Source organism: Cornus florida, unplaced genomic scaffold, assembly GCF_030987335.1.
Source record: "Cornus florida cultivar Cherokee Brave unplaced genomic scaffold, ASM3098733v1 CherokeeBrave_3.0.0_Hap2_Chr10, whole genome shotgun sequence".
In the NCBI taxonomy this organism is placed as follows: Eukaryota; Viridiplantae; Streptophyta; class Magnoliopsida; order Cornales; family Cornaceae; genus Cornus; species Cornus florida.
The window spans coordinates 84,751,310-84,821,557 of NW_026775580.1; the positions used below are offsets into that span (position 1 = coordinate 84,751,310).

Consider the following 70,248-nt stretch of genomic DNA (forward strand, 5'->3'; position numbering starts at 1 on the left):
TGCACTGCCTGGATTGTTCTTAATTGGGACTGTCTAGCTTCGCATTGTCATGACGACGCAACCAAATGTTTGAACCGAAATTGATACGCCAAAGGCCTAAGTAGGGCATTATAACAATCCAAATTATATCATCTTCTTTGCACCAGAAAGAGCCATGCAAAAGCTCCTGATAGCGATGGTAGAATGTTAAACAACAAACCCAAACCTTGATACCACTGGTGGCCAAGACTAACATCAACCTTTGTGACCAGGTTTGCATAAATTTTGAATCTGTAAAATCAAGCTGAAATTTCCTCGGTAAGATGTGTCTAAGTGATTGAATCCAAACCATCTTGCAATATTATTTCCAGATGATGTCTTCCTAAAAGTTTTTTTTTTTAGCATAAAATTTGTTCATTTTTCTGAAAGATGGATGGATTGAAGCCCCAAACGCTATTGACAATCACTTTTTAGGCTCTAAGAGGGAAGCAAATAATGACAAATGCACAACAGTTCCGCTGATAAAAAATAACCTGGGATTTTATAACTAAAACCAACAGATTTTCAAAAAAATTACATACACAATCACAAGTAAGATCCAGTTATGTCTACCATCCAAACACGCTGGCAGTGCATTAGCTAGCCACCATATATGCAAAATCTGCTGACAGCTACTGAAACTTTCAAAGGAATTACAATTTTTAGTATCATATTACAACAGAAACCTTGTATCATATTACACATCAGCCTCTGACCAAAAAAAAAATTTAGTATCATAATACACATCAGGCTCTGACCGAAAAACAAAAAAAAAATTTAGTATCATATTACACATCAGGCTCTGACCAAAAAAAAAAAATAAAAGAATCTAACAGAAGATAGAAAGATATGAGAAGGTGAAGAAACTCGTGTGTATATGTATATATATATATATATTGGCACTTGAAAAAAGTATTAGTATAACAAAGTATATATACAGGTTAATGTTAAATAACTCCCACCTCAAATCTCAGATAAAATGTTGCTGATTTTCCGAAGCTCCTTCAAAGCTGCCATGGCTGTAACTTGTCCTCCGCCCACCAGAACATTTTTAGATAAGTTTTCTAGGGACTCCACTTGTCCACAATCTTGCTGGAAAACCGACTCAATCACCTGCAAGATAGATGGTTAGGTGTACCGGCTTAAAAAGAAGAAAAAAACAAGCACCAATCCAAATAATAAAAAGAGTATGAAATGTAAACAACTCCAATGAAGAATGGTCTCAACTATGAGGAAAACTAAACTTCAAACAAGGATCAACCATATCAGAAACCTGTCAACAGAAAAGCTCCAAAAGCCCAAGAATCCGAGAGGGAAAAAAATCACAAACAAGAGGAAAGTGAAACTAGAAATGTCTAACGTTCAAAAAATGAAGATATGATCTACAAATGATACAGAATTAGGATACTTCAATTACGATGATTTTCAATATGTGTCCTACTTTTATTTTTACATATTCTTTTTTGTATTTCAAATTTTAATTTTCTTTTACTGCTATCATGCATTTGGTTCCCCCTAAAATAACACGCTGGGATCCATAATTTGTGTCAGATTATATGCCCAATCTGAATTTACTGTTAAATTAATTTACCAAGCTTCATTAGAAAATTTCTAAGCCACTTTCAAATATCTTTTTATTACAATTTTCTTGCTGAATCAGGTCAGGGGAGAAGCATGTAAGGTTGGGGTTATAAGAGAGAGTATTCAATTAAAGTTGCTGAATAAGTTCTAAAAAAAAGTATCTAAACAAAGCTGCAAAAGAAAATTTTTTAACATCCGTTAAAACCAAATTCACTTCATTGTCCACTATTACCATCAGAGCAATATATATATATTTATATATTTTTTCCTAGTTGGTACTCAACACCCCCACCCCCTCCCTCCAAGGAATTGTTTGCACCTAGCAGGAATCGATCCTGAGACCTGAATCAGAGCAATATTAAGTGCACTTATTACCTGAATATTCTCAAGCATGGACTGTCCAAGATTCCTCAGAGTAACCTCCACATTCTGGTCTACAGCATCTCCTTTGCTTATTAAAGAAGAACTATTAGACTCGTCAGCTGAGGAAGAGATTCCTGCAATGTTTTGAATGCTCGCACCATAGGAAGCTTTTGTAGCCTCGGAAGGACCTCCTTTGTCAGACATCCCCTCAGAACTATTACGTCTATACTTCCAAAACCAATTGAATTTACCTAATAGAAGCTTCCGCTCCTTCAAACCTGTTGCTGACTTTCCCATAGAATTACCATTCTGTCCAGATTTCAAAGAGATCTCCTCTGGGGAATCCGGGACTGGAGAAGGTGAGTCTTCTGGGTCTATCCTATATGACTCAGCATTATTGGGATCAGCATCATTTTTATTAACAGCTAAATTTGATGCAACACTACTTCTCTCTGATTCGCTTTCTTGGTCATTAGCTCCACTGAGAGGGCTTGGCGGATCTGAGAAAATAGAAGAGTTAGTTTTGCTGCCAGCATTACCACTCAAACATCTCTCAGCTGTGCAAGTGAAATTCTTACCAGTACCATCTTGTCGATCCACCTCAACATTCACAGAGGAAGGATGCTTTTGGCCTAAACCTTCATTGCACACTATTTTCTCAGTATTTTCCTCTGATCTAAGATGCTGGGACAAATCTTCCAGTGAACTTCTCCCAGCAGATAACACAGGTTCCTTTTTCCCACCATCAACTATTGATGGGGATGGGGCAGATTCAGTTCTAGATAAACGCAATCTCATTTTCTCCGACCAACCCTTTCTATGGTTGGGAACTTGTTTTTCTACACTACCTTCATTAATTTCCTCTGCCTTGTGCAGAACTATCCACCTCTCTTCCCAATAGCTCTCAGCTACCAAACTCAGTGGAGTTCTCGGAGAAATAGAATCTGATGGAAGGCTATGACCTCTCACAACCACTGATTTATTCCGGCTATATGCTTCTGTTTGTGTTGGCAGTGAGGTTGAGTTATTAGCATCCAGTGCAATAGCCTGCAAGGATTTTGCCTTCATTATCAGTTTCTTCAGATTTACATTCGCTGGAAAATTCAGCAATCTCTGAAGACAGGAAGTAGCATTCTCACAGGCAAGCAGGGAAGATCTCAAATAAAGTATCATAGAAATGGCCATAGACGAGATGAATGCTCCCCTGGGCGAACTAAGGACCCTAAAGCTGAACCACGCATCATTTTCAGCACTACTGTATGATTTATGGCTGTCAGATGCAAATATTTCATCCCAGATTATCAAGAGGTCTTCAAGTCCAAACTCACGCCCAAATAAAACTCGTAACCAGCGGAGCGCAAAGTACTGGGGTTCAACTCCTAGCTCAACAAGATGGTCATGGAGAGATGAATCAATTATAGAAAGCAAGTAGTACAGTGCAGAAGATGCTTCAATAATAGGAGGTAACCCAGTGTGTGAGCCACCTAAAGCAGAAGGTGAGAAAAATTCTGCCATGGCAACTGCACCACCAGCCCCACCCATTAAAGCATCAAACATGCCGTAGGCATCATGTTCCATGAATTTCTCGGACAAGACGATACCTAGTTCACCTTCTGCCCCGTAAGCATCACTTAACAAAACAATGGCTCGTATCATGGGATCAAGTTCGTCAAGACTACAAACCTTCAATGAACTATTTTGGGAGTCAGTTTCATCTTCCATGGACTCTGAAATTTTTTCAAGATCAAAATCATATATCAAGTTACTTTCGTGAAATGAGAAACCATCCAATTTGTCAGTGAAGTGGTCTTCATAAAGCTTTCGCACTAGTGAAAGATTCTCCACATCAACTTGAAGAACATATAACAGTGGCGCCAAGAGTTCATGCATTCCTGCAACCAAAACCAGAAAGATAAGTACAATTAAAAATGCTTAGAAAGAACTTCCATTACATAATGAGTGAGAACAAGCATCTCTCTCTCTCTCTCCGTGGGTGTGAATGTGAGCATCACATGAGCTCATGCTCAGAAATATTTTGGACCATTAATGTATTGTGTTTTTCTTTTTCTAAGTTATTGTTGTAAAAATTGCATTTTGTACTCATTCAGAAAATTTTGCTTTATCTTTACACTAAATTTTTGCACATTATTGTTATACAAGAGTCATTGGCCTAGTTTTACTGTTCTGAGCTATGATTTATTTTTCCTCTCTTGGGTACCATTAAATTGTTAAATTTTATTTATATAGTTCACGGTAGTTGGTACCAAACAAAGTCCATTAAGAACTTCATCTCTTCAACATACAAAACTTCCAGACATAAAATCAATGAGACGATGGTTCAGAGAATAAAATGGATTTTCATATACACTCCATGTACTGATATGGGATCCATATGATTTCAGGCGAAATATAAATTTTATATTTCATACGTCTATGTCCTTAAACAAACTAATCTTTAATCCAGGAAATTGGCAGCATAAATATTTTCCCTTTCCAAAAGAAATTCCCCTGAAAAGGATTAAAATCTCAAACCTAGCAGGAGAACTTATAAAATGTTCAGCTTATGCTTTTCTGCTGTTCTTTCTAGAATAGAGGCACCTGCATCAACGTATATGTCTGGCAATCTTAAATTTGTTTCATGTTGTTTCTCTTTTTCGTCTAGGAAATGGTTTCTGCAGCAACAAGCAAAGTGTTGAGAAAAGATTACCATACGTCTAATGCAATCAGCTCCGCAAAGACTACCATTATGCCAAGGGAACAAAAAAATATATTCAAATTTAATTTTCCTGGAGAACATCCTTGCTACACATTGTTGTGGTAAGTTGTGAGGATCAAGTCTGCCAGATGAAATCACCAAGACTAAATTTACACCTAACTGGTGAATGGCAAACTTTGCACATCATTTTAGTATGCAGCATGTGCAGTGAGTATTATGGAAGTTCGCCAACTTTCTTTTCTTTTGAGCAGAATCACACGAAGGAGAATGCTTTTGATTCTATACTTGCAGAACTCACAACCAACCTCATCATTTTAGTGAAAATCCAAAATTAAAGTTTCATTCTTCAGGCATGCATACACAAATAAACTATTTCAAAAAAAAAAAAAAAAAAATACTACCTTTTGTTGGTTCCTCCTATATGGAAGTGCTGACATGCATACAAAGCAACATATTTAACAGATAACATAATGAAAAGGAAAACCAGAGGAAGGACCAACGGGTCAGTGGCCTAGCGGTATTAGGCTCCTACTTCCCAAAGGGAGGTCAGGGGTTCAAGCCTCCGTGGAGGCATGTGTGTGTGAGTACCAACAAAAAAAAAAACCAGAGGAAGGCCAATGTCTTTAAGGAAACAGGCTAACTTACCTTGTCCATAACCATGTTCTGGGTGACTAAGACACCACAATAATAAAATTCGTCTCAGCATGTCTTGGCATCCCAGTGTCTGGAAGTAACTTCCATGTTCAGGATACAAACGTGACAAATCCTGGTCAACCATTTTCTCCAATTCAGCATTCTGGAAAAAGCGACCCCATATGCTATCTGCAGGACATAATCAAGAGAAAATAATATTTGCACCATTAAGTGGGAAGTTGGTCAGCTTAATCATAAATTTAATATGCGGGGCAATGCAGGTTGAATATAGTTCTATTAATACGTTATTGGTTTTTTCTCCTCAATTCTCAGAGTGAATTGCATTACTTCGTCTCTCTCTCTTACACACACACACACACACACTTTTCCTGTGTTGTGTTGGGTGAACGGGGAAATTGGGATGCAATCATGCAAGTGACGTTCTTCTCAATACACAACTAAATCATCTCTAATATGCAAACTTAGACATGGGGTATAAATAGCATTTGTTGCATGTGTATATTTAACCTTTATTAAGTGACAATTGAAATCACCAAAAAAAAAAAAATTGGTCTGGGCGATGTGGAATGAATGGATTTACCTGGGTTTTGAGACAATGGATTGTCCACGACAAGATCAGGAGAGCTATTTCCATCTTTTGGAACATGTGGATTAACTAGGAGGCGCCTCCTCAAAGTAGCATATCTGAGAAAAAACACCATTAATTTAAAGCAGGAGGTAAGGCACATTAGAATGTAATGGTTGTTACTCCAACACTTTGTTCAGAAACTCTGCCTTAGAAGTTTGACAGCACATCTCCATTTGAGATCACACCATTGATTTGGTATCATTAAGATTAAAGCTCAAAACCTCATTAAGATCAAAGCTAAATTTCTAGACTTTGCTCAAAATACCATCCACATAAGCATTAAACGATTTAATAGAAGACATTCAACTTTCAAAATGTCCAATTTGCATGGTAAAAGTGTTTTAACTCTTGTTGAAACAGTTCTAAGTAGATCAAACCTCATGTATTAAACTCAAGCCAAATTTCAATTGAAATCATGAAATGAGAAAAACCCCATAACAACAACAAGAAGAAGGAAAAAAAACAAAACAACTTTTCCAAACTGAATCAAGGTGATCATTTGGACCCGTAAATAAAATAAAATCAATCACTATTTCCAATTCACATAGAGAAAAACAAACCCGTATAAAAAGAACAACCTTTGGCGTATTAATTATAGAAATTATACAATTTTATGAGTTGACAATACTCATATGCTGTTAGAGAGAGTATATGAAAGTTACCTCCTCCGAGAATCTGCTGTGACCCGACGGAGATCATCAATTGAAGAAGAGGAAGGCAAAATCCCCAAATCTATACGCCACTGGACCCCTCTAAGCTCAGGAAAACGACGATTCTCGGCGATGGAATTCCCAGGAGAAGGCGAAGACGCCATCGACGATGATTCCGGCAACGGCGTCTCAACCAGAGCCGGTGACATGGTTTTCCAGCTATTCTCAAAGACCCAATTGCGCAGAAGTCATCAAAATCGGAACAACAAACTGTCTATATGCAAGAAAGCTGACAATCATCTGCAAATTTCTAGAGAGAACAAAAATTGTGGTAGAACCGGAGAGAATAGATGGACCGGTGAGAAGAATATAGTGTGACAGTTTCTAGGGTGTGGAGAATATAGTGTGACAGTTTGTAGGGAGAGTGAAAATGGGAAGAAAAGGGAAATGCTAGTATAATGCAGTTATTGAATTATGGGACTTTATTAGTGGAGGAGAACAGGGGCCAGGGCTGAATCAGAGTGAAAGGAAGATGGAGGAGAGATTTTTAGAGAGAGAAAACAGACATGGACAAATATTATTAGAAATTGTTGCTACATGCCATGTGTTTTATGGTTAAATCAAAATCAGGAAAATTTGTTTTGAAAAATTTAAAAATTTACTTTAATTTCTCGTTACAATGCTAAAACAAATAATATTACTAATTTGGCTATATCGGTTTGAGTTAAAAAAAAAAAAAAAAAAACTATTACTATGTTATAAGCTATTTCAAATTAATATTAACAATCTCAAATATGATTTGGGCTTATATATATATATATATATATATATATATATATATATATCTCGCATGTTGCTGTAACTCTTTTTGATATTTATGTTTATATTTTAGAGTTGTTTTAAATTTTTAAAAATTATAATGCTAATTTAATAAAGATTAAAGTAAGATTTTGTTACTTAATGCTCGGTTCGGTAGAGAAGAAAAAAATTGAATGGAAGGAAAAGAAGAAGGGATGACTGAGACATCTTAAAAAAGAGATTAATAATTGTAAAAATCTGACAATTTAATTTAATTTATAGAATAAAAGAAAAGTTAAGTTTTTAAGTTGTTTTTACCATTAAACCCATCATATACTTTATTTATGAAATTTATTAAATATTTATGAAGAATGATATAGTAATTTAAAACTTCTATAATAAGGTCATTTTTCTTGTCTCTTACGTGATGCTTATATTTGGAGACGCAAAGTTGTGAACCAAGAAGGATGACTCATTTTTTCTATTATCTTTTTCTTTTTTTATTTTATTTTATTTTTTTTTTTTTGTCGGAAGGATATTACTTCTTGTTTCCACCCCTCTTCTTTCCTTACTACCTTCCTTCTACTTTTCCTTCCACACCCTCTTCTTTCCTTACTAAGGAACATAGAAAATAAATTACTTTTAAAATGATATTTTTCTTTTAAATTTATTTTCGGCTTTTATTTGAGATTTAAGTAAGTTATTAAAGAAATACTAATGTTATCATTTTATTCTTTTTATCTCCTGATTAAATGAGGGAGGTGGATCGAGAATAAAGAAATAAATTATCCACTAAAACCACTTTAAAAGTTGATCATAGAAATGCACTTTTCTTTCTTTATTTTTCATTGATAAATGACGCAAATATAATTTTTTCAAATAGAGATTTTTTTTTTTAACAAAATTAAAATAAAGAAATAAATTATCCACTAAAACCACTTGATCATAGAAATGCACTTTTCTTTCTTTAATTTTCTATTGATAAATGATGCAAATAAAATTTTTTCAAAAATAGAAAAAAAAATAACAAATAATGCACACTCACTTTTTCGAAGACATACTCATTTGACACAACATTTTCAGTGGGGACGGTACCCTCTCTCTCTCTCCAATATTTGGTGAGGGTCCTTCGTCTCTGATAGCTCGTCCACCAAAAGCAAGGTAATTGGCTCTACCCTGATTCTCCAGTGATTTGATTAGTTGCCATAAATACACACACATACACACACAAGCACATATGTATATAAATATTGGTGCTTGATTTTGGCTTATTAGATGCATTACTTGACGGCCCTCTTGTGGTTTATGATTTTGTAGGTATCTTATTTCTAAGTTCAATCATAGATGCATTACTTGACGATCCTCTTGTGGTTTATGATTTTGTAGGTATCTTATTTCAAAGTTTAATCATTTCGTTGGTTATTGTGGCATATATTTTCACAATTTTCAAATTCATTCATACTTATCTTTTTGCTGTGGTTAATGTAATGATTACGAATTGATTTGTTGCATTTTACGTTATAAGTTTCTAAGAAAATGGAAAACCCACTAGTTGTATTCGACTTAGTTGAGTTTACTATTCTAATTGTTGCCCATTTTTTAGGTAAACGTATGTGACAGAATAAATATCAAAAAAATTATTTTTGTTTTCCATCGGTTTCTTACCAAACAAAAAGGGTTTAAAGATTTTGTTGGATTGGGGAAGTATTCAACATTTTTGTTCTGGTATCTTATCTTGTTATGCAATTGCTTCTGGCATGGTTTGAAGTAATTTCTGTATTAAGCATTATTGTCTATCAGTTGCTGTTTCATGCCCTAGCTTGAGCTCAAAACAACAACATTAGGGCATTGGACGAATTTTTATTAGCCTTGGAATTTGATGTAGATAAAAGTTTTGCTCATATATATAAATATGAATTTGGCTGCTTATAAACATATATGATCTAGATATAGGAAATTTTTTTTATTTAATTTTTTTTATTAATAAGGTCATAAGGAGACCGAGCTACTATTGAGCCACTATAGGTCAAGGTTTACCTTCTGCTTCCCAACTATTTTATTTAAATCCCAAGATTGAAATCAAGGCCTATTTGAGAAATTAGTCATGACTGGGTAAGAGCTCATTTGAGTTTGGTTGGCTTGGTTTTGTGAGTGGCCACTTTTCTTGTAAGATCTGCAATAATTAGAACCTAATTGTTGTATTACATCTGGCATTGGGATATGGACTGAGACTTGAGAACAGCAAAGGAAGTTGAGATGAAAAGTTGTTTTCAGACAATCTTATTTTGTTGACCATCTTAGATGGGGAAAAGTTTTGAGAAGTTGCAAGGGTGTTACCTAAATTATATGTTGAAATGATTTAACTATGATATAAGTTTTGGCATCGATGACTCTCCTATGAGGTGCATCCTGCACAATATATACCAATGAAGGCAGCCTGTATATCTCTGCTGAGAACTGATGCTACTGTTAGAGATTTACATTCAATTGATTGGAGCAAAGCCCCAGTGAGCTGCAGCGTGAAGATTCCATCAGCTCTTTTCAGGGTCCCCTTCTTTGTTCTAGGAAGTCCAAATATAACACTCTTCATGTAAGATTGTGTTGTGGTCATCTGCAGTTCGTTGTAATTTTCTATAATTACATTTTTAACGAGAATATTTTTGGGCCAATCATCTTTGATCTATAAGTCTATTTATTCCTTCTTGGTGGATACTTTCAGCCTTCCTCAAATTGGAAATATTAAGTGAAATTCAGTTCAAGAAACTTTATAACTTTGTGGCACTCATGATCTTTTTCGTGATTTACATGATTACCAAATCTGTGGCATTCATTCTCCTTTGCAATTTGCATTTGGTGGGGGCATTTGATAGTGTCTTTCATCTAAAATTCTGAAAAGGATTGTTGAAAAGCGGGAAATCTTATATGTGACTAACATATCTTGCAGAATGATACGTAAAGCTAGTTTGGTGCCATTTCTGTATCTGCGTTGATGGAGGAGTCATCATTTTTTGATAGTATGATGAGACAGTTTCGTGCAACATGCAAGTATGTGCATCATATTTCTTCTTAAGTTTCATACATAAATCTTCCGTTGCCTTATTTTGTTCTACATAATTACGCACTTCCTTTATATTGGGAAATTAACCATGCACTGGTGTGTCTACAATGAGAAAATAAAAAAAACTTTTTTAAAATTTTGGACATTTTGGATGTGCACTCAATATGTGACTTGATGTAGTTGACCTATGTTGATGTCCAACCTGTCCTTGATTTCCTTATCTCTCCTAACCAAACAGAAACGAATAGTTATCGCGTTGCATCAGTCTATGGACGATTCTTTGCCATGCCATGTGAGTGACATAGGCATGGATCCTTTGCATCAGTTTTCATGTCTCGTGTTTAGTTTTTGCTTTTCAAAGCTTCTGAATTAAAATTAAGTGTTAAATGTGAATGGAAGTTTCTTAATTGCAGTGGTATAATGGGACGCACCTACTTGTTAGATGTGAAATAATATTTTACACTTTATACTGGTTTTAGGGCACACTATCAAGTCAGATTTCCTCTTGATCATCACAAAAGGACCTTTCTCACCAGGATTAATTAGTAATTACTTTCTCTTTGAAAAATGAAAGGTATCATACTGGTTATCCAAAAGATCTTGGGCCATCACGGGTTATTCATTTTACCACAGAGCGTGAGTTTGTCCAGCTTCTACATCAAGGTCACCCTGTGGTGGTTTCATTTACCATCAGGTGATTCGGGATGGATACATTTTCATTTGTCGTTCTCTCTCATCTTCATCAAAATGACTTCTGAATCTATTTACTTATGTTGGATGGCGCAGAGGTAATTACACAAAACATCTTGACAGAGTGTTGGAGGAAGCTGCTATTGAGTTCTATCCACATGTAAAATTTATGCACGCGAGTGGCTTCTGATAAATTATTTATGATAATTATATGTGCTGGAAGATCATTATTTCTAAGATCATACATCCTTTAACTGTATGTGTGGAGTTATGCTAAGTGAAGCAATTTTCATTACATTTGTGGTGGTCAAATGAAAATTTTATCATCGTCAACCTATCCTGTGTCCACATTCCTTTGTTTCTTATGATTTTTGGTACTTGTAATGGTGCTTTTCAGGTTGAGTGTCCAAAATATCCTGGGTTTTGTATGACACGGCAGAGGAAGGAATATCCATTTACAGAAATGTTTCATAGCCCAGAACAAGTAGGTTTGACTTTTCATTACTTTTATGTTGTTTATTCTTGTCTTATTGTTAGTGTACTATATGGGTGTTTCATCAGACTTCTCTTCAATTAATTGAAAATGGCAGAGGAATTGTTCCATATGGTGCATAATTCTGTACTTCAGTTATACACCAATCCCAACTACACCATAAATTGCCATTATTTTGGGTGACTGATATGTCCTCTCAACATTTATGCAACTGTTACTGCTTAACTGTTACATCTGCATAACTACGGTAGACAAGTTGGATTCTTTAGCTCCTATACCCCAGTTGTACTAGTGAATGCCTCTGTTGGGATGGTGGCTTCACGGCACCGGCTCCCCTGAACACCGTACTCGGTCAGGTGACGGAGAAGTAACCTGGATGTTGTTGTCAGATGTACTGTATCGTTGTTTCTTGTGTTCATTATTGAACAATAAGGAACTGTTTAGATGACCTTGGGCATGAGATGGCCCCGCTATATTTTAAATATTGTGGAATGAATTGCTTTTTTCCTCCTAATGTGGCAATTCAAATGAGTCAATCTTACTGCAGGCACTAAATCACATTATGATTCTCTTTTTCTTTTTCTTTACCACTCTTTCTTTTTTCTTTTTTCTTTATTTTTTTGGATTTTTTGCTACTTTCTAGGAGTGGCTTTAATTTTTGTGTTTCTTTCATTTTAGATGATTGATTTTTGTCTCATGGGAAACTAAGCATATTGTCTTCATTTCCATTACAGTGTCAAAAGCTTTGATCTCCCATTCAAACTTGATTTCCTGCTCAATTATTATTTCTGGTGCAGGCAGCTAGTCAAGGAAGGGTTGCTGATCCAAATACTACAAAGTACTCGGTAAAAGTTTTACCTGTGAGTTTTGGGTTTGTCTATTACATAGCTATTATCAATTTAACAAGTTTACTCTCATTTTCTAAGCTCAAATTGTTCCTTTTGCAGTTTCAAAATGCAGTTTTTGTTTGTTTGGCCTTCAAATGTTCAGGAGTCGAACTTCTTAATTTACATAGAATTTGAAAGTCCAAGGGTAGAGTTTTAGGCATCCCGTCCTAAACCGCAGTTGATTTTAATTGATCCTTTTGTCATTTTTGTCCTATTTAAACTTTACTTAAATCTTGTGTTCTAGAAATATATGCATTTAGAGATAAAAAAAACCGATTTCCAAAAATTGCAACGCCTATCCTCTGTTTCTTCTGTGGAAAATAATAAGAAAGAAAACTCTAATGTGTTTAGGATAATAAAGCTCTGCTACACATGGGAAAATTATACTGTTATATGCATTGCAGGACTAGACAATATGTCCACGGAATTTTGTTCTGTTTTATTTTATTTTTTAAGCTGGGCAAGATATGGGAACAAAAACAGTCAATTAAACATAACAGAATGTTCTTAATCTAGAATTATATGAAGCAGAAAATCAGATATGATGTCATCTAAAGGTAAGCCATAATATCACACTAGCTCAGATCTGAGCTGTCCCGGATAGATGACCAAACTTTAGTAAATCCACCTGAATTAGAGCTCCTGTATCCTCGACATCCACCTGAATGGACGTTGGTAAGATCTTTCATCAACTAGGTTTAACAGAAAGAAAGTTCCAAGTCTGCATCTTGAATTCTGTGCTTATAACACCTTGTGTATGAGTCCTGTGTTCTGGATTTGCATCCTCTTTAGCACTCTTAATGGATAATCTCTGACTTCTCAAGGAAATTAGTATAGGGGCTTAAACACCCCATCTGTTATAATATATGGGTAAGATTTATTCATTTAAGGGATGACCAAGCAATCCTAGATTGGTGTTATATATAATATAGCTTTCCTTTTGATTCCCGATTCTTGTATCCTTTTGTCTTGGAGAATATTGAACTGAATGATGATTTTTTTCGAGTGGCTGACTATTAACTATCAGTCTCCTTGGCATTGTTGGCCAGCATTTCTTTTTTCCTCAAGTAGATCAAAGATATAATTGATAATCATTGTTGGCGAGCATTTAAGTAGTAGTTTTCCTGCTTCTGAATGCAATAAAAGTACTTCCAAGGTGCTAACTAAACCATAACATCAACGAGGCCAGTAAGAAGTTTCGATCTTATCTGATTTATTTTCTCTTTCTACTATTTTCCAGTTTAACTATGACCTCAGTCCCTATGGTTTCAGAGAATTTTTCAAGCGTCATGGCATCCAATCATCTGATCCAAAATGAAACTTGGCGGGGAACTAATTTGATATTGTATTTAATTGAGTTAGAAGGCATACCAGTTTTTGGTTGATTGTGATTGAATTTGTGATATTCCTTGCAGAATCTGGGCTTTGAGCTTTGTAACATTCCTATGAATGTCATATGTTTTCTTTCTTGTTAATTCTCTTTCAAGTATTCATTATGTTACTTTCTTGATTTTTGCTTTTTACTGGAAGTAGTTGCATGATAATGTGTAATACAAGAAAACAAGGATAGTCCAAGTCCTTGTAGACTAATATTGTCTTTGTTTGCTATACTGGGCCATCTTATTTGTCTTGTTAGTTTTGGGTTGTAATTGGTTATGTGAGTGGGCCGTCCATGATTTATGGGCCAGTCACTCCTACTAGGCGCTTATATAAATATTCTGCTTTATTTAATATCACTCTTACTTTCCAAAAAAAAATTAAAAAAAAACACAAAGTAAGGCAGATGCTACATTCATCAACTACCCTCGTCACTGGATAAATTAATGTATATTACTAGGATAGCTCTTTTCTACAATTGCAATGGTCCGAGGACGAAATGTCAATCTTGTTTGTTCAACCTAACCTCATTCTTCAATTAATACAAGTAATTTACCAAGAAATGCAACACAACATGACATGATTTTGTTCCTTTAGACAGCATATATATATATATATATATGTATGTATGTATATATATATATATATAAACAAACACGTTCACACACTCACTACACCCTGAACTTAAATCATCCACCTTCTATATAGTGATGGATATTAATTATAAAAAAAAAAATATATTAGTGGTATTGAAATTTTGAAATGTTCAAAGAAATAGTAAAATAGTACATATATGTGTATATACATATTTATATTATATGAATTTTATTATTTGTTTGTATTCTATGTTATAAACGTTCAAACTTAAGCTTTATATAAAATTTTTGGACAAAAGTATAAAAATGCATTCATTGTTTAAAAGAATGGTGTAGTTTGGTGTATCTAATTCTATCCACTATGTTAGTGCTCAAATTAGTCATTCTGAGAACATATGTGAATTGAATGGTTCAGATAACCACCCCTATGTCCAATCTGAATACTTGCGCACACTACAATTGCTCATCCAGCATTATATCCTATTGTGGCAAAATAAATTCATAACCTAGTGTATCTTATTGTGATAAAATAAATTTCACTTGATATATAATATAAGTAAGCTTGTAGTTAGATCATGGATAACAGTACAAGATAATACTTAATACAACTATAATTTGTGTGGTGAAATGAACTTATTTATAGGCACTTGGAATCTTTGAAAAAAAAATAATTAGTAGAATAAATATGTAACAAATCTTTATAACAACAATATTCATAAAACTTCTACAATTTTCAAACTCATAGAAATTGGCAGTTTGCTTCGATAGCCCAGTGGATGATTAGTGTCTCCCATAAAATTTGGAATACTGCATCTATTAATCTAACATCTAACACCTCTTGTCTTGACAAAAAAAAAAAAAAAAAAAAAAAAAAAAAAAAAAAAAAAAAAAGCTCATTGAAATTGCATTTTGTATGGATAATATAATTTTTAAGTCTAGTTGAAATTTTATGAGAGTCTTTTTGATGTTCAAATTATATTATCAAATGCAAGCATTTAATTCATTCAAAATTAAATTCTAAAATTAGATTATCAAATAGTGCCTAAAGTCTTTTAAAAAATAAAATAAAAAATAGTACCTAAAGAAACATTTTAAATAACATAATATGGATCATATTTTTTCTTTTAACTTTCTATATGGTTGAAAATTTTAATTAATAGCCTTGGTTATTCATTCTAGAAGGTAAACTTCTTTGATGGAGGTGGTATTTGGGTGGGTCAAAGAGTTAGCCCATACCAACCAAAGAGCTAACACGCGCGAAACCCAAGTCCCAAAAAAACCCATCCCCAAGTACCTTCATACAGGCAGAATTTCGAGACCGTGGATCATAGTTGTTAAAGGCTCAAGGCGCACAAAAGCGCAAATGCCTCCTGGAGCCTGAGGCGCAAGGCGAGGCGCGCGCCCGACTGAAGCAAGGCGCACGTTGGAAAAAAAAAAAAAAAAAACCCACCCAATAAAGTATTAAAGATGCAAATCATGCAATAATATATAGAAAGATGTAAAAGTCAGCTAAATGAATTACTTAAGTTAAATATTCAACATAAAGATGCCAAAACCAAGTAAATCAAGTACTTGAGTTTAAAACAGTGAATAATCAAACATATTAACATAAAGATGCAAAAGTCAACTAAGGAGAAGTATAAGATAAAACTAAAACAAACATAAACATCATTCTTCCTAAGAAGACAACACCAATGAATCTAAATATTATCCTCGTCATCAATAAGCATAACATCATTTTGATCGTCACTAAATGATTCATAATTCTCAGGATCCTCTACTATCTCATCTGAATCATCCTCATCCTCATCCACAAGTCGAACTGAAGAACTTCCTGCTCCCTTTGTTGGTAACCGTGAACTAGAACTAGATTTTGATCTAGTAGACCGTTGCGGCCTGCTTGCCTCTCCAATACCAGCAAAATTAGCAACATCACCCCATGTCAAGGAATCATCTTCATAGACTAGATCATGTTCTGCATCAGAATCATCCATCCTCCCCGTCAACCACTCGTTGCTCTCATCAATGTCATCGAGTAAAATGGGATCAAGAGTGTCACGCATATTATATCGACGCCTCAATGCTCTATTATTTGATGAACACTAAATCATTCAACGTTGTTTGAGCGAGCCTATTTCTTTTCTTGTTATGAAGCTGCAATAAATTCAACTTTAACTAGTAAGTATAAAAAATTAAAATTTTAATTTTCAACAATTAAATTACAAACCTAGTTAGTAAATAGTATATACTTACATGCTCAAACACGCTCCAATTTCGTTCACAACCAGAAAAACTGCAAGTAAGGCTTAAAACCTTTATAGCAAACTTTTGGAGAAGTTTTGTTGACTTGCCATAAGCTTCCCACCAATTAGCTATTAAAAAAAATTAATAATGATGTTTAGCAACTTTAGCTTCATCTTTCTATCGACTCTATTGTCAAAATAATTTTAACACTTAGATATACTAACTTAATATACTTTACCACTTTACCTGGTCCTCGTGTACTTCTCTGTCTAATAGCAAAGGGATTACCAAAGAGGCCCTCAGCTTTAGAATATAAGGACAGCTCCTCAGTAATTTTGTCTTGGTCTTTGACATCCGGGACTAACCTTGCAATGCATGCATACAAACCCTTTGCAATCTCTTCATCTTCTTCAATTTTCAAATTTGAATAAAAATATTCTGGGTTCAAATAATAACCTGCTGCATGCAAAGGGCAATGAAGTTGAACATTCCACCTCTTATCAATTATTTCAAAAATATCTGAGTATTTATCTTCTACTCCCCCAAAGGATTTTGCAATGGCTTCTTTAGCCCTATCCATAGCCGCATAAATGTATCCCATAGGAGGCTTTCTCTCGCCATCAACTAATCTCAAAACCGGAATAAGAGGACCGGAAACCTTAAGGCTAAAGACAATGTTGTTCCAAAAGGAAGGCATCAAAACATAAGAAGCAACTCTTTTACCGGCTTCCTCTTTCGCCTATTTACTACGATTCCATTCTTCTGAAGTAAACATCTTTCTCAAGTTATTCTTTTGCTTGTGAATACTTGATAATGTGATGAAACATGTAGCAAATCGAGTCTTAGCAGGCCTAAGCAACTCCTTTTTGTGAGTAAAGTTCCTCATAATGTTCAACAACTTTGGTCGCATATAAATATAACTATTCAACTCCACTGCCCTCTGCATTGTTCTAGAGATGGACGGTATTTTCCCAATGTCTTCCAACATCAAGTCTAAGCAATGAGCAGCACATGGGGTCCAATACAAATGTGGGTGTTCTTTCTCTAACATCCTCCCTATTTGAAACCAAACGGAAAAAAGAATAAATGATATAAAGAGAATGAGTAAATCAAAATTGATTTAAATTATATATTTGTAAAGAATGTAAACTCTAAAAGTTATAAACATTGAACATTCTTACCGGCATACTTATTGCTTGACTCATTATCTGTGACGACTTGGACGACATTTGCTACTCCAATGCGGTTGACAAATTTATTAAGTAAGTCAAACATCTTGTCACCATCATTTGAAAAAGAAGAAGTATCTATCGACTCAATAAACATGGTTCCCCTTGGACTATTTACTAGGAGATTAAGCAATGTTCTCCCTCTCTTGTCTGTCCACCCATCTGCCATTAATGAGCATCCAAATTTTGACCACTCCTCCCTATGGTCATTCATCAAAGCATTGGTATTATCCAATTCCTTCCTAAGTAAAGGAACTCTCACCTCATGATAACTAGGTGGTTTCATGCCAGGACCATATTGTCCAATTGCTTCAACAACCTCGGCAAAGCTATCATACTTAACAGCATTGAATGCAATTCCTGCATCATACATCCACCTTGCAAAAGCAGCACACGCTCTTCTTCTCAACTCTTTCTTGCATGCATCATTAATAGCTGTTTGTTTTCCCCCCTCCTTTCTTTTTTGTACCACAATTTTCGGTCTGGGAGTGAAATATAAATCAATCGGTCCCTTTTGCTTTTGCATCTTTGAGGAATTGACACTAGCACTGCCTGCACTGGCTACCCTTTTTCCTCGATTGTTAACTTCCATAATGTCATCCTCATCCTCTCCATCAATGAAATTAATTTCATCACTAGGTAACAAATTCATTTGATCTTTTTCTTCCTTTTTCTTACTCATGTACTCTTTGATTTCTTCTCTAACACTAGATGGGCATCTTGGGCATGCACTCACATTTCTATACCCTCCAGCTAAGTGTTGTTTAGCTCGATAAATACCTCCTTTTGTAACTTTTGCACAAAAGTTACAAGTGACGGCATTTGTATCTTTCGGATTCTCCAAATGTGAGTAATTCCATGCCGGATCCTTTCTTAAACCATCACTAGGCATCTTTTAAAGTACAAACTACAATCAAATTCAAGATAACAAAATAATAGCATCATGTAATCAGTGTTTGCAACAACTCTGGCAAATAAATAAATAAATACAGAGATTCAAAGCAATTAGCAATATTAACATTTCAATTTTAAAAAATAAATACAAAGCTTTGGCAGAATGCAAAAAACAAAATATTATTCTTTAAGGTCTCATACTCTCATTAGAATTTGGTCACTAGCTCAAATTGGATGCATGCTAGATTTTATTATTATTATTAAATGGTAAACTCTAAATGTGCAAATCCGGATATTGAATAATTTATTAACTTTTCATTTGTTTTATTTTAATTTATTATTATTATTATTATGTTCTACGTAGACACTGACTGGGAAAATTCATTATGTCACATTGAGTCGATTCTTATAATGCCTAATATCTGAAGTAATATTTTCCAGTTCTTCGATCTAATATAGGGGAGACTTTGTGACTCTACTCTTAACACTCTTGGCCGCTGGATGCCCTTGTTTAATGCAGGACTAAAGGAAAGATTTGACTATGTTCTGCTTTTGTCGCATTTCAAGAAATTTGGTTTGATATGGATTAGAGAATATGCACATAGTTGCTATGTTTGTTACAATATTTTGACATATCAGTTAAACTGCAACTGCAGTTCGTTATTCATTCTCCCGATACTACACATTTTTGTTGTTTACTTGATCGCCTAAAGAAAGGATACGGTTTACCAACGGTTTAGTATTGAAATATTTCTAGTGAGCTGCGTGCCTCTGTGCACGCCTAAAAACTTATGCTTCGAGTGGGAGATCATGCTGAAACAAAGAGGGTCATGCCCGATATGGTCCCGTTAACAAAGGATGCTAATAGACCACTCGATGCAGACCTAAACTTTGATCGGATATTGAATGTGCAATGCATTTCCTCAAACCAACAACATGTTAGAATGGAACAAATACAACTTTTCACACAAATAAATCAGGTTAATATAAAGTACCTCACACAAATAAATAAATAAATAATAAAAAAATGAAAAAAAAATAAAAAAAACTAGAGTAAGAAAAAAAAAATAATAATAATAAAAAGAAGAAAAAAAAAATCTGCGAGGAGAGAGCCGAGACTGAAGAGAAGAGAAAAAAAAAAAAATCTGCCAGGACTCAGGACTCAGGAGAGAGCCGAGACTGAAAAAAAAAAAATTTACTGGAGAAACAAAAAATAAATAAAAAAATAAAAAGAAGAAAAAAAAAAAAAAAAAAACAAATCTGCCAGGAGAGAGCCAAGACTCAAGAAAAGAAGAAGAAAAAAAGAAAAAGAAGAATAAAACTGGAGGCAAAAAAATAAATAAATAAAATAAAAAGAAGAAGAAAAATAGAAATAAATGACATAAATGTCTAGCAAGAAAGAGCCGAGAGGCCCCAGGGCCCAGACTCGAGAGAAGAAAAGAAGAAGAAGAAAAGAAGAAGAAAAAAAAAAAAAAAATCTGACCGAATCACCGATCCGGCAGATCTGAGAAGAGGAGGAGAGAAGGAGAGAAGAAGAAGAACTAACCTGGAGAGAGCCGACGCAGATCCGAGAGTCCCGAGTGAGTACTTCGCTGCCTCTGTTAGTCTGTGTTCTTCTTTCCTTTGCTTCTCTTTTTTTTTTCGTTTTTTATGTTGCAAACTTAAAATAGGCTTTGGCTTTGAGCTTTCAACTTTTCAAGTTTAAAATAATACAATACAAAATACAAATAATATAACAATACAGAGTTACAGACTACAGAGTCACAAACAAAACAAAAAAAAATAAGGAAAATAAGTTAAAAACAAAAGTTTCATGCGGGGCGCGCCTTTCTAGCGCCTGTAGCCTCGCGCCTTGATCGTAAAGGCGCACGCCTTATATAACCCAACCGCCTTGAGTAGACTCAAGGCGCTAACCTGGCGCCTAGAGGCGCCTTGCGCCTCAGGCGCGCGCCTTCGGCGCCTTTGACAACTATACCGTGTCAAAATTTTAATAATCTACTAAAAAGTTAGGAAAAAAAAAAATGCAAAGTATATATAACACACTTACACACTTTTTTTTTTTTTTAACACACTTGCACACTTTTTTGTCCGCACCCAGACTTAAACCCTTCCCTCCTCAAGAATGGAGGCTGCACCTGACTCAAACCCCCCCGCCCGAGAATAGGGCTAAATGCCCTTTGGTATGCTAACTATATACACCTCCTCGAGAATGGTGGTTGCACCCGACTCAAGCCTTTTTACTGGAGAATGGGGGCTAAATGCCCTTTGGTATTTAGCCCCTTGGTATGCTAACTATATACAATTGATATGAAATAAAATAACTCGTATCATGCCACAAGGGATTTTTTTTTTTTTTTTTTTTTTTTTTTTTTTTTTTTTTCAGACTTTGTGTGATGAAATAAAACCATTTATCTCATTTTATTTAAAATTAAAATTCAATTATTAAAATTTTTTATTTAAAATTTTTAAAGCTATCGAAGTTAGGATAATATCTATGATATCATAAATCATATAATTTTAACTTTATTTCATATCAACAACCAACTTTCAAATAGCCCGAATGCATAAAATTGGCTATTTTCTAAAGAGTATGAATCATATTAATATTGTGCTCATTCCTAAAATTGATGCCTCCTCCCAGGTATCTCATTATAGGTCCATTTCTTTATGTAATGTTTCTTATCGAATTGTCGCTAAGGTGCTTACCAATCATTTAAAAAAGGTTATTCCCTCTATTGTTAACGAATTCCAGAGTGCTTTTGTTACTGAGTGGCATATTATTGATAATATTTTAACTATGCATGAAGTTTTGCATTATCTTAAAAATAAGCGTAGGTAAATATGTATTTCTTGCTTTGAAGCTTGATATGAGTAAGGCTTATGATCGAATTGAATGGTCTTTTTTGTTAGCCATGTTTGCTAAATTGGGTTTTCATCCTCATTGGATTAAACTCATTCATGCTTGTATTTTTACGGTGTCTTTTTATGTGATTATTAATGGGACTTCTGTGGGGATGTTTCAACGCACCCATGGCTTATGCCAAGGGGATCCTTTATCTCCATATTTATTTATTTTGTGTGCAAAAGCCCTTCTCTTTCTTTGTAGCGGGCAATTCAACATAAAGTCCTATCGGGTATCCACATCTATCCGCAGGCTCCAGTTATCTCCCACTTATTTTTTGCAGATGACTCAATTTTGTTTTGTCAGGCTTCTACAATAGAAATTCTTTTTCTTAAGAAGTTCTTTCAGAGGTATGAAAAGGCGTCTGGGCAATAGATTAATTTTTCTAAATCATCTATCTTCTTCTCCAAAAATACTTCTGCGGACATCAAATCATACTTATGTCATATCTTGGGGATTCGCGAAGAAGGGCTCTGTGCTAAGTATTTGGGTATGCCAGCGCTTATTGGCCATTCTAAATGGGATGTGTTTCATTATATTGTTTAGCGGGTGTCTAATCGATTAGCCTCCTGGAAATCTCTATTATTGTCTCCCGCTAGAAAGAAGTGTTAATCAAAGTGGTTTTGGGTGCTTTACCAACCTATGTGATGTCGTGCTTTAAGTTGACTCGTAAACTTTGTGTATCTCTTTTGGGGCATGTTCGCAGATTCTGGTGGGCTAAATCGGGAGCTTCTTCGAGTCTTAATTGGGTAGCTTGGGAGTCTTTATGTGAGCCTAAAGAGGATGAGGGTTTAGGCTTTCGTTGTTTTGAAGCTTTCAATACAATTTGTTGGCTAAGCATGGTTGGAACTTTCAGGTTCTTCATCAAGGGATGGCGTTTAAGCTATTTAAAGCTAAATATTTTTCTCATTGTTCGTTTTTGGAAGCTTTTTTGGGATCAAATCCTTCATGGGCCTAGCGAAGTATTTGGTCCACTCAGTCTCTTATTACTGCAGGCTCGCAGTGGATAGTGGGTAACGGACAATCTATTCATATTTGGTCAGATCGTTGGATTCCAGGGCATTCTTTTTCGCTTCCAATGCCGATAATTTCTGTGGTTCCCCAATTTGTGGCTGAGCTGTTGGATAATTCGTCTTATAGCTGGAATATGGCTTTGCTTCGTACTTTATTTCCGCCAGCCACTGTTGATGTAATCCTTAAATGTAGTTTTAGTTTTTTTAAAAAAAAAAACGGATAGGGTGGCGTGGGATTTGGAGTCCAATGGTCTGTTTTCGGTAAAATTTGTTTATAAATTGGCTTACAGCCTTATGGGTTATGAGAGGAGGTCATTGGTTGTTCCTGGTTCCCCTTCTTCCTATCAGTTTCTATGGGATAATATATGGTCATGCAAGGTTCCGCCAAAATTACAACATTTCCTGTGGAAGTGTTGTAAGTTAGCTGTTCCGGTTCGGGAACTCTTAGTTAGTCGCGGTCTTGATGTTGATAGTGTTTGCCCGTGTTGTGGTTCAGAGGTGGAATCTCTTGAACATTTGATGTTTCAGTGTCTCTTTTCAGTTCAGGTTTGGAAGTTCTCCCCACTTCGTTTTGACTTTTCTGTGGTTCACCCTTCTTCCTTTAGTGATTGGTGGTTGGGGTTGGCTCGGCAGTGGAGGCCAAAAGAAAGGGGGTCCGATGTCTTGGGGTTTGTTGCGTGCTGTTGTTGGTTTATTTGGAAGGCTCATAACAAACTTCTATTTGCTGGGAAAATTTGGGATGCTCACCGGGTGGTTGGGATGGCGTGTTCATTTTTTTGGAAGTTTAAGGAGGCATCTCATGTTTCACATTGCCATTTGTCCAACGGGCAGGTTGATTCTTCCTCCCGTTCACGATCTTCATCTTCATTGTCACATTGGTTGCCTCCCCCTTCATGTATTGTCAAATGTAATGTAGATGCATCATTTCCTCAATCTTCCCAAGTGGGGGGAGGTGGGGTTGTCTTTCGAGGTTCCTCGGGTGCTATCTTGAAGGCTGTGGTTTTTTATCCATTTCCAACTTCTAATGCGATGTTGGCTGAGGCTATATGTCTGCGTAAGGCTATGTTTTGGGCGTTGTCTTCTCAGTTTTCTCAGATTTGGTTTGAATCTAATTCTTTGGTGGTGGTTAATGCTGTTTTGAATATCAATTCTGGACCACTTGACATTCAGGCCATTTCCTTTGATATTCATGTGGCGCTTCAGAGTTTTTCCTCAGCTTGTCTTCGCCATGTTTATAGGCATGGCAATGAGGTGGCTCATGCTTTAGCGGCGCTATCCAGAAGTCCTCTTTCTAGGGATGTTGTTCTTTCACATATTCCGCATAATGTTCTTCTTCTAGCATCTCGGGATTGTTTTGCTTGATTTGTGCTACTTCTCTTTCTTTGCCAGGATAAAAAAAAACAAAAACAAAAACAACCGACTTTCAAATATAAAAATTAGACAGTCTTCTTGTATCTCAGGTTCTCCGGGTTGCTTGGGTTAGTAAAAGTTTTTGTCCAAATCTAACCCAAAATAAATTCAAACTCTAAAATTTAAACCCACTCCTAATCCCATGGTCTAAAGTACTTTGTCCTGCCTGTAAAATCTTCGAGCTGAACTAGGAAGAAATTGAAACCAAGAAAACCAATAATAAGCTAAAAATAAAAATAAATAAATAAAAAGAGCATCTAATCAAGAAAAATGAAGCAGGAAGTCTTCACTCCCTTTGAGTCCATCTATTTAAATGGATAGATGGGATCTATGGGGGAGAGAAAAATATCTGTATACTCTAAAGCTGCCCAGATAATCATGACGTCGGCAGATGGCCAAATGAGAGAGAGAAAAAAAAAAAAAAAAAAAAAGGAAAAAAGGTGATGCTGGGTATCCTCAACTTCTTCTCTGCAGAAGAAAACTCAAGGTCTTGACTTAGTCAAAGGAAATCAGTTTCTCTTGGGTGTTCACTCTCCCTTTAATATCAAGCCAAACAAAGAAAGAGTATCGAGGGAAAGCACCTAAAATACCACCAAGGCAGCTTTAAGGAACAACAAGGTCATGTGTCATTATGTTCTCCCACCAATCACAGCTGAAGATAACCACATAATTTGTCTTCACAGTCGGGAAGAGGAACATGCAAGTAGAAATATCCTTTTCAATCTGCATGAGTGCCATAGAATTAGCTCTACGTGTTTCCCGAGCTCCATTTCACTGCTTGTTCACAATGCTTTTGGCAAGAGTGGCTTCTGAAGGCAACAAGAACAATTACAGCACTCACACATTTAATATAAAGGATGGTTTCATTTGTTTCTTTACACAACCACCCGTGATTCAACAATACCAATGATATATACACACAACACATAAAAAGTATTCGCATGATCACCTTTGCTTCAGTTACTATCTATTACTTCACCACAAGAAGAGCGTTTGACGACCAAGGTCTGATCGCCTATTCACCTTGTCTTTGCTTACAGCCATATATCTGCGCAGCTTTGGAAATACCTAAAACCAGGCTCTTGGAAATTCTTTCAACCTGCAGACATTTTCATTGGCTGTAAAAAATGAGAGTCCAAGGAGGGCAATTTTGTATTCCTACTCTAAATCCACATGGCGGAAGCCTAGTGAACTGGGCTAGCCCCCTCCATATCCACATAAGGCAGTTTTTCACATCCAATTGTTAGAGAGGCCATCAAAAATTTGCTATAGAATAGAGGAGCACAAGAATTGAATTCATGAGTGCCACAGGCCTAAAAATTTGCCAACAATTGATCCCATATTTCTGAGTGAAACCTTTGGCAACCAATCTGACTTCACAATCAGCGGAGCCATCTGCCTTGTGCTTCACAGTAAGCACTCACTTGCATCCAACCATTTTCTTCCCTCTAAGTAAATCAACAAGCATCCTCTTTTTGCATTTCTGAAGAGTTTTCCTTTCTTCAAACATGGCTTCATCCAACCCGGGATCCAAAATTGCATCTTGTAGACTCTGAGGCACATACATAGAAGACAACTGGGAAGCAATTGGAAAGTGAGAGATGTTCATAAGAAACAAAATTAGAAATTGGATGTTGGGAACGTGAGCTAGCTCCATTACAAAAAGCAACTAGATGGTCAGAATGGAAAACAAAAGAAACAAATTGATGGACACGTGAAGATGCAAACCTGTCAACAGTGTCAGGGCTCAAGCAGAAACAACTCCCATCTGAACGACAGCATATCACACGCCTATACACAACCATCAAATCTTCAAATTAAACACAAAATGAAGAGAAACAAACAAGCAGGAATTAGAAGAGGGAGGGGGGAATGCAACAAACTCTATCTACTTTAAAAACCTATCCCTGATCAATATTGATACAAATTTCTCTTTTCTCTCTCTTTGTAGAAAACCATATAATGCAATAAATATGAGAACTCAGTACAAGAATAAGGACAAGAGGATGAGGATTCCAATCAATACTGGAGAAAAGTAAAAGAAAAGCAGTGGCAATTATGGAGTGAAGTGAACAAATAAAAAAAACTCATAAATCCCATAAAGATCCCCCAAACCTTACACGAGTTACATCCCTACCTGAAAAGAAATGCAATCTACTCTATGATGGTAGCCCCATGCTTAGCTAAAAACAGCCTACTCATTTTCTAATATAGAAATCAACATAATTTTTTCCTCTAGAAGCTAATAGATAAATGGTTCCTCACATTTAAGAAACAAGATGTTGAGATCCGATGGATCAAATTCTAGCCTAGCCGCCATCTTTCAGTCACCATCAATCGGACATAAAAAAGATTTTGAAGTCAAAAAGCATCTTGAAGACCTTCCAACGAACATGGGATCTATGCTTTAATGGCAATTCAGTATGCCAGTTTTAAGAAGATAAAACAGAGTTACCATGCCTCGTATTTCAAAGGGAGACATGCTATCGAGAATGCTACCAATAAAGTTGAGCGTCATTTAATCTTACAGAGAAGAGGTTCAATCACATTAAATTGTCTTAACATGCTCGGAAAGAATAACAATTTTCCCAATCACAAACATTAAATTTAACCCCCCTCTTTTTCTGAAAATCTAGTAAGCCAAGGCTAAAGTAAAGAGAGGTCAAGAGGGGTGTTTTTCCACAAAGATCTTCCTCCAAGTGCCCATATTAATACCCGTAGAATCCTTTTCACTCCAGAGAACCCAAATAATAGCTAAAACTTCTTTGGGGAACAACTAATGCAGAGCATGCCGACAAGAATTGGGAATTTCATTCAAGGCTGGCTTAGTTACTCAGAACCTTTTATTATTCGACTTTTCCTTCATGTTTTTTAAGTCCGTACAATGCTGACAAGATTTATTTATATCTTATCAAGTTATAGGAGTTAAGAGAATTTTGGTGGTCCAAGGATTTATTGAGAGAATTATGTTACTGGGTCTTTATATGTGATTTTTAGTAGGTCTAGATTGTTCTTAGAAGAGTCTTCTTTTTCTTTGCATTAGACAAGATTGACAATTACCTGCAGATAAGGAAAATAACAGCAATCCACAGGTGGTATTTGTTGGGTAATATGCCTATCTACCCTCATCTCCAGGCCCTATGCCTAGTGGGAACCAGTATTTCTTGGGTTATAAAAAGCAAAAATCTTAGTGAATATTATTGCAAATGATGGCTGACAAAGAAAATGTCAAAAATTATTCACCCGCCTTATAATATACCATCATAATGTATTGATCCATTTCGGTATTCAAGAGCATGCTACTACGTTTTGCACATAAGCAAGGATCAAATTATCCATAGAGTTTGACTTGAGAATTCCTAACCAAAAAACAGATATAAAAGGATAAACTGTGCTGAAATAACCATGCAAATAATATACTATCCTTATTAGAAGACCCTTTTTCCATACAGAGGCTATTAGAATATGTTAACTAAATTACTCGTGCATGGATTTAGGAATGTTCATCCCTAACATGTCCCAACTCCTCTTAAGTTGTGACATGAATAATTGGACCAATATTCTTAGATAAAGAAGAGGACCAGCAGAGCGATGAAGGGATATCTAAAGAGAGAAAATATGAAGGAGCTTGTCAAATAGTAATTTAAAAGGGCGCCAAAAAAAAAAGGGAAGATGGAAGGACGTGTACAGAACACACCTGTGATGGTTCCCGCATGGTTTCTTGTCCTGCACTGATAGGAAAGGGAGCTCCAACTGTAGCTACAGAAGCTGGTTAATTGTAGGTTTATTAACCACCACTATCAAAATTATAAAGCATTCTCACCAGTTTATTAGCCTTCCCTAGCTCCCCTCTTGAACAGAGTGAAGCAATTAAGGCATGATAAGAATCAAAATCATGTGATTGAGATATTTTTTCTAGATTTCCCACCTTCTCTAATTTCTCCATGTTGCATGATTCAAAATCTATATCAGTTTCAAAAGTAGAGATCGAAGACTTGGATTCAACTGTACCAAGAACTCTCTTGTCAGAACGCTCGGTTATTTTTTGTGATCCATTATAAGCACCAGACCTCCTCTTAACAGGAAAAAACATAGATCCAACTTCATTGAGGATGGTAATGGCTTCTTGGATACTTCCTTGTTCACATAAAAGGATAAGGAAACTTTCTATGGACTCTGTCTTGACCTCAATGTCAGCCCTGTTAAGCAGATCCACAACAGATTGGGTCTGTAGCATCTCCCTTAAGATGCTCCGGCACTCTTCCATCCTTCCCTTGGTATATAGGCCTCTTAGCAAATACATGAAGCCCAAGAAATCAGGCAGAAACCCTTTCCTTTTATATTCAAAAAAAAATCCAAGAGCCTGCTCCATGTCACCATTTTGGCAACAGCCATTAATCACAGCACTAACAGTGAATTCATCGGGCTTAAGGCATCTTACCTCCAAATCAAGGAGAAGCTTCAAGACTTCCTTCATTTGACCAAACTTGCAATACCCATCAATCAATGAGTTGAAAACCCGTGTATTTGGCTTAAAGCCCTTGAGGACCATCATCTCAAACAAATTCTTGGCATCTACCAAATACCCTTCTTTTGATCGAGCATCAATGAGTATAGCATATGTAATTTCAGAAGGAGGCCTATCAATTTTCTCCAATGAATCAAATAGCCTAAGTGCTTCAACCAAACATCCTTGGCAGCACAACCCATGTATAACTGAATTGTAAGTGACAATGCTAAGGGTGATCCCCTTCATTTTAACAAAAGCACAGAGATCTAAGGCCTTATCAACATGTCCTGCCTTGCAAAGACCGTCAACTACGATTGAGTAATCAACCACATTCATTAAGGGTAGATTATCTTTGGCTCCCATGATAAGTTTATATGCATCTAAAACTCTACCATCCTTCATAAGTGTCTCAATAACTGTAACAGGGAAAGTGACTGTCAATTTGTTCTCCTTCATCTTGTCAAGAAACTTTAGGGCACTGTTCACATCCTTCATACACAGGTAATTTATTAGTATTTTGCTCACTCTAGGTTCAACTATGCCAAAAACTTTCACCAAAGTATTCAAAAAAGGTTGAATCAGCCAATTTTTGCCATCACCATCAAGTACTTTCAAGATTGAATAGTAAGACTTGTTTGTCACAGCTGAACCTGTCCTTCTCATAATCATGTAAACTTCACAGGTTGCCTCAGAAAAACCCCTCTTGCACAGGAAACAAATAGCATCATTACATATAACACCAAACATATCATGCCCCAAATTCTCAATTTTGCAAAGTAATTCCAGGATACCTTCTGCACCATTTTCTTCAAAAATAGACTTGAACAACAACATATGCATACCCACATCTGAAGCCAAAGCTCTCTCATTGAGTTCTATAAACACTTCAATGGCCACACCTACCATACCCTTCCTGCAGAGTCCATGAATAATACAATTGTAACATGCAACTGAAGAAATTGTTGTCCTCCTAAACTCGTCAAATATCTCAAGTGCCTGATCTATTCTACCAAGCTTACAGAATCCATCAATCATTGTGCAATAGGTAACAGAATCTGGAGCCAAGTTCAATTCTGGCATTTCCCTGAATATCTCAAGAGCATCCTCAGATGATCCTACCATAAATAATGCTTTGATGAGTACGTTGCACATAACAACATCCAGACAAACTCCTGCTTCTTCCAATCTTCTCTTTGTTTCTAATATCCGCACACTATTCTCTTCTTCAATGTATCCATGTAACAATGTACTGTATGTAACTGCATCACAAAGTATGCCCTTGGAGATTTCATCCGCCTCTGACGTCCTCCCAGCTTTACACAATCCATCAATCACAGTATTGTATGTAACAATGCTTGGACTAATACCCTTATTTTCCATGTCACTGAGTAGATTAAAGACAAGATCAAAATCACCTCTCCGGCAAACCCCAGCAATTAACGTTGCATACATAAATTCATCGATTTTTATACCCAGTTCATCAACCATCTTGACCAGTGAAAATGCCGCCTCCAATTTCCCTTTCTTACAAAATCCCAACACAATCGCAGTATAAGTGATCAAATTGGGTTCTAATTTGTCCATTTTCATCTTATTCAGAAACCCGACTGCCTTCTCCACATTTCCTTCCTTTGAAAACCCATCTATAAGTATACTATAGCTAATCGTATCCATGTCTATTTTTTTCATCATCATCTCTCTATGCTTTCGAAATGCCTCCCCAATATTTCCTTCCGTGAAAAGCTCATAGATCCAACTACTATAAAATACAACATCAGGTGCTAATCCTTCTTTCTCGATCCTAGAAACCAAATTACAAACTTCCTCAATTCTACCCAATCTACAATAAGCACTCACAAGTGCAGTATAGGTCACAACATTAGGCTGCAAAACAGCTGAATTTCTAGCGTTCTCATAAAACCCGATTGCAAGTTCAGGTTTCCCAATCTTACAAAACCCAGAAATTACAGAACTGCAAACAAAATTATCAAATGGGTACTTGATTTTCTCATCATTCATCAACTCCAACACTTCAATTGCTCTATCCATCATTCCCAGAGAGCTAAAACTATGAATTAATGAACAAAAAGTAAAAGAAGAAGGTAATATACCATCAATTCTCAAGCAATCCCGTAATACCAAAAGCGCCTTTTCCGGGTCCTTCTGGTTCATACAAATGCCTTGAATTAGAGAATCCCAGATACGAGTTTGTCGATGTATCGCAGTCTTCGCCTTCTGGGTCTCCATAAACTGCTTTGCTTCTTCATATTTGTGCTCTTCCAGTAAAGCCCATGCGAAGATTGAATGTGTACGAGAAGAACCTTCGATATGGTTCGAGTTCATCTGAGAAACGAATTGGATAATCGAATTGAATCTGTTGCTTTGAGAGAGGAAGAGGAGAAATTGTTCGAAGTCTTTGAGGATTGGGCTGAAACCACTCTTTAGGAGAGTTTGGAGGGAAGGAGTTCTGAGCTGAAACAGGTAAGAAGAAGAGAGAGAAGAAAATGGTTTGGCGTTGAATAGCTTAGAGAGAATCATACGTTTGGATTCTGAATTTGGCGAATGTAGAAATCGTTCTTGAGGAGAGTAGAGAGTTTTACCAGTTGAGGAGAGCTTTGCCTAGAGAACAGAATAACTTTGGTGGAACATGGATTTGTGGAAAAATAAGTAAATTAAAATATAAATCTTCTTTTAAGTTTTGATTTGGGATATAAGTTTTTTATTTATTTATTTATTTAAACAAGTTGGTATCATTCATATAAATTTTTATCAAAATTCATATTTTAGGCTCAGGATTATATGGAAATTTGAATCAGAACTGAATTTAATAAACATAGATTCATATGTGACTCATATCATTTAAGTAAAATTTAAATATAATTAAAAAATTATAACTTATATGAGTGAGATTCAGATAAACTCAATCTCTTTATATATTATTCAGATATAATCTTTAAATAAAAATTCATATTCCATTCATTCATTAATGTAATTCAAATTAAAAATTAAAAACTATTAAAATAGAATTTGGAATCTCAAATTAAACCTGCTTCATATAAAATTTGAAACTCTCTTAATGTTTCAAGTGAAAAAATTCATAGTCAATATATGAATGGAAAGAAGCTTATGACTCAGCTATTGGTAAAAGCTCATTTTTGAATAATTCAAATGTGATATCATAGGGTGGTAAATAACCATGAAAGAATTTATACTATTGTTTTGAGACTTTCCAAGAGTAACACCTTTGCTATTTATAACTTCTCTAGAATTTTATAAAATTACACTTATCTATAATTTTTTTCCTTTGTATTTACACAAAATTATCAAATATTATTTCTTACAAAGATTTATCTAGTACTTACTACAAACTTTCCTTCTATATATATATATATATATATTTTTTAATTACAGTGGGCTTAAAACTAAAATTAGATTTGTTACAAATTTTCTCATTCTAATATTTTGTGTAAGTTCGACATGTATCAAGTTTAACTAAATTCATGCTTAGTCTAGAAGTAGAAGTGAGCTTTGAGTTTTTCACTTTTCACAAACAAGAAAATCACATTATTAACCGCATAAAGGTCAAATGACGTAATTAGAAAATTTGGTTAAATCATGCAGATATAAAAATAATCCAAAATAATTATAAAAAATTAGAACCCATTTAAGCAATACATGTTAAAGATGGCACTTACGAAAACTTTTTAAGCCCTTCAAAAAAAAAAAAAAAAACATAGTTAAAAATGTATAATTAAGTTTTTTTTTTTTAAAAAAAAAAAAAAACTAATAAATAAAAGCTAATGTTGATCATGATGATCAAAACATTAATAAATTTTTTTCAAAATTCCATTTTTTTTCTATCATTCATATAATTTTGTTTCTCTGGTGAAATTATTGTGATAAAAACATGTAAGAAAAGAAAAAGAAAAATTATGTTATTATGGTTGAAGGAATATGTATTAGCATAGGCCATAAAGCTTCACATTTTCTCGAGGAGACTAAAATAAAGTTCTCCAGGAGGACTTGTACAAAAGTAAATACGAACTCATTTATTTGACTAAATAAGTTAATCTTAAATTTAATTTTTAAGCTCAATTAGTTAAGCTCGGCTCTTGAAGGCTCCTGAACCCTAAGCTCACATTGTCTCTAATGGGTCAATGAACATGCTCATGAAAGTCGATTATGGACTTGTGAATACAAAAATTGTGTAACCTTGCAGCCTTGCACATGTTCATGAATGCGACCATAAACATAAACTTGTGTAGACTAATAAGTATAAGTTCGTACTTTTCTTTTATTAAACAAATTGAGCCAAACCTGAACTTTTCAAAATCATGATAAATTAAGACTCAAGTCACTCAACTGAATTTTGTTGAATTCGTCATATTTAACAAGAGGCCGAATCTGGACAGATTGAAGCTCAGCTCGATTCAATTTATTTGCAGCCCCATTAAAACCTAAATTAATGTCCTCATAGCATTATCTAAACATATCAAAGAGATGAAAGTTTTTAAGAGCTTAAAATTAGAAAATTGGACCAAAGAGAATAAAATTCTTTTAGATCTTGAGAGCTCAATTGGATGCACATTGCTTGCACAATGATGAGCACCTCCGATCTCCCTTTGGAAGGTAAGAGGTTTAAGGAGAATTACAGGAGTCTCTAAATTAAATGTAAAGCAACTAAATTTACTTCTAAACTGTTTTTTATTCAATTTTATGAATATAAAAGTATTATTATAATTATTACAGTATTTTTAAAAAGAGGAACTAATTCGGCCTTATTAAACAGGTTTCTCTGGTAATTGAGGGCTGTATGAACAAGGTTCTTATACCAGTTAACCAGACAGTGATTTTTCTCCTGAGGTGTGGGACTTCTAATTCAATTTACTTCATAATTTCTAGATCTCGGACCTTATATATATTGTGAAATGACGTATAAAACTTCACATTTTCAACTTTTACAAAAGGTCAACCGTTATTGCACTGCAATAAGGTACCGAACTTTCTATTCTAGAACTACAATATAACACAAAATTCCCAAAATAGAGGGAAACAATGAGCATTAAAACCCCCATTCCCTAGGAAGCAACTCTAGCAACAGCTTGTTAATCTCCAGCTTAACTCAAGTCACCCTAAACACTCTGCTAATTGCCGTTGCACTCGAGAAGAAGCCAGGTCAGGGAGCATTCAATCCATCAACTGCTGATCCGACTAAAAAATAAGAATCGAATATATAACACTCAAACCGTCGTATAGTTGGAGAAAATGAGCATCAAGTTATCTAAAGCGTCTGGTAAGAATTTCCTTGCAAATAAGTAACATGGTCGTTTCAACCCATTCCATAAGCAAGGCTTGATCTGGATTTCTCTCTGCAACACAATTGTTTTTCATAACTTATTAAAGCTAAAACAATTTTTGAGACAAGAATTGTGGAATGTCAGTAAAATTACATACCCTTGCATCACTTGTAACATGGACGCTTACGTCTATAGACTGCAGGAAGAACACAATGAGAAGTGTCAAATCCAAATGCAACGGTCAAACACTAAGAATAATGTAGTTAAGAAACCAGGACACCAGCATTGGTCTGTGTAACTGCCGAATTGTCAGGTACATTGCTGTAAGGGGGGTGCTAATGTCTTTTCAATTATAAGGCGGTGGTACCATGAAATATAGCAATGCACCATATTTCAGAAAACAGATGTAATTAAAAAAGAAATAAAAGAACAGAGGCATACTGTAATATTTTCTATAAGCTCGTAAGTAACATCCTGAGCTCTGTATGATTTTGGATGCCACTTTCCTTCAGACCAATCAACATGTGTTACTGACCAATTTGATATTCCTGTAGGATCAAACATCTACAAATACATGCAATGAAAATTCAATCAGTTACTGGTACAGGAAGAACCGAGTTGAATACCTATTGAGCAAGAGGAAAACGTGTAAACATCAAATGTTCTCACATGAAAAAATGTTGGCAGGTAATGTTCATCAGAATAGCAATTGCGCCCATCTACACCTGGCTGAAAAAAATTTAAAAATCCGCCTCAAATTTATTATTGCTATGAACCACATTCACAGATCCATATTTCCAATAATCTAAATAATAAAATAACAGAACAAATCCTAATCACAAAGCAAAACCATAAACTACCTTGCAGTAATCCCGGAATTTTGAGTAGTAGAGACTGTCGGCAATTACTATCAAAGCATGTTGCCGCTTCATTGTGAACCACTGCATAAATCCAATAACAAATCCTAATCACAATAAGACAATGGGAGATATTCAAGCTGAAGATGCTTCAATTTTGATTAATCCATACCAAGACCCATTCCCCCTCTCCCAAAAGGGTAAAAAGGGAAAAGGAGATTGAATAAACAACAGAAAGTACAAACAAGAAAATGATAACAGAGAAAGAAAAGGATCTTAGAACAAACTGAAACACCGCCTCACCCACACTGACCGATTGGCAAGAAATTTATCAGAAAGTACAAACAAGAAAATAATAACAGATAAAGTAAAGGATCTTAGAACAAACTGAAACACCGCCTCACCCACACTGACCTATTGGCAAAGAAATTTATGATTTGAAAACCCTGAATTTCAGGGTTTCAGTCCCATGATAGTTTGCAACTAAACTTGCAGTTAATTAATGTTCATATGACCAATAAGGAAGGCCGTGAAGGATAGGCTGAGTGGTCGCTCTACCCCCACGTGAAAAGAAAAGGGATGCGCAAACAATTAACCATTTCCCATTTGCTCTGTTTAGTTTTTCAAGGAACTCTTCCCTAATAATAATATAGCAAGTAAAATTTTCAACTGAGAAATATTACCGAGTCTCCACATTAAACATGTGAAAGCATACCTGTGCACCTTTACGAAAGTCTTTCTTCTCAATTTCTGGTAACATATGTTCTGAATACCTACCACTTCCATGTGGACCAGGATCCTCAAAGCTGAAGAAGAAAAAATTAGCATCATCAAGACAGAAAAACAAATTAAGGCCTACCACAGTTTTACAATATAATGAATTATATTATTTGACAAACCCATTTGAAAGTTCAATATTAGTATTTATTTATCTAGTTAACGAAAAGATGATAATCTGAGGAACTACTTGCACAAACAATAACAGGACAATGTCCGTACCAGTCGATGAAGCTGATATTTGTGTACATGAGATAGTTGTAAACAAAGTCAAAATCATACAATGGTACACAACTGAAATGAAAGAAAACAATTTATCAGAGAATAGGTAACAGCATAAAATCACAATTCAGACAACAAAAGATAACTGACAGTAACTATCACCCAGTCACCTATCAGAAAGTAATACAAAATGCTGGTTGTCAGGATCTTCCAATGCATTTGCCAAAAGCCGTCTTTCTGCATCAACCATTGAAATTTTTCCCCACGCTACCTGCACAGAAAATCCACATACAAACCCAATTATTTAGCTCATACAATGATGATGATGGCAACTACAACAACATTAGATATAGCAATTGTATTAATTCTAAACCGATTATAAAAATGAGAACAAGAATACTTCTCATAATATTTGGCATCCATTTTTTTATAATACACGTAGGCTATTAAAATCACACATACAAATCAACTTATAAATACTAATGTTGTTGCAGACAACAGTGTGGTCAACCATCATATGCATTATAAATACTTATCCAGGCTAATATATTTAGGTATCAACTTTTACCAATAACTATCAACTAATACCATTATTTACTTATTTACATAAGTAAATAAGCATCAGCATGGGGGGATATAAATTTTAGGACTTTTTCAATGTGAGAATGAAAAGTCAAGCATGAGACAAACCATTCATGTAAATAGAGCCCAAAATTAGTTCAATTACCAAAACATCTTTGACGTGGCCATAGCACAAAAATAAAATTCATGATCTGAACACTTAGCTAACACTCTTTGCATGTTCAACATGTAACTGAAAACTTGAATGCAAGAACAAGGCATTCTCTTTGCATAGGCAAAAAAGGTACAACCGTAAAGGTAAATCAGATAAACAGTTTACTTAAAATAAAATTGATTAAAAGTTTGACCATATTTGAAAGAGGAGTAAGATACATCAAATCTTTATTGAATAAGTGGTGTGTGGGGATACAAATTGTCATAATTGTATGTGCAAATATACATTTGAACAAATGGCTACAGATACAAGTATGAGCACCTATGCTACTTGGACTTTGGGTAAGTATCCCAGCATGTGTCAAATCTCCAAATAGAAGGATACAAGGACACTACTAAATATCCATTCATTTAATATTTTTACTTTATTTTATTGAGTAAAATAACATTTTCAAGTAGCATAACATTCAAAATAGACATTTAACTCATTTTGAAGTAAGAATCTAATAAAATTGAATTACTGGATATGCTTTTTAGATATCTGTCCAACAAAATATGTCAGACACATATCCCATACCTTTGTCCAAGTGTAGTGTGTCCTACATGAGTTTCACGTATTTTTCAAAAGTCTAAGCAACATAGATGAGCATACACATGGATACATATACATCATGTGTTCATCGGTGTCACTTAAAGAATATACTTGTGTCATGTCCATGTTAAGATAGCGAGTTGATCCAAATTTATAACCCAAAAACCATCATCGTCCTTGTCCTTTTTTCCAAATGAATGGAATTTGCCACATGGATTCTCCATCTCCACTCTATTCTTTATGCACCGCGTCTTCTTATAATATTTAATGTTTTAAAATTGTTTATAATTACTCCACTCCATGTTAGTTTTGGCCGTAGGTCGCTTTCTCTTACTGTCTATGCAAACTACTCTTCCCTTTCTAACAAGGGCATCAACAGCTCTACATTCTATGTGTCCATACCACCTAAATCTATTTTCTCTTATTTGTCACTAATAGGCGCTTTATAATCCAACAACCAATTTGAGTAAATCATACATGCTTCAGTTGAGTTGCTTAAAGTATTAGATCAAAAATTAGCATGTCAAACTATGTTATATACATAATATTGATATGTATGCCAAACAAGCCATGAATTAACATGAAGTTTTAACAACAAAATGGAAAATTGATAGTAAATTTCATTTGAAAGGTGAATGAAGCTAACTCTCTCATAATAATTATTGCCCAAGTACATTAAAAGACTAATTTGAGAAAAGATCTTCTGACAGTACAAGATAAGCTCATATGTAAAATGAACTAGTAACATTCACAAACTATTTATTACTGTTGAAGACAATTCAGTAGTACTGTAGTGTACACTGTACACTTTAATCCATTTTTAGAGAACATAATTTTGCCCATTAAATCACTCCCAACACATTTTTTTAGTAATAATTGTTTTCTACCTTACTTTTGAATGTTCAATATATTGTTTCTGCATGTTGCACCGTGTTATTGTTAAAGAGTTGAAGCATCAATGGAGAGTAATAACGAGACATAACCATGAATCAACATTTCAACCAAAAATGAGACATGAAGCCTTAACTTATCACAGGGTAGAGAGGGTATTAGATGACATTTTGGCCCATTGCAACAATTCAGCAAAAAGTCTAAGGGATCATCTGAGATGAAGACCATACAACACACGATAATACCATAGACAAGAATGAATCAACCAAGGAAGACAACTTAAGACAACCTGAGAGAAACCATGAGTCTGAAGTCAGGTAAAAAGGCTTGTTTTAAGACACAAATCTTGCCTTTTGTTGCTATAACCACCTAAGTAACAGAAACATGGACACAAGACACGGACATGATGCAACATGATATGCTAACACGTTGAATTCTAAAAAAGTAGGGCAAAGACTTGGTGTTGACACAGCTATAAATATATATAATTATTTATGTATATAAATCCATTGAATAAGATTATAGAACCTTAATTAATTTTTAATTTCTATGTGAAGAGTTACACACAACAGACAAATCTATGCGAATATAGTAAACTATTATTATTACATATGATATTACTCTCCTACTTCGTCATTATAAATTTTTCTTGAAAAAAAGTTGGAACTTTGAGGCATGTTCATGTTGTTTCCAAGATTGTCGAAAGTGGCTACTCCTATACTTGTCTGTGTTATATAAGACTTGTGTTGGAAGTGTCTAAGATGTGTTGGCCTGGCCCATCCAGGACATGTTGGTTAAGCGTCCGAAATAATGAAACATAATTTTAAATTGAGCATGTCCATGGAGTGTTAGACACTTGTTTTTGGGTTCAGAATACATAGGCATGTTTCTACACCTGATGCAATCATCGGAGTCCATAAAAAGTACATTGATCAAAATTTATTTAATCATGTTAGAAAAATAATTACATTATTCAAAATTCATATACCAATTGGGACTTGGGTGATACAAGTTTCGAAGTGTGTAAATATTAGATTACTTATTGACAAAATTTACAAACCTTGTCACTGCGAACGTCACGATTTATAAAGTAAGGGCTCAAGTATACAGGTTTCTCCTTAGATGCATGCACATATACAGAAAATCTTCCCTCGTGGCCCTGCCAAAGTAATGAAAACTTCAGTTGGCATATAACTTGAACTGAATCAACAGCAGAACAGATATCACCAAGAAATGAAAATGATGAGATGGAGCACAATGAAGTTATGCTTCTAACATTCGCAATATGAACAATTATTACCCAGTTTCCTCTCTTATCAATGGACTACATCTTAATCAACGCCAATAGACTTGAGATAATTAAGCTAAACATATAGGTCATTTTTGTCCAACTCACATCCGCTTGCCGGTACAATACATTTGGGAATATCAGTGCTTGTTATCCAAAACTGAAATGGTAAACAACTAGTCCAGAACACCCCAGTAACCAATTTCTTAAAAGTGAAACACCTGTAAGACCGAAGAAAATAGAGATTTCAAATCAAGCAACCACTTTCAAAGTCAACACCTTCCACACTCATATATATATACCTTGGCAAGAAATGCACACACCCACTTTTGCCCTTATGGGGACTTGAACACTCAACCTTCTACTTTGGAAGATGAGGAAATACAACTAGGCTACCAAGGAAAACTAAATCATGTAACCAAATTTCAGATCATTTGACTAATCATGCTATCTCCAAAGGCATATCCCTATCTAACCACCCCTTCATATCCCAGAAGTTACCAAGAGAGGTAAGCAAATATTAGAATTATGGTTTCAAATATCAGAGTACATATGTCATATCCACCAAAACAAAGCACATTGGCAACTCGTTCTGGAAATACTCCCAGTTACCAAAAAGTGGAAATAGCATGGGCAACAAAATTGGACTAGATTAATATTAAGGAAGAAAAAACTTACATGTAAAAATTTATCCCACAGGTTCTCGAAAGGCAATGAACCCGGGATTAAGAACATGAAAGCAATCTTAGGGTTTTCTGATTTAATTGGAGGCATATCCAAAATATCCCTAATTACAGCATGAGAAGCAAGCTCTGCATCGTTATATTCCCTTAAAGGAGCAGGTGGAAGCCAATCAGAAATACTCTTGCAACCATTAGAATAGAACACATAACAGGCACCAGAGTTCTGGGGTGGATAAACATAGGCGCAAATTAAGAAAACAGTAATCAATGAAATCAAGAAGATAATCCACATTGGCTTCTTTAAATGAGAACGTTGGCGAGGTGCAGACAAGCCCTGCATGTCTTTCATGTCTTAATGCCAAACTTGAGCTGTCTTAATCTGGAATCAATGCATTACAGTAAATCTCAAAAGAACTTATTCCCTTCAAATAACTTCCAGTCTGAACACCCCTTATTAGCACCTAGGAGCCTACCACCAATCTTCAATTAATTGATTTAGGAATAACCTGTATGTAGAAAGCAGAGACATATTCATCACCAGGAACGAGTAACATAAGAAATACATTAATTCTAATAATTTCATTATGCAATTTTAAAGAATATACTGAACTAAATAGAAACTTAACTTATTGATAAACGAAAGAGGGATAGGAAGGATAAACTATTCAATTTTGCAAAAACATTGCTGAATTGTAGCCTACAAACTCAGAAAAGGGCGAGAATTAAATTTTATGTCACTAAAATAGATGATTGTTTATGAAAGACCAAAAAAAAAAAAAAAAAAAGATGATCCCATAAACTATTTAGAAAGTGTAACATATTCGAAATATGTGACTGTCTGGAGATAGTTGAGCACTAAAATTGCATAATTGATGAGTGCAGGCAATAGATGCAACTGTTTTAAGTGTCCACAATATTTCCATTTAACTAAAATATAATAATAATAAGTTCGAATAACTGAACCCAACCCTCCAACATAAACTGAATTGTCATCGCAAAATTCACATTGTAAACTTCTGAGGCAAAGTTTGGCTTTATGAAATTGGAACATTGAATTTGGAATAAGGTCCCAATTCCAATTCCACTGTTTCTTGGTGTTATAACAATCAAACAAAAGAGACTTTAACATTTTATAAACAGCAAGTGCATAGAAAAGAAGTCCACACTCCACACTGAATTCAAAATTTACAAATTCCACATAATAAAAATACAAACCACACACACACATTTATTGAAAATGGATATTTTCATCACCCCCTTCGGAGTTGCTAATCCTGCAATCACCCCCAAACCACAGGCATCGGGTAAGCTTAGAATGGAGGTATTTGACGTCTCCAGAAATTGAACACTAGATCTCTGGGTCATTTAGAGGCTTTATGCTAACTTGGCTTCCCATAGATTAAAAAAAAAGTGGGGGGAGAGAGCATTCCACCTATTGTGCTGTGCATGAGACAGTGCAGCAATGGAAGTTGTAGGCATTATGAACCCAAACATAATTCATAGTGAATAACAAAAGGGAAAATAGAAATTAAACTGAAAAACATTGAAAAGGATACCGCTATTTGAAATACTCAAGCAATCCAACCATCAAAACCAATTGATATCTCCAGGATTTTACTACTAAAAACCAGTGGTTTGCACTTTGCAGTAAAATTCAAACCCATTCACCAAACATAAAGCTACCAATTCCAATTACCATCAGGCATTCAGGTTCAAGCGACCCAAACCAGGACTTGTTGCCTTCTTGGATTCCAGTTCGCAAAACCCCACTCCAAAGGGAGTGTGTATATATTTATGCATAATGTTTATGTGTTTGGGGTTACATCCTGGACACACACCTACGTATCCAAAATGCTCCCTCCGATGTGGATGTGCCACTGGTCATATACCCAAATTTATATTTTTTTCAAATTTCCGACCCCAAAGACCCAGTATTAAAGACTATATCTAAAAGGTCGATTGCCTGTGTAAATTGGAATCATTTTAATGAAAGCATTGAAGCATTGACAGCCCAAATAGACACAAATTTCAACAAATTCACAATCAGTGTATAACAAAGAAAGAAACAAGATTAATTCCGAAAAAAAAAAGAAACAATATTAACTTACGAAAAAAGAAGAAGAGAGAAACAAGATTTGTGATACGAATTCCCATTTTTCAGTGAAATCTCCCTATCTATAAACAAATATATGACTTTCTCCCTCAAACTTTCCCATCAATCGCTCTCTCTCTATCTGTATTCATGAAAACAGAAGACAATACGCAATACCTGATTGAAGGAGACGTATAAGCTATCGATAGTTCTATATATCATGAACTCGTGAAATGAATGAAAAGATCTAGATACTCACTCAAGCCTTGCTGTTACGGACAAGTGCCTGAGATCTAGGGCAAGAGAATGACGAATTCCAAGACAGAGACGGGGAGAGTACGGAGACAAAGTTATACATATATATAGAAGACATATACATACAGAAATATAGTATAATCCACTTCCAGAGCAGTGTTCACCTTTCTTTCTTCTTGCTTCACTCTCTCTCTAGGCGTCTCTCTTAATCTTTATAGTCTGTGTTTGTGTGTGTAATATTATATATATATATATATATATATATACTCCGTATATATCAATGCGTCGAAGGGTCTCTTGAAAGTTGAAATAGTAGCTTTTGGCTAAATTTGACACTGTGACATTTTAGCCGGCGAATTTTACAAAGATATACGAGTACTATATAGTGGTAGAAATTAAGACCAATCGCACTGAAAGCGCGTGCCACGTAAGACAGAGTTGACGCCAAATCCAAATGCTGTTCTGGACCGCATTTTTTATTTTTGAAGTTTCTTTTCCGCCAAACTGGATAATTGAAATTTGGTGAATTTTTCTCTTCGCCCTCCCTATATTTTTTAAGAAAGGGAAAATGATAACCTATTAATTTTATTTTTTTTAATATTAGTGGATGAGATTTAAACTTGAGTTTATCTATTTTAATCTATGAATAAAAATTGTTTAAGACAAATAAATTAAGAATATAGTTTTCTTAGTATTTTCAAAATTTTCATTCATTGATTTGAATGGACATTTACTGTTTTATCCTTACGAATAAATATCTCATTTGTTAACGCATGCTTATAAAATGTTCAACGTAAAAAAAACTTTCAATCTAATGTTTGTATTATTTTACAATTTTTGACAAGTTATCAATCCAAATTTTATTGTTTTCTCTTTCCTTTCTTTTTCAAATATTGAGTTTCCTCTATTTTAGAAATAATGATTATTCTCGCACTAATCTAAGTCACACAACGTGAGAGTATATTCGGGTACGGAAGTGTAAAAGTAATAAAATTTAAGTCATATATAGTAAAATCGTGAGCAAGAGTGTACTTCGAGAGTAAGAGCGATGCCAATTGAAAAAAATTGTGTGACTTAAACTCTAATCATCCATGTATTCTTTTTCTTTCTCCACTATGGGCAAGTCTTTCACTTACCTTTCCTCCATTGCGCCATTGTCATACATATTAAGAGTTTGCATAAGAAATTTTTGTGCGTAAATCATCCACCGCATGATATATGTTTTTTTACTATTACAATAAATAACCAATTAAGTGAATTTTCAACATGTACCATGTTCTTTGTGGTCTAGCAGTTTCAAACAATTCAAAATTGAGAGTTGGCTTTTAAATTTTTTTTTTTAAAACGATGAATAAAGTTTCTATGCAACCATTTATATCATGCCAAATAAAAAACCAATTTCACCCTCCACAGGGTCGGAGTCCTCTTTATTTGACAATTAATGCTTATTTTGTTAGTTAGCTTTTGGTTGAGGGGAGACAGGACCAAGACAGGATTTCAAGTGAGGAAAGACACGCTGTCAAAAAAAAAAAAAAAACGGAGTGTGTGTGTATATATATATGTGTGTAATATAAAAATTATAAAATTCAAAAGATAAAGAAAAAAAAAATATTCAAATATGCAAGTTAAAAAGAATAATTTTAAGAGTAAAAGTATAAAAGAAAAAGAAAAAGGAAAAAATAAATGAGAGAACTTTAAAAGGAAAAAATAAATGAGAGACATTTAAAAGGAAAAAGTTAAAAAGTTTTAATTGAGGAAGAAAATTTTGACTTTTTCTATTAAAGAAATTTAAAGAATTTGAAGAATAAAAGAGAAAATAAAAAAAATAAATAAACAGATAATTTTAGGAATCATAAAATTTAGAGGGAGCACTGCGTAATTTTTTTTATATATATGAAAAAAAAAATTAAAAATTATTATGCATATTATAGAGTGCGGGCCAACTTAGGGTGCACGTGCCCACCGAGCCTTCATTGGCTGTCTCTGAGGGAAGACATCGTCAAAGAAAAGAAAAGAGTGGAGAATGGCTAACATATGTTGTTTGTAATGGTTTATCTTCAAATGAATGTTAGAGCCTAGACTCTGGAGGAGCATTTTTAATATTTTATTTTTGCAATGATAAGAGAGAGCGTCTAAATTTTGGAACTCAAACACCACTAAAAATAAAAAGAGTAGCAATATTTGTTGGATTTGTTAAGAGCGGATAAGTATAGAAAACACCCCTAAAATATACTGTGCTAACACTTTATTCCCTGTTTAAAAAAGTATGCAAAAAATATCCCTAATCTTTTTACATTGTGCAAAAGTACTCATTTGACATAAATTAGTGCTATAATACCCGTTTTGCCATTTTACTATTTAAAAAATGCCCAAGAGGGTATATATGCTACTAATATTATAGTATAGAGATGTTATATGCACGTTACCTTATATATATATATATATATATATTGAAACTTTTTTCTCTACATATATCTCTAAATTTTTTAAAAAAAAACTTTGAGAATTTATAGAACAAAGATTTGAATTTTTTGATATATCAGTTTACTAATTTTTTTTCTTTATTTTATTTATTTTTTGTACCAACACTATTAAAAAAAATATAATCCCAACATCAGTGTTCACCCATTTTCGGAGTTTGAAGCATATTTGTTTTCTTTAATTTGCACTTTATTTTCGTTTTTTTTTTCTTTCTATTTTTATCTTTACTTTTCTTTTATAATTTTTATTTTTTTATTTTTTATCTTTACTCATCCATTGTCGGCGTTCTCCAATAGTGTCATTTTTGGTCATTTTACAAAATTATTTATTATTCGTACTCCACTTTTCTACACTTACACTACATTCTTAAAGGAAATGACACTTTTATCCCTAATTTTATAAATAAATAATTTTTTTTAGAATACCACAATTATCCTTTCAATTATGGAAAGATATTTTCGTCTCCACCTCTCTCTCTCCCCAGTTAATGTTTCTATTTTCTTCATTCAATGTAGGCATTGTAAAATTATGTAGCCACATAGCTATGAACTAAATATCAATTTCAAAAAAAAAAAACTTAGAATAGCAACCTAAATGATAGAGAAAAAATAAGTTGCAGTTAATAAAATGCATATGATATGTGAAAGAAATAGATGTTACACTCATTGTCATTGAATTAGAGTGGTGTCAACATCTCTTCTTTTTTTATTTTCCTCTATTATTAGTCTCCTCCACACACGCACAATGTCTTACTATATTTTTTGGTCAATACTTTTCACCATTTCGTCACTAAATTTAGCACTAATTCATCATTAATAATTTTAATTATGTAAATTCTCTTCTCATGGAATTAAGGAGGTTGCTCAGAGTGCTTTAATTAAGTACTCATCAAGCCTTGAAGATCTTAACAAGGCCTTACTTCACCGAAATAAAGAGGAAGCAACTTAAGTGGAGGAAGAGGTTGAAAGGCTTCAGATGTCCATCTTCAAAAAAAGTTTGGAGACCCTGTTCTTACCTTCGATTGCTAAAAACTGGGCCATTAAACTTCAAGAATGTCATTTGGAGATACATATTATTTTTTTTCAATTTCCACTTCCTATTCTCTTCTTTCCACATAGGCTGCCTTATTTAAAGCGTAAGTCATATGCGGTGGAAATTGGAAAAAAAAAATATATGGAAGTGAGGAAATATTTGAAAACAAAACTCTAATTATAATGTGAATGTGTATTTGAGAGCAAAATATATAAATATATATATTGTTTTAGACCATATCCAAGGAAATCATATCATTTCCTTCAAAACTTTAATTAAAAATAATAAGGGTGTTGTTTGCAAACTGGGTAGAGGGTGGCCAGAGAGAGGCTTGTAATGGATTACTGTTGGTTTTAGGCTCCTTAAAAAAAAAAAAAAAAATAGAACAAAACATTAAAGTAAGTAAAGAAGATAAAAAAGGAAAGTTTAGAGTGTAAAGGGTAGTTAAGATATAACGAAATAAGAGATAATACATTAATTAGTTTAGGGTTTTTTTGTCATTTACTTTTTTTTTTTTTTTTAAATGTAGTGTAAGTATAGGAAAATGGGGTACGAATATGCCTCCCTATTTTTATATATTTTATAAAATAGTTCAGTAATTGTAGTTTAGTCAATGTATGGTTTAAATTTGTCAAAATGATCCATTTGCACCACATTGAAAGTTTAGGGGTGTTTTTTGCACCTGAGAGAGACGTCCTCCAATAGTGTCTTTTTTGGTCATTTTACAAATTTTTTTATTTTTATATTTTTTATAAAATGGGTTCAGGGTAATTTAATCAATTTAGGGTTTAAATTTGTCATATGGGCCTATTTGCACAAAATTGAAACTTTAGAGGTGTTTTTGAACGTGAGGGGTGTGATATGTACCGAAAGTATACTTTAGGAATGTTTTTTGTGCTTGACCCTTTGTTATAGTGAATTACTTAACCGAATGTTTCTGATTAGTTATTTATGCATAATACATAATAAGTAGATAATTTCACTCCCTTATTTGTTATATAAATAATTAATTAAAAAAATAAATTAACAAATATTATTTTCCAAATAAAAAATAAACAACAAGATTCTTGTAAGAATTTTGGTGCAACTAATAAAGAAAAGTCATGACATTACAATCTGGAGAATTGTTTTATTATATATTTTTATATCGAGTGAGCGAGTGTGTTGTGAATCTCTTGATCACAATTCTTTTTTTTTTTCAACCTCACAATTCCATCAATAACAAACAATCATTACGGAAGCGCGTGGCTACACAGTGGAACTGTTACAAATGCAAATCGCGCGTGCCAACCACAGTAAACAAAGAGCGTGGCTCCTCAGTTGTATTACCTATAGGCTGCCATTGCCGGATTGACCCTTCTTCTAAGTGAGTATATTTGGCATACCATGTATATTTTTTAATATATAATAATCGAGAGCCGTTTTCAAGAATAGGTGAGACCAAATTTTATAGATTAATATATTTACATTGACTAAATATACCCATGACATTAAAACTCAAACCAGATTCTTAATCATGCCACATAGCATGATTAGATATCACCACCTTTAATTATCAAAGAAAAATGATTAAACCTCTTAATACATTCATCAACCCTCCCCATCTGGATGATTGATGAACCAACTCTTATGCATCACTTTCTCATTATCAAAATTGAACTCAAGAATATAAAAAGATTGCAAGATAGCCCCTCCCAAGGGGGTATCAAGAAAAATTTTCAATAGTTGAACACATTCCAATTTAGGAGAACTTGCATAACACAAGATAATTTTTTTGCAATTAATAAAATAATAATAATAATGATAATGAAACATTTTATAATGCTTGAGCACTATAGCACACGGGGGCAAAAGTAATGTTGCAGTTTTATGCTAACAATACTAATCTCAGAGTCTCGACAGAGAAACCAAATGAACTTACAAAAAGGAAGTTCAAGGTATCATAATGATCATATGAGATTATAAACAGAGTCTCCACCATTTCGCCTGTAATCTATTCAATGTACGAAAGGGAAATAAAGCTACAACATAAATATCAACAACCTCCACAATTCCGGAATTTCTAACCCTATCTAGTGTAATAGTTTAGTTCTCTTCTGTTACAGATTTCAAGCCTTCCTTCTTTTGCCCGCAAAGGGGTTCAACCTCAATGCAGCATCCGACTCGAGAATAAAAACCATCTCTAAGTCGAGTTCACGTATTGCAGCAAGTCATAGCAGTTCTCCTGTGCAAAATGAAATGATAAAAACAAATTGCAGTGAGAATATATCAAACTCAAAATTAGCTAATCTATGTCTAATAAATATGATATGGAAGGGAAAAATATCATGTTACACAAAGTAAAAATATATATATATAATAAAATCAATCATGTTACTAATTTAATGCAGTGGCATATCCGTGAGCCAAACATGCTTGGGATGCTGTAGCTCAAGTCTGCGGAACTTGATGGTCACAACCTAAAGGACATGCATTTGTTCGTCTGTTGTGAGTCTAAAACGGTTGGAAGCCTATAATTTATTTCAGTATATCAAAGTCAGTCAATTTGACCAGGGAGACTTACAAGTTACTATCTTGGGAATGATGGATTCCGATCCTTTCAAATCAAAATCAAGTCCAAGAAGCTCAAATGTTAACTGTTCAAACAGTACTACACAAAACATTATGTATACGTCTTGCGGAGAGCACTTTCGAAGGTAAAACCCAAATCTTACTAGTTTCGTTTTTTATTTTTTATTTATTTATTTTTCTAGCAGGAATCAATCCTAAGACTTGATGCTTCACGAGGGACCGGGACCCAAGTCTTTTCCAACTAGGCCAACCCCTTTGGGTTAATCTTACTAGTTTTGTTGAAATCATATACATGACAACTTGTGTCTGAATGGATACAATTGAATGAATAGATTTGAATTCAATATCACAAACAGGTAGCTGTTTTTTAGAGTTCGATTGAGAGACCTAATTATCCACTTGGTAGGAGAGAAGAATAAGACGAAGGAAAGGGGTAAAAGAAAAGAGGAGGATGGATAGAAATTCCATGTTTTAGTAAAAGATAAAGGAGGGGAAATTATTTTAAAATATCCATCCAAACATAGGTAGGAATTTCTAAATTGACAATTACAAGGCAAAATAATTAGTTGACGATGTTATTAAAGACGTGAATCCCCATGCAAAAGAAATTTTAGTTCAGCTATTCTATTTAAACACCTTATAGACATTAAATAATCTTTATATTCTACAGACTGATTATACATGCAAAAGAAATTGAATAATCTTTATATTTATAAACAATTTCAGTTCAGCTATTCTATTTAGCACCTCACAACACTTCACGTCTTAAAAACTAGAAGATTTCTCCTCAAGATGTCAATACTCAACATAAAAATACAGACGATGGAGAAGAGAAGACAGGGAGTACCATAACAGCAATCTAGGGCAGGGTTTTGTATATCGTTTCAGCAATGTCATGAAGTTTACCTTGAATATTTAAAACGCAATGAGTTATCTGCAACTCCTCACTTGTCAGGATGTACCCGTTTAGGCCTACGACGTGCATGGCTTGTATGGGAATTACGGGTACGCTTCTTTGGCTTTTTACTGCACGACCAAGAAACCAAATTTAAGAGTATGATCCTAATATATAGGTTTTGAAAATATAAATAATCTAAAAATTCTGACAAAATGGAATGGAATAAGAAATCATAATTGGAATCATATTTATTTAACATACTGTTTTTAATTAAATAATTGAGAGTAAAATGAAACTGACCTGAAAATGTTCGAAGACAGTTTAAAAAGAAAGAGAACAGGAAGGGACATTAAAGCAGAGGCCTACAAAAATTGCATAGAACAATTATCAGATATATAAACGACATAAACTAAAATCTAATGTAGAGGTTTCCAATAAAAAATAACAAATAACAGTATTATCATTTATTAGATTATTTAACTTCAGTGTTAAATAATAATAATAATAAAAAAGGTATATTACACCACAAGGTAATGCATACCATAAACCACGACAGCTCCTTAGATGCAACTGGTCTTGTGAACTCGTTGTTTTCAAGCGACTCATGAATGGTACCTTGGACCTTCACAAATGAAAGTATCATTAGGTGATTTTGAAGCTAACTATTTGTTGCAAGGAAGGCTGTGATCAATAGTTTACTTTCAAGCTTTAACATAACATACTGGTAATAATTAATACTCCTATATTAAATAAATAATTTCATTATTTCCCATATTTTCTAAAAAAATTATGGTCTTAAAACAGTAATATTCTCAACAAATACAAACTTGCCCTGTGTCCATGAAGTTAAAGGTACATTAAAAATTCGAAAGTTGTCATCAACATTCCGTTCAGCGTAATATGAACAGACCAATACCAAACTTTGAACCATGGAGAACAATAACATTGTAAACATAGGAATTTCCATAAAATTTGAAAAGTTCAACAATACTAGCATGAATTATTTAAATAATGCAGACATATTGCAAATTAGTCAATTCAGATATATTGTTTTCTTTCCTCTGCTGGACAAATTGTGCATCCTCATTTTCCTTGAATAAACTGGAGGCGATGTCAAGCTTTTGACGTTTCATTTTCAAAGTCGAAACGAAGGAGGTAGAGAAATGGTTAGGAAAGAAAGCCTAGATAAGGTGCAACGGTATTAGCTTTTAGCGACCTTATTCAACCTATCCAGTTAGACTTCAATAGTCACTGTTCAGACTTCAACAGCCACTGAATTCAATGACTACCAACAATACAGCCACTTTTGGCTCAAGAAAGTAATTACTTGGAGGTCCCACAATGATATAGACACCCATTTGACCAACACAAATAGTGATTTTCCAGAGCTAATTGCAATAGCTGATCTAGAAGTTCTAGCTCGGCCAACCTCAAGAATGTAAGAAATGAACTTTTAGTTTTTAGTATCACCACATTGCCGGAAGATGCTATTACTACGTTGTTGAAAACCAAACCCAAGAAAAAAACTCAAAATGTGTCAAGTAAAGAACTACTAGAACATCTTATATATCGGCTGTTACATTGCATAACTGCTATGATATAGCCAAAACACCGCTTAATGTTACTGTTAAAACCCCATTTTTGCTGTGAAGGAAATGGCAAAACAAGGGATCAAAAACTTTAGTAAAGAAATAGCTCTTCTGCCATAGGTAAGAAGTACAACACATAGAAAAAGATTAGCCAATCCTAAAAAAGCCCTAAAATCTGGGATGCTACTCTTGACATTATCACATAGATGCCAAAGAAGCCTTAACTTATTCAGACAAGGTGAAGAATAAACTTCAAATACTTTCTCAGTTCAGTAAATGAAAGAGAAATAAAGATAACTGAGAGGCTAACAATACACTTTTTTAAAAGGTCATGCTCATGAAAGAGTGAACATGTTTTGCAGAATGTTTCATTTCAGTTCCTATTGTTCTCCTTTCAACAAAGTTTTTGTTAAAATAAATAAATCATTATTCTTTACAAAGTTATCAAATCATTTCCTACTCGTCTAATCTGTCAAAAAAAAATTCTAAAGTGAGGGAATGCTTTCTTCGTCAATACCTCTTTTTTTTTTTTTTTTTTTTTTTTTTTTCACTATCATAATGACTGAAATTTTTTCCAAATTATACATAATTGCTAGTGGCAAACAATCCCTAAAATCAAAATAAGATCCAGGAGGCCAAATCATGCGGCATCCCCACCATCATATAATACCAGTGTAGTAATTGAGAGGAAGAAAAAAAGGTAAGTGATACCTGGCTATGATATATAGAAGCAGTTTTCATGAACTTCCTATAAGTACGCAATACTTTCTTCGTATAGGGCTTCAAGGTTACACGTGCTTTATTAACATGAGGTTTTGTTACTGTTGCGACTTGATCAACATATGGTTTTGTGAACTTCTTAGCTTCCTGTCACCATGTTAAGTTAGCCATTGGAGGGGTGTCATCCCAAAAACCACTTAACTGAAAATGATTAATGCCAGTGACATATACCTGAATATATGGGTCCACCATCTCTTGTACTTTGACAACATGTGGTTCGATCGAATTCTTGGATGCATGGTAAACCTCAATGGTTCTAGCACTCAGTAATTGCACATGTGGTTCAATATTAGTTACAAATGTCAACCAATGCTCCTTGATAATTGGGATCCATTTCTGCAAATAACAGAGCAAAAATTTGGAAAACCAACCCATTCAATCGTAATTTTATATCAATGAACAATAAGAACACTTCCAAAACACAAATAATCATCCAACAGGGAGAAGTTGCACAGCTATAGCACTGATGCAATTTCATATCAAGGAAAATCCAGAGAATATGATTATAGAAGGGATAAAAGCAAGTGACTTTGCCGCTATGACAAAAAGTCTCAAAATAAAAAATTTAAAGAAAAAAAAAAAAGAAACTGCAAGACTCATATCATAGACAAGCATCCAAATTTAGGATATATAACATAGAAACCAAACACAATGTCAAAACATCTTATCTTAGAGCACAAAATACAACAAAGTCAGACAACTTACAGTTTTGACTGTTTGTATGTGGGGCTCGGCCCACTTCTGTACTTGATCTTTCTTTTCCAATGCCTGAGGGGGAGAAACAAAAAAAACAAACAAACAAATTGTAAAAAATTTGGCTAATATAATTCATAAGATAATGATCCCTTACATAATCCTACACCAAATTAACAAAAATGGTGATGTATCAGCTGCATGACAAAAAATAAGTAAGACCTTTCGAACCATCACATCCAACGCTGGTCTTCCGTGCTCCTTCCACTGAGTCGCTATAAAAGACTGCATATTAAGATGAACGGTCAAAACAGGATGTCCTGCCACAAGACTGCCAAAACACACAAATAATTTACCTGGCAATGAACTAAATGAACTGCAAGCCAAGGCGGGAGCCAAGCTTCACGAACCTGATTATTGATCAGATACCATATTTCGCAAGTCAAAAAACCAATGCTGATCAATAATGGGCACAATGTACAGCAGGACATATTATACAGTAATTTTTTTGAGATTTCTTTTAAGATTCTACTAAATTCCTTAACAAGGAAAGAAAACAGATTGTGTATATTGATTATATCGCAGAATGCTTCTCTTTTCTAACAATAAAAAGCTAAGACGTGATGCTACAATTCATATACAGATTAAATGGTGTGATCATTACAGAAACCATTGTTAATTGCATTAGCTATGATCAAGTAGTTCCAAACAAAAGTTCCTGTAACAAATTAATCAATCACTATGGAAAGCTAAATGCAACAAGACACCAGAGAGATCATAATGTTAAGAAGGATTAAGGGAAATAAGTAAAAGAAAAAGTAACAACACTAATAATGTAAAGCATTTTAAAGAAATAGCAATAACCTCTATCAAATCTTTAGAAAATGAAGTGGCCTCCAATTTAGCTTTCATCATTTCTTCCTGAAGACAACACAAAATTAGTGTCATCACCCTGCATAAAACAAAATAGAAGCATAACAGACGATAATCTGCCACACACCTCTGCCAATCTAAGAGCACGTTCTGTTTTACGAATTCTACTCTTCTGTTCATCATTGATCCTTTGGAGCTGGCAAAGCAACAACAAACAGAAAGAAAATTAGAGTCTTGTTTAACATCACTACACTGCCTTTATAAGAACACTCTTGATGAAAAAAGTGTGATAAAAAATATTATGGGAACACAAACAGTATTAAACTATAACCAACACCAAACATATCCAGCAGCACTAAACTACAAGATTTCAATTCTCAAATGCTAGTTCTTATCAAAGAAATTTAAAATAACCATCAAGGCATCAACGTATTATTGACGAAACTTGACTGAAAGGTAGCTCAAAGTGCATATTTCTGTTAGATTCCTAAAAAGATATACTAACATTATATGAGATGGAGGTGCCTGACACATAGTACCCAATTGATGGACCCCTGATAGATAACTTATCAAAAAAAAAAAGAAAAAAGAAAAAAAAAGGACTCCTGATAGATCTAGAACTATTAGATACAGGCTTTGAAAATCAAGAAATAGAACAAATCTAAGAGGTGTAAAACAATTATCACATTAACTAATTTTTAGTATCTTACAAGATATAACACCACCAATTTATTAGTCAATATTTTTTATTAACCAGGTATCACTGACTGGTTCACCGGCTAGTTCAAGCAATCAAACAGTATTACAATCTCCTTCCCAATTTAATTGTCCCATTTGAGCCATTCCCATCTATGTCGCAACTGATTCAGTAAGCTACGTATCTGGTGCACAGAGAACTGCCTTCTGTCCCCCAAACTGACTTACTCGGTGCAACCTTCCAATGCATTGTCCCCTTTTGATATTCACAAGTTACCCTTTGAAGTTTAAAATATTATTTGTCAACTTAGGAAAGTTTTCACAACTCAAAAGGATATTGGGAAAGATTCAACTTATTACTCACTTATCAAGTGAGACATGAATTTTGGGATAGCCAAAATGGAAAAAGGAGCAAAGGAAGGGCGGTTTGGGTTGTTTGAGAACAGTATCGCCTTATAGGGAAGGTAGGTTTGAAGACACAAAAAGCTTAAAAATTTACAGTGCTAGGACCAACTACTAAAATATTAATCAGAGACTTCATAAAGAGAAATCATGAGGTTAATAATAAAATCAAAATTTCAACCAAATGGTGCGGTTAAAAGCTGAATTATACAAATGACTCAATAATACAGGCTGACATTTAAAACACTATTTAATCAGCCATGTTAAACGAAATCTATGGGATAGAGAAAAAAAAACCACTGCTCATCTAGAAGAAAGAAGGCTATATTCTCTAAATGGATAGACACTACTGATGGTTAATGACACAATGCTCCACAGAGAAAGTAAATATAACCCCGAGCTAAAAAAATAAAGAAAAAGAAGTATAAGCACAGTAATATGTATAAAATGTAAGAAGTATCATTGCAGTAAAATTGAGGTTCATTAAAACGGAACTATAGCATTAAATAACTATAAGAAATTTAAATTCCACTAACATAAGAGAAAATGGCCTTTGCATTACACTAACATTTTCTATTTTTGAGTTCACTTCCAGGATTTTCTTCTCAGCTACATTTGCTCGGGCTTCTAAAACATCTTTTTTCTGGTTCTGCCTTTCTATTTCCTTTTCAAGTTTGTCAATCTGCCAAGTGACATAATATTAGATGAATGCAACATTTATAAAAATTATCATTGAATGCCGATTCAAACACAACTTACCTGCTTCTCAAGTTCAACAGCACGCACATGAGCCTTGTCTATCTGCTCTTTAGCATCTAAAGATCCCTGTTGCTAATAAAAATAAAAAATTAATCTCGTCAGAAAAGCTCCATACCTCATTTCATTCATACAATCAGCGATGTTTAAAGTTCATTTGTCAAAATTAATGTTCTTGCCACTTCTTTGTCATATAGATACACTTCTTAAAACATGTTCATATTTTAAGAATATGTACGTACACAAGCACAAAGTCAGAGAGAGAGAGTACATTGGTGGAAGCAATAGTTTTGAAAAACTATAATGGTAAATAAAGGTCATTTGTTGCATGCAAATTGCAGAAAAAATGAAATGAAAATGAAAACAAGTGTTAAAAGAATAAAGTCAAAAAAAAAAAAAAAAAAAAAAACAAAGATTATATAAGAATGAAGAAATTATAAGATGAAACTTTCAGTACCAAACGTCATTTGGAAAACTAATTATATAATGCTTCAGAAACCCTGTTGAGAAAAATCAAATAAGCCAAATAGCAGTTACAGTGTCATTGTATTGTGGAAATAGAGTCGGGCATTTCATCTGACCATACCATTTGCAGCATTACAGTTTTTTAATCTAATATCATAATTAATTAGTATGATAGTGACTAGTTGACTGTTCAAAGGTGTCCTAAATCCTCACCTGGAGTGATTGTATCTCACTATGTAAAATTGCAATGGTAGCTGATTTTTCGTGAATAATCTTCTCCATCTGTTTGATCATCTCGTCATTGCTTTTCAATTCACGGGATCTCTCATCAATGCTGGATTCTTTAACACACAAAATAAAACAATGTTGAAAATAAAAACTCGTGCAAAAAGGGAGAGAGGACAATCAATTTACTAGCCAAGGTACTAGCATCTTACAACTTGAATAATTGAAAGGAAAGAGAAAAAGAAAAGATCAAATATACCAAAAATTCCTTTCTTTCTCTTTTTTCCCAATTCATACATAGCAAAATTGTAAAGCCAAAACAACAATACAGTCTTCGAAGTTATTGAACTTCTAAGACAGAGATAATAGACAAATACATAAATTAACAACAAAAATCCAACAATTTTTTGAAGAGAGGGAGAGGGAATATCATAGAAAAACAATTACCGGACCTGTGAGTAACAAGACTCAACTATAAGATTAATACTCCATTTGGTAGCCAAGGATATGTGTGAAATGAAGAGGTAATCAAACCCTCAAGGTTTATGTACTATTGACAACAGTAAAGAATAAAACTGGAATACAATTTACAAAATATAACCTTTTATCATTAAAAAAAACCTAAAATGGTATAATAACTGCTCGAATAAACCTAAATATGCCTCATCAAATTTAAAAACTGTTCCAGAAACCAAAAGAAATCACACAATTCATAGTTCTAATCTATTTTCTTCTGTTTCATTGGCAGCCAAACATGCAAGAAAACTAAAAAAAAAAAAAAAAAACTAATCGACTAAGCCAACCTAGTTGTGATCAATCAAATAGAGTGGAGGTGTTTATTTCCGCCATCCCAAACAGTGAAAAATATGAACTTCTCAAACTAACAAGTTCTCTCTTTCCCAAGTTTTTCCCGGCAACCAAACAGGAGAATCTAAAAAAAAAAAAAAAGTAGACATAGAGAGAGAGTTCGAAAAAGACCTAGAAAGGTGATCTTTGAATTAAGTTGGTCGAGTTCGATCTTCAATGATGAATCTGAAATCTCTGATTTGGGAAGATTATCGTCTTCCGTTGCTGAAACTGCCGTAGTCGTTGTGAGAATTAGGGCTAGGAGTATAGAGAAGAGCCATAGGTTTGACGCCGCCATCGGAGAAACCGACCGAGCGCAGAGAGTTGTTCTGCAATTCAAACTTATGCGTGTATCGATAAATGTTTGTGTCCAGGGAGACGAATGATTTTTACTGCCTAATTGGACTTTTGAGTCTTTTTAGTTCTGTTACGTGTCACGTGATGAAAACATGTACAAAAAGAAAAACTATAAGTTTGAATATCTGTACCAAAAAATCGATTGATTTGACCATTCATAATTGAGGTAAATACTGGATTCAATTCTTTTTAAATACTTAAAAGTGTGTTTTTTTTTTTTTTTGGGTCTCATGTTTATTAAAGCAGCCAAATTTTTGTAAAACCTAGTACAGTTAGTAAGGATTTGAAATTGATTTAATTCGATATTCTTAAACTTAATATATAAAGTTTTTAAAATGATGTTAAAACTTTTGTACGTGTTTATATTTATTAGCAAAAGTGCACGCTCATAACGCGATAAAAAAAATTCTTGAAAGAAATAACGTTTAAAATTTCTTAAAATTATAAAAACTAATAAATTGAAGAATTTAAATGTAGAAATGAAGTATGATATAATGTGCTATCATATAATCTGCTTTATATATATTTATAGAGACAATAATAATATTGTAGCACATCATAAACTTTTTTTTTTTTCTTATTTTTTAAATATATATATATATTTTTTGAACTTGCACAAATAAATTCACATCTCAAAAACAAAACAATTATTATAAATTTATAAATTATTCTTGATTTGCAATTATAAGTCTAAAATATAGTTGTCAAACACCCCACCGAAAATGTCAAAACTTTGTGTATTTTTTTTCTTTTCTTAAAAACGAATGATGGAAAGTTCATTGCATCATAACATAATTCACTTAAGGAAAAACAAAATATTTGAGTTGTTTATTCATATTCAATGTGAGAAGGATTATGTTTCACCTTAAATGGAGCCTGACTTCATAAAGGCTTCTGAGATAATTAATTTATTCAGTTCTAAAAAAATTTAATATGTAACATAACAAATTCGATCATGAATTTAAAACGCAAACACCAATCACTTGCATGCCAATATTTCTCCATAAATAATATTTCTTCTTATTTTTATATATATATATTGACAATTAATTATAATTGACTAATTTACTCCATAAATCATAGTATTTGAAAATAATTACAAACAAGAAAGTAAGAACTGGCTTAAGGTTATCCAATATTGCTGCTAAAGTTGGATAGTCAACTTACCCAATATTACTACCAAAGTTGGATAGTCAACTTACCCAATATTGCTACCAGAGTACTTGACACCTTTATATCCAAATATCTTCCTGTAACAAATAAAATTTTATGTTTTTCAATTTTTTATCTCAAGTAACAAAACTTCTATATATAATTAAATTGAGTAATTTTATCTATAGGAACAAATTGGTTGGAGATACATATGAATATGTATGCATTATTTAAATCATATACCCTAGGAAGCCATGCGGAAGAATTTGCATTGGAAGGTCACTTGTTTCTGCCAAAAGAGAAAGAAGGGAAAAACTGAGATATTTTATTTTAGTACTAATATGTGAGAATGCACAAATATTATTAAGTTAATAAAAAATGAATAACTTAGTGTGTGTGTGTGTGTGTGTGTGTGTGTGTGTATATATATATATATATATTATATACGTATACGTATACGTATACATATATATATATAAGAAATTGTTAGAATTGAAATATGAAAAATGGAAGAAGAATGAGGATGCCAAATTAATTATAGTAAACATTGTTGTTTTGCTTGTCATGTCATGCCCACCTCGTGCACTCTCTCACCACCAATGTTATAGAAGACAGTAAGTAATGCATCATTTTAACAAGATTGTAATCTCATCTAAAAAGATGTGTTTCATTACCTTGGTAACCGCGGAAATAACTATTTAGATTCAGGGTGTGACGGTCCTGGTTTTTCAAACCAGTGCGTCCTGTGATGAACCGTAGTTTGACCCGATAGCGGATCCGAAATGCAGAAGCGAAAACAAAAAATAAGTCTTTAGGGATATACAACATCCCTAGGATACCAAAGTGACCTTTCATAAGGCCACGGAACTCCACGAGAATCGACGCAAAAGAAAAGATCAGAAAAAAACCAAATAAGCTCCCAATTGCAAAATAATATTTTACATGGAAGTAACGTCTCTAGAAATGTACATCATTCCCAAGACACATTCATGACTTCCCATGAAGTCACGAAACTCATGAGAAAGCATAGCGGAAGAAATAAATAAATAAAAAACCGGACAAGTTTAGCCCCAAGGGTAAAATAGTAATTTTTAGCAAGATCTGGGTGCTACCGAATACACCATTAGAAAGACAGCAAAAAATTAATCAAATTAGACTCAATAATCACTTTATTTTGGAGTCCGGATGAAAGAGCAAAGTCAAAACAAAGTTTTCACGTCGCCGACGCCGCAAATAGTGCTTTGATAGCAATAAATAGTAACTTGAGCAGAATGCTGAAATTCGTGCGCCGTTTTGAGGTACTAAACGATATTTTCTGGAAAACACAAACAAGAAACCCCCCCTAAAATAATTTTTCCAAGCTGACCATGTCAAAAGAAAATTTTATTTTTGATATGAAATTCCCAAAATGCCCTTACAACAGACTTTTTCAAATAGCGCAGGTGCGCACAGGAAATCAGATTTGACGCAGGGTTTTCGGGTCCAAGATGACATTTTTTGAAAAAATATTGTGAAAAAACCCCCCCTAAAATCACGTTTTCTACGTGACTATGTCAAGACCAGAATTTAGTTTTCAAAAAAAATTTCCAAAATGCCCCTAGATCAGTTTAGGCCAAAAGGGTTAAAAAGTTACATGACATGCATAGTAGAAAACTGAATTTTGTAAGGGATTTTCGGTACCAAGACAACATTTTCTGAAAAAATATGAAGAAGAAAGCTCCCCTAAAATCACGTTTTTTACCTGACTATGTCGAAAGAAGAAGAAAAAAAAAAAAAAAAAAACACACTGTGAAATGCCCAGAACGCCCCTATCAGTCTAGGCCAAAAATAAGGAAAATGCAACTTTGCACCAAGTGTTCATTTGACCCTAAATGCATTTCTAGGTTAAAATGATTATGTACGCAAACGTATATAGTGTTTTTAAGCACGCGGGAATGGTCCGTGGCTCTCAAAAATGGCCGATGCAAAATACGACCCCCCAACAGCTAAAAATGACGAAAAATGATGAAAATAAACTCAAAATGGAAAATTTGAATGAAATGGTTTCAAATTACCGTTTGACCCTTGGCCACACATCATACATGATTAATGAGACCTTATGAAAGAATAAAAATGGAATTCCCACATCCGAGGCAAACATGGTGAAGTAATGACTTGTCATTTTCTAATATTTCCATAATATTTCTTGAAGTCAAAAGTTACATAGGATACAAAATAATAGTCATTGACCTCCGGCCTCATCTCATACATGTCAAATACATCGTAAAAGATGTATTTATGTACACTTTACATATATGGAATCAAAGATACAAGTTTTGACATACAAAACTACAAATAGGATTGCATGCCAACATTTTCATGAAAATGATACTTCAAGTCTACGAAACTTCCATGGCTTAGTGTGCATCCAAAATCAAGGTCCCTATACCTGAAAAATGTCCCCACTACGTGGGTGAGTAACATAAAGCTACTCATAGGAAATAAGCATGCATCGACCTAGCATTTTACAATTATATCACCTTAAGGTGAAACATGTTAAAGGGGTTCGTGTCACCTAACGTCTATGCCAAAATGAGAATCAGAGATCATCATAAACTACTCATGCAATTGAAATGAACAACAACATACAAGTATACATGCTCAAGTACACTAAATCGTATTAAAGCATGATACACGACATACAAGCATACATGTTCAAGTACCCTAAATCATGTCAAACAAGAAAAACAATATCCAACATACATACATAAGTATTCGATATATATATAGAGTACTCATAAATCAACTATACAAATACAAATATACTAAGCTAAACAAAATACGCATAAGACAAGTATACACGGCAAGTTCAAGTATACTAAATACGATTCAAATACCCAAAGTAAGCATCAATTCTCAAGCTACAAGTAATCCATGATTAACAACTTGAAATTAAATGCGAAATCAAATAGTGGAAAGACTAGGACATGCAGTCGCTAGATCAAGCAAGTATTTTCGGGTAATTATGACATATAAGGTACCGCCTAGTGCGCATTTATGACTTAGAGAACACTTGTCTACATACTAGAGCCAAACCCTAGCCATCACATAAATTATGTCCCCACAAGCTTTCCAAAATCAATAAGTTCAAAACTTATACAAAATCAAATGCAAGTTACCACATTTCATGCACAAGTAAGGTTGAGTCCACACAAAACATGTCCTATAATTCAAGTCTATATAGCATATGACATGTCATGTCCTCAATATACAATTTATACTCAAAGTAAGAATATTTTACAACAATTGAACCAAATTACCATCCTAAGTCACAACTACTAAATAAGCTACAATTTAATAACTAGCTTTCAAGGTAAATAATTGTATTATTCTAATAAGCTATATACCTACACAAGATATATTTAAACAAGTCATGCAAGACAATGATATCCTATATTATGCTAAGTCCAATTCTTTGATTTAAACATAGAAACAATTTCAAAGACAATTAAATCCATGGAACAAGTAGATAGACTTTAATTAACTAAAATAATTAAATTCTCTAAATTTCAAATCAATCCCAAATAATCTCAAATTAATATATGTTAAGAGACATAGAATAGTCTTCACATGTATCACATCAAATATCGAATCAAGGGATTAAAAACACTTAAAATAAAATTAATTAAACTCATTAATTAATTTTCTGTAAATTTCCAAATACCTCCAAATGTCCTCAATTTTACATAGGTTGGAGAACATACCAAGGCCTATTTTAATATCACATTACAAGTTGATTTCATACTTGTTACAATTATGTGAATCAATCTTTCACAAAAGATAAATATTAAATTAAATTTGCATTTTTTATTCAAATGCTCCTAATTTAATATATGTTGATATACATACCAATGCCTAATTTACTAGCATACCACAATTTAATTATAAGGTACATACCTTCATGAGAATTAAATCTTAAATATAGAAAATACTTAAATTAAATTCTAAAACTTGAACAAAGGCATGCTTACAAGTTGTATATGCTTATATAACAATAAATACAACATTAATATAAACCTAAGACATCCCCTACCCTAATTTGAGATGAAAATCTCAAAAGCCACCAACATGAAACGGTTTCGAATCCGACAATACTTCGGAGTTTTGTCGGGGACAATACCGTGAACATTAAACTCCAAGGAGGACCTACCAAAATCATAACTTGACCTCAAACCCGAACTCAAAAAATGGCCAAAAATGGGTTATAATAAGGGGGAAAAATGCATGTAGTCAAGACAAATACAAAACGCAAAAGTACTACGACTTTTTAATAAGGGGAGGAAGTTTTAATTGAGAGAAGAAGTATGATACCCCTTGGATCCGAGACACGGGTTGATCAGGCCCAGGCCCAAACCCAAGGGATATCGAACAATTAAAGTATTTTAAATCGAACACGGAATACAAAGTGAAATAAGAAATAAAATTAAATAGCTGGAAGAAACTAAATTAATAAACCTTGAATTATAAACATTTTAAATCCGATAATCCAAACAACCCATCCATACAACTCGGGAATCCTTCTAGAGGACCCCTAATAAAAAGTCTCGAACTGAAAATAAAACATAAAGCTAAACATAGAGAGTGGTCCTACGTAGTCGGTGGAATGGAAGTCTGTATCTGCTCTGCACGATCAACCTCTAATTTTGAAACTGCCAAGCACCTAAAAAATAAAGGAGTGGGTCAGGCCCACATGCAAGTCCTGATCTACTACGATCCAAACAGTAATCCGATACGCAAATACATCCTAGAAAGACTCAACAATATCTAGAGTAGTCCATATATGTATACATAGTACACACTATAGGACGCTCGCTATTCCAGTAGGTCTATCTCAGCCTGAATAGAAGGTAACATGCGAATACGCACCCGAAGGTGGGCATGAGTACCTAGACCTACCAGGGAACAACACCTATGTCCAGTTATCTATCCTAGGCGATATACGCGCCCTAACCATGGTCCTGAGACTCAAGCTCATACCATGACACATATAATAAATATATAAAGTCCGTACTCCTAATACAAAATATCATCCATCTGTATAATGGTCTGATATATGTATAACAAATCCATCCTGAAACCATAATAGGTCATTCAATTTATTTGATTGACATGACACAAGTAGGTGACAGACTTAACCTTTATGGTTAATCCATACCTTAATCTAAATTAGGTAAGACTTAGTATTTTGAACTAATCTATTCCCAATATAGACAGGTCTTAGTGTTTTGAACTAAGCCATCCCTAATATGACACCGTCCCATAACGGTTCATATATATCCATATAAGTAGGACTTAACCTTTTTAAGGTTGATCCAACTCATTCCAAATTAGGTAGGATTTAGTATTTGAACTAATCCATATCTAGTATGTCACCGTCCCATACCGGTACATACAATCCTCATAGTTGAACATACAATATAAAGAAATCATCAACCACACTCCAGATTATGCACAAGATAAATTTAATGCATATACATATAACAGGCATTCAATATAGAGCCTAAAATCCAATTCCAATAATGCAAACTGCTAGATTAAATTCAAGCAATCACATTCTCCAACATAGTCCAGGAACTGATACCGTTAATAGGATTTTAAGTATTAGTTACATCCAAGCTAAGCATAGGAAATTTTAGTTAATTCACTATACTTATAATACTGTGGAAATATGATTTATATTTATAGTTCAACCATATATAACAATCTTGCTAAGCTCCAGTATATAAACCTAGCAGATCCTCCGACATTGTCCATGAATTGATACAATTTCATAACAATTTAAGTACCAATAAATACAACCTAAGTATAGTTGAGTTTAATTAAGTCACCATACTTAAAACACTGTAAGAAAATATATGATTATATATAATTAGATTATATATAAAACTCTTGCCAAATTCCAGTAAATAAAATTAGCATAACAGTGAGCAAGCTACAAATTTTCTCTTGGGTTTTGCTTGCTCTATTCCTCAATCCAATTGTGAATTTATATTTTTTCCATCACAATTCCAGCCTTATACAGTCCCACACATCATTTAAACAATTTAAATTAATTGCAGAAACCCAGAAAACCTAAACAGTTTTAAAAATCTACGTTACAGTGCATTTCAAGAGAGAGCAGGCTCTTAAAATGGGAGCCTGCTCTTTTTTTTCACCTAGAGCCGGCTCTAGGATCTTAGAGCCGGCTCCATGACACCTAGAGCCGGCTCTCCCCTTTGGGAGCCGGCTCTAAGAAGGTTGGGAGCCTTACCTCCCTCCTCTTAGCAGCCTCGTCCAGTCCAGCTTTGTTTTTCTTCTATTCCGGTGATTTACAGAACCTCTTTAACATGTTCTAAATCATATTCTAGGTTCAATCTTAGTTTTAAATAGATTTTAGACCACTGATATCCAATAAAAACATGTATGGAACACAAGTTTTAAAACAACGATTATAAAGATACAGTTAGCAATCTGAAACAACCCAAAATAGATTAATTCCATGAATTTAAACACTGTTTTAAAGAACTTGTTTTAGGGTTTAATTTTAGACCTAGATCAATTACAAATCATCCACACATACTTATGATCTCAATTTCATCAAAGCTTAAAACGTAAACACCACGGTAAGACCAAATAACAGAATCTTAAAAGTTATACAACAGTTAATACACGAGACTAAACAGAGTTTATATTTGCATCAAAGACATGTTAATATGTTTGATTACATTCGTTTTAGGTTTTATTAAGTCCCCGTAGTCTAACTAGGCATGCACAGAACACGAATTAAAGGGAAAGAAAAGAATCAGAGACTTGCCTCTGCTTTCTGGTTAGAAATCTAAAACTGTCGTCTCTAGCAACTCCGGCGACGTCAATTGTTGTTATCAACCTCTGTCGTTCTTAGTTAAATCCAGAACTCCTCCTTGAATCCCTCCCTTAATCTCTTAAGGTTCTTTAAGTATTTTGTCTCACAAAACACACTCAGTTGCTCTCTGTATTCCCTTTGTATTTTATGTACGTGAATATGGTGAATATGGTTTACAAAAATCCTTAGCAGATGTATACTTATGTATTTATAGGCTTAAGTTGAAACCCTAAATTAAATCATAAACCAACTACAAGTCGACTCAAACCCAGACACTATGTAACACATAAAACCCTAATTACCAAAACAGTGAATTCACATAAGCACGTAATTAATGAAACTTAAGAAATACATTTAAAATTTGAAACAACCCAAAATACAATTTAAGCAATTAATTAAAGTAAACACAATTTAAAAACAATTAATGAAAGAAAACACAATTAATTAAATAAAAATACAATAAATAATTAAATTAAATTCCAGGATTGTCCTTTTAAAATTAGGGGTATTACAAGAAGGGTGGCAGCCTCCCTTGGGCTGCCATGGCAACTGTTGGTCGTGCATGAAGAGAGGAGAAGGTCAAAAAAGAAATGTCTCACCCTCCTTTTATAAGAAAACCCTAAAAGTGTCCCGGAAGGGCTCCGCCGGGTCTGGAAAAGTGGAATTTGAGCAGACGCGCTCAAATGACAAAACTCGGTGGACCAAAAAGAACCGAAATGAGAAAATATAAATAACGGAAGAAACGATGTCAAAAACTGAGCCCTGAGCAGAGATATATGCATCAAACAAGTTCGGCTGCAATCGGAGCCAAAAACCCTGAAACTGGGAGAAAACAACCAGAAGGCAATTCTATGAGTACATGACTTGACGAAAGTGAAAATGAATCCCGTACGAGAATCCAGGCTCAAAATGAGGCATTTTTGCAATAACTTTCATTAATTGCACAATAGCCCCTCAAAAAAGTAAAAACTGCACTAAGACCTAGAATGAAAATATCTTCCAAAAATATTTTCTTAAAAACCTCTGAATTAAAATATCTTCAAAAGATATTTATGAAAAACATCCCAAGAAATAAAATATTTCTGAAGAACTATACATCCATACCTCTATAGACATCGAGAGCAATCAGAGAGCTTTTCAACAAAAGTAAAGATATGTATTTCGTGGAAACCACTTAGAATAAAGATACATGAAGTCAAAAACTAACTCTAAACACAAAAAATGAGGTTACGCCAACAAAGTGACAAACGGGGAAAAGACAAAATAGGGAAAAGGACGAAAAGTGAATAGTGTCGAAAAATGAAAAATGTGGAAATGACTCGGTCCTTAAAGGAAGTCGTCAATTCAAAGGAAAGAGTCTCAGAAACCATTTTCGAGCACTCAAGATGACATTAAATGACGAGAAACTGAACTAAGAAAAGAAATTTCAATGAAAAAAATTCATTCGTGAAATTATGAGGAAAAAGGAAAACAAGGAAATGACCGGGTCATTACACAGGGTAACTCACAAGATATACCTCGTGATATTGAGTCATCACATAATTTAAGAAATATTTGTTAAGAAACTTTGTGAACAATGAACCGTCACATAATTTAAAAATACCATTAGTAATATTTTTAAACAAAAATCATACTTTTGTTTTTCTTTTACATTTTTTTTATTTGTCTAGAATAATGTGAATTAGGCTCTAGAATTTGTAGGGAGAAATTTTTTGGGAATGAATGGTTTCCTTTTTAAATAGTGGGAATATTATAGATTTTTTTTTTTTTCGTTTACGTTTTTTTCTTTTTCTTTTTTATTTTATGTGTAAAAGTTAATATTTTTTTTTTTTTATATAAAAAATGTATGTTTTTTTTTTTTTTTTTTTCCTTTTGGCGGTTTTTTTTTTTTTTTTTTTTTTTTTGCGTGTATTTATTTATTTTTGTTTTTAAACAAATATGGTACTTTTTTTTTTTTCCTTTTACATTATTATTTTTTTGAATAATGTGAATTAGGCTTTAGAATTTTTGTAAAGTAATCCTTTTAAAATTGTGGGAATATTATAGTTTTTTTTTTTTTTTTTTTTTTTTTTTTTTTTTTGTGAGAGTTAAATAAGGTGATTTAATGACACATCATTATAATTTTTATAAAGAAAAATTAGAAATTATATGAATCATAAGGGCTGTAAATGAATTGAAAATAAATTGGAAGATAATTTTGGTATATTTGGCGAGACTTCGAATCAGATGTAATGGCAGAAAACAAATGTGTTATAACCTTTATATCGTAATATTTAAAAAGAAATAAATCATTACACTTAATAGCCATAAATTAAAGGGTTGTAACCTTTATAGACATTATGAATCATTATGTAGTTAATATATATATTAATAATTTTTTTGAATTTAAATTAAGCAAAAATGTTTGAAGTGGGGTGGGCAAGTGTTTTAAAAACAAAAATGTATGTTTTGTATTTTTTCCTTTTACGTTTTTTTTTTCCTTTTTCATTTTGTTACGTGAATATTTCTTTTTTTTTTTTTTTTTAAACAAATAGGGTACATTTTTTTTTTTTCTTCTACAATTTTTTGTTTTGTTTGGAATAGTGTGAATTAGGCTTTAGAATTATATATATATATATATATTTTGCATATATATATATTTTGCGTGTATTTATTTATTTTTGTTTTTATACAAATATGGTACTTTTTATTTTCCTTTTACATTTTTTTTTATTTAAAATAATGTGAATTAGGCTTTAGAATTTTTGAAAAGGAACGGGTTCCTTTTAAATAGTGGGAATATTATATATTTTTTTCTTATTTTTAATTTGTGAGAGTTAAATAAGGTGATTTAATGACACATCATTAGAATTTTAAAAAAGAAAAATTGGAAATTAAATGAATCATAAGGGTTATAAATGAATTGAAAATAAATTAAAAGATAATTTTGGTGCATTTGGAGAGACTCCGAATAAGATGTGATGGCAAAAAACTAAAGGGTTGTAACCTTTATATCGTAATATTTAAAAAGAAATAAACCATTACATTGAATAACTTGTAACCTTAGTTTATAGAGACATTATGAATCATTATGTAGTTAATATATATGTTAATAATTTTTTTAAATTAAAATTAAGGAAAAATGTTTGAAGTGTGGTGGACATGAGTTCTAAAAACAAAAATTTATGTTTTTTTTTTTTTTTTTTTTTTTCTTTTTTGCCCCTTTTACGTTTTTCATTTTCATTTTCATTTTTTTGAGTGAATATTTTTTTGTTTTTGTTTTTAAACAAATAGGGTACATTTTTTTTTTCTTCTACAATTTTTTGTTTTGTTTGGAATAGTGTGAATTCGGTTTTAGAATTTTTTGGGAAAAGAACTGTTCATTTTTAAATAGTGGGAATATTATAGTTTTTTTTTTTTTTTTCTTTTCTAAGGAGTATCATTTCTTTGAAAGAGTTAAATAAGGTGAATTAATGATACGTAAAATTGAGGTTTTTAATAAATAAAATTTGGAAATTATATGACTAAGAAGGGTTGTAAATAAATTAAAATTAAATTGGTAAATAATTTTGGTGCGTTTGTATAAACTCCCAATCAAATGTAATAACAGAAAATTAAAGATTTTTCATTTGGAACGGATATATCGTAAAATTTAAAGAGACATAATCACTACACGTAATGACATTATGAATCGTTATATAGTTAATATATATATTAACAATTTTTCTAAATTTCAAATAAGCAAAAATGTTTGAAGAGGAGTGGATGCGTATTTTAGAAACAACTAAGGTGTGTTTTATTTTCCTTTTACATTTTTTTTTTCTTTTTTTAGTTGTGAGAGGTAAATAAGGTGATTTAATGACACGTCATTGAAATTTTTATAAAGAAAAACTAGAAATTGTATGAATCATAAGGTGATTTAATATTTAGTATTGAATGAAATAAATTTGTATTTTTAAAAAAATCTAAAAATGTTAAGAAATTAGCTACACTTTTAGAATATTTCTAAATTTAAAATAAGCAAAAATGTTTGAAGTGGAGTGGATGTGTATTTTAGAAACAAAAAAAAAAGGTGTTTTATTTTCCTTTTACATTTTTTTTCTTTTTTTTTTAGTAAAAATGTTTGAAGTGGAGTGGATATATATTTTAGAAACCATTTTTTTTTTCTTTTTTTTTTTTTTTTAAGCAAAAATGACTGAAGTGGAGCGGATGTGTATTTTAGAAACAAAAAATGTTCGTTTTATTTTCCTTTTACAATTTTTTTTTTCTTTTGTTTTTTTAGTTGTGAGAGTTAAATAAGGTGATTTAATGATACGTTATTGGAATTTTTATAAAGAAAATTTGAAAATTGTATGAATAATAAGGTGATTTAATGTTTAGTATTTAATGAAATAATTTTGTATTTTTTAAAAATCTTTTTATAAAGAAAAATTGAAAATTGTATGAATCATAAGGTGATTTATTGTTTAGTATTTAATGAAATAATTTTATATTTTTTAAAAATCTAAAAATATTAAGAACTTAGCTACACTTTTAGAATAGTATATATATATAGATAGATAGATATATAATAATTAATGAACAGTGTTACACATCTCAAATTAAAATTTGATAATTTGATATGTGATCTTGATGTAGCAATAACTAAAAAGATATTAATGTTCTCTAATTTAATATACATTACACTATAACCTTTTATGCATTGTGTTTCCTATTTTAACAAACTGAACTAAACGAATTATCAATTGAAGAAAAAGAAAAGAATAAATAATTACACTAGATTTTCTCTATGTATGTTAATTTGTTTTCCTCTACTAATCTTTTTCAATATATATTCAAATTGTATGTATATATTATATATATATATTTTTCTTCAGCCCTCTCCATATTTTTCAAGTTGGGTATGTTTTTAAAATTTAATCAAAATACAATTATAGAAATCTTTTAAGTAAATTATGTAATTTATGGTTCTTCATCACCCGAAAGAGATCGATTAAAATTTTGTAACTTCTAGTTTTAATTATTTAAATATTGAATACAAGTTATTAAAATTATGTTTGGATTCCTTAATTATAAGTTTTGCTATTTTTTCTCTCCTTCCTATAATATTTTCTATATAAAAAATTATTTTTAAACACAAAAGATAGCCAAATAAGCTGACAAATAAGCAGTC

General features: G+C 33.4%; 8 protein-coding genes across 25 annotated transcripts; 1 reads left to right on the forward strand and 7 right to left on the reverse strand.

Annotated features, from left to right (window-relative positions):
- Window positions 1-641: 641 nt before the first annotated feature.
- LOC132279543 (uncharacterized) lies at window positions 642-7,195 on the reverse strand. 2 transcript variants are annotated; one of them, XM_059781543.1, is made up of 6 exons: window positions 6,623-7,195; window positions 5,913-6,016; window positions 5,324-5,500; window positions 2,541-3,854; window positions 1,975-2,462; window positions 642-1,131 (listed from the first exon to the last, which is right to left on the reverse strand). In XM_059781543.1, the coding sequence occupies exons 1-6, from the start codon at window positions 6,817-6,819 to the stop codon at window positions 982-984; spliced, it is 2,430 nt and encodes an 809-aa protein (XP_059637526.1). In that variant the 5' UTR covers window positions 6,820-7,195; the 3' UTR covers window positions 642-981. The 2 variants fall into 2 exon arrangements, with proteins under 2 accessions (XP_059637526.1, XP_059637525.1); XM_059781542.1 differs by having other exon boundaries at window positions 1,975-3,854.
- Window positions 7,196-8,477: 1,282 nt separating this feature from the next.
- Window positions 8,478-14,011, forward strand: LOC132279545 (uncharacterized). Of its 14 annotated transcripts, none has more exons than XM_059781551.1 (7): window positions 8,478-8,569; window positions 8,726-8,790; window positions 10,353-10,453; window positions 11,041-11,160; window positions 11,253-11,316; window positions 11,554-11,640; window positions 12,447-14,011. In XM_059781551.1, the coding sequence occupies exons 3-7, from the start codon at window positions 10,398-10,400 to the stop codon at window positions 12,669-12,671; spliced, it is 552 nt and encodes a 183-aa protein (XP_059637534.1). In that variant the 5' UTR covers window positions 8,478-8,569; window positions 8,726-8,790; window positions 10,353-10,397; the 3' UTR covers window positions 12,672-14,011. The 14 variants fall into 14 exon arrangements, with proteins under 14 accessions (XP_059637534.1, XP_059637540.1, XP_059637535.1 ...); XM_059781559.1 differs by lacking the exon at window positions 8,478-8,569 and having other exon boundaries at window positions 8,587-8,790; window positions 12,447-12,509; window positions 13,777-14,011; XM_059781557.1 differs by lacking the exon at window positions 10,353-10,453.
- Window positions 14,012-16,096: 2,085 nt separating this feature from the next.
- Window positions 16,097-17,164, reverse strand: LOC132278696 (uncharacterized). The gene is made up of 3 exons (XM_059780546.1): window positions 17,000-17,164; window positions 16,763-16,881; window positions 16,097-16,663 (listed from the first exon to the last, which is right to left on the reverse strand). Exon 3 carries the CDS (start codon window positions 16,570-16,572, stop codon window positions 16,210-16,212), a length of 363 nt encoding a protein of 120 aa, XP_059636529.1. The 5' UTR covers window positions 16,573-16,663; window positions 16,763-16,881; window positions 17,000-17,164; the 3' UTR covers window positions 16,097-16,209.
- Window positions 16,598-17,450, reverse strand: LOC132278032 (uncharacterized). Its single transcript, XM_059779865.1, has 3 exons — window positions 17,000-17,450; window positions 16,763-16,881; window positions 16,598-16,663 (listed from the first exon to the last, which is right to left on the reverse strand). The coding sequence occupies exons 1-3, from the start codon at window positions 17,448-17,450 to the stop codon at window positions 16,598-16,600; spliced, it is 636 nt and encodes a 211-aa protein (XP_059635848.1).
- On the reverse strand, window positions 17,275-18,987 carry LOC132278033 (uncharacterized). The gene is made up of 2 exons (XM_059779866.1): window positions 17,935-18,987; window positions 17,275-17,869 (listed from the first exon to the last, which is right to left on the reverse strand). Exons 1-2 carry the CDS (start codon window positions 18,872-18,874, stop codon window positions 17,493-17,495), a joined length of 1,317 nt encoding a protein of 438 aa, XP_059635849.1. The 5' UTR covers window positions 18,875-18,987; the 3' UTR covers window positions 17,275-17,492.
- A 5,434-nt stretch (window positions 18,988-24,421) lies between these two features.
- On the reverse strand, window positions 24,422-31,356 carry LOC132279547 (pentatricopeptide repeat-containing protein At5g57250, mitochondrial). The gene is made up of 3 exons (XM_059781561.1): window positions 27,899-31,356; window positions 25,930-25,992; window positions 24,422-25,777 (listed from the first exon to the last, which is right to left on the reverse strand). Exon 1 carries the CDS (start codon window positions 31,247-31,249, stop codon window positions 27,989-27,991), a length of 3,261 nt encoding a protein of 1,086 aa, XP_059637544.1. The 5' UTR covers window positions 31,250-31,356; the 3' UTR covers window positions 24,422-25,777; window positions 25,930-25,992; window positions 27,899-27,988.
- A 2,274-nt stretch (window positions 31,357-33,630) lies between these two features.
- On the reverse strand, window positions 33,631-42,734 carry LOC132279548 (glycosyltransferase BC10-like). 3 transcript variants are annotated; one of them, XM_059781564.1, is made up of 12 exons: window positions 42,405-42,734; window positions 42,162-42,322; window positions 40,049-40,559; window positions 39,143-39,241; window positions 36,035-36,135; window positions 35,865-35,936; window positions 35,581-35,671; window positions 34,869-34,949; window positions 34,678-34,737; window positions 34,450-34,572; window positions 34,166-34,204; window positions 33,631-34,080 (listed from the first exon to the last, which is right to left on the reverse strand). In XM_059781564.1, exons 3-12 carry the CDS (start codon window positions 40,400-40,402, stop codon window positions 33,952-33,954), a joined length of 1,149 nt encoding a protein of 382 aa, XP_059637547.1. In that variant the 5' UTR covers window positions 40,403-40,559; window positions 42,162-42,322; window positions 42,405-42,734; the 3' UTR covers window positions 33,631-33,951. The 3 variants fall into 3 exon arrangements, with proteins under 3 accessions (XP_059637547.1, XP_059637546.1, XP_059637545.1); XM_059781563.1 differs by lacking the exon at window positions 42,162-42,322 and having other exon boundaries at window positions 42,565-42,734; XM_059781562.1 differs by lacking the exon at window positions 42,162-42,322.
- Window positions 42,735-47,669: 4,935 nt separating this feature from the next.
- On the reverse strand, window positions 47,670-57,104 carry LOC132279550 (uncharacterized). Of its 2 annotated transcripts, none has more exons than XM_059781566.1 (15): window positions 56,840-57,104; window positions 55,850-55,977; window positions 55,175-55,240; window positions 54,984-55,097; window positions 53,445-53,513; window positions 53,309-53,365; window positions 52,801-52,854; window positions 52,667-52,729; window positions 52,457-52,519; window positions 51,923-52,087; window positions 51,683-51,838; window positions 49,924-50,004; window positions 49,683-49,744; window positions 49,391-49,510; window positions 47,670-48,137 (listed from the first exon to the last, which is right to left on the reverse strand). In XM_059781566.1, the coding sequence occupies exons 1-14, from the start codon at window positions 57,003-57,005 to the stop codon at window positions 49,429-49,431; spliced, it is 1,326 nt and encodes a 441-aa protein (XP_059637549.1). In that variant the 5' UTR covers window positions 57,006-57,104; the 3' UTR covers window positions 47,670-48,137; window positions 49,391-49,428. The 2 variants fall into 2 exon arrangements, with proteins under 2 accessions (XP_059637549.1, XP_059637548.1); XM_059781565.1 differs by having other exon boundaries at window positions 55,175-55,246.
- Window positions 57,105-70,248: the final 13,144 nt, after the last annotated feature.

Excerpts from the sequence above, each read along its gene's own strand:
- LOC132279547 (XM_059781561.1), bottom strand. The coding sequence starts at position 31,249 with ATGATTCTCTCTAAGCTATTCAACGCCAAACCATTTTCTTCTCTCTCT.
- LOC132279543 (XM_059781542.1), bottom strand. The coding sequence starts at position 6,819 with ATGTCACCGGCTCTGGTTGAGACGCCGTTGCCGGAATCATCGTCGATG. Across the intron at positions 6,017-6,622 it reads ACAGCAGATTCTCGGAGGAG|ATATGCTACTTTGAGGAGGC; the intron begins GTAACTTTCATA and ends GTTTTTTCTCAG. Across the intron at positions 3,855-5,323 it reads AGAACATGGTTATGGACAAG|GAATGCATGAACTCTTGGCG; the intron begins GTAAGTTAGCCT and ends TTTTGGTTGCAG.
- LOC132279545 (XM_059781546.1), top strand. The coding sequence starts at position 9,835 with ATGAAGGCAGCCTGTATATCTCTGCTGAGAACTGATGCTACTGTTAGA. Across the intron at positions 11,317-11,553 it reads CTATTGAGTTCTATCCACAT|GTTGAGTGTCCAAAATATCC; the intron begins GTAAAATTTATG and ends GGTGCTTTTCAG. Across the intron at positions 11,641-12,446 it reads TGTTTCATAGCCCAGAACAA|GCAGCTAGTCAAGGAAGGGT; the intron begins GTAGGTTTGACT and ends TTTCTGGTGCAG.
- LOC132278696 (XM_059780546.1), bottom strand. The coding sequence starts at position 16,572 with ATGCGTGACACTCTTGATCCCATTTTACTCGATGACATTGATGAGAGC.
- LOC132279548 (XM_059781563.1), bottom strand. The coding sequence starts at position 40,402 with ATGAAAGACATGCAGGGCTTGTCTGCACCTCGCCAACGTTCTCATTTA. Across the intron at positions 35,937-36,034 it reads TTTGTATTACTTTCTGATAG|TTGTGTACCATTGTATGATT; the intron begins GTGACTGGGTGA and ends CTTTCATTTCAG. Across the intron at positions 35,672-35,864 it reads AATATCAGCTTCATCGACTG|CTTTGAGGATCCTGGTCCAC; the intron begins GTACGGACATTG and ends TTTCTTCTTCAG.
- LOC132278033 (XM_059779866.1), bottom strand. The coding sequence starts at position 18,874 with ATGCCTAGTGATGGTTTAAGAAAGGATCCGGCATGGAATTACTCACAT. Across the intron at positions 17,870-17,934 it reads GTCAAGCAATAAGTATGCCG|ATTTTGATTTACTCATTCTC; the intron begins GTAAGAATGTTC and ends TAATTTAAATCA.
- LOC132278032 (XM_059779865.1), bottom strand. The coding sequence starts at position 17,450 with ATGCCTTCCTTTTGGAACAACATTGTCTTTAGCCTTAAGGTTTCCGGT. Across the intron at positions 16,882-16,999 it reads GAGAAGTACACGAGGACCAG|CTAATTGGTGGGAAGCTTAT; the intron begins GTAAAGTGGTAA and ends TTTTTTTAATAG. Across the intron at positions 16,664-16,762 it reads ATTGGAGCGTGTTTGAGCAT|CTTCATAACAAGAAAAGAAA; the intron begins GTAAGTATATAC and ends AATTTATTGCAG.
- LOC132279550 (XM_059781565.1), bottom strand. The coding sequence starts at position 57,005 with ATGGCGGCGTCAAACCTATGGCTCTTCTCTATACTCCTAGCCCTAATT. Across the intron at positions 55,978-56,839 it reads TTCAAAGATCACCTTTCTAG|AATCCAGCATTGATGAGAGA; the intron begins GTCTTTTTCGAA and ends TGTGTGTTAAAG. Across the intron at positions 55,247-55,849 it reads GTGAGATACAATCACTCCAG|CAACAGGGATCTTTAGATGC; the intron begins GTGAGGATTTAG and ends TATTTTTATTAG.